General features: G+C 38.6%; 1 protein-coding gene across 1 annotated transcript; it reads right to left on the bottom strand.

Moving 5' to 3' along the window:
• Positions 1-15123: 15123 nt before the first annotated feature.
• LOC140139010 (chromodomain-helicase-DNA-binding protein 1-like) lies at positions 15124-57288 on the bottom strand. The gene is made up of 21 exons (XM_072160792.1): positions 57037-57288; positions 41979-42091; positions 40262-40368; positions 38949-39063; positions 37919-38032; positions 36950-37106; positions 29139-29227; positions 28581-28650; positions 28194-28304; positions 26666-26836; positions 25549-25777; positions 24814-24967; positions 23178-23376; positions 22349-22578; positions 21097-21176; positions 19727-19938; positions 19244-19342; positions 18164-18234; positions 17569-17683; positions 16652-16760; positions 15124-15370 (listed from the first exon to the last, which is right to left on the bottom strand). Exons 1-21 carry the CDS (start codon positions 57131-57133, stop codon positions 15124-15126), a joined length of 2889 nt encoding a protein of 962 aa, XP_072016893.1. The 5' UTR covers positions 57134-57288.
• Between the last annotated feature and the right edge of the window lie 14801 nt (positions 57289-72089).

Genomic DNA, 72089 nt, shown 5'->3' with positions numbered 1-72089 from the left:
ACAGTGCTGGGTGCCTAAGAGTGGGCTGTGAATGTTTTCCAGGAAACTGTTCCATGTCAGTGCATTTTTTTTTGTTGTGTCAGTTGGACAACTGCATGGTTACTGACATGTGTTTAGTGTAGAGTATTGAAGTAATCTGGTATGTAATTTTGGTTCATTTTGATGGACTGGATTTTGAGATATGGCCTTGTGAAAAATGATAAGTTTCTTTTTGAGCTCAGTTTAGTAAAATCGTACATTGAACATTATGTAATAGATTGCCCAATTTGTCTGTCACTTATGTTGCGCAATTGCCGTAACCACCCGGGTATAAGCCCACTCTCGGTTATAAGCCCACCCCCTATTTTTTTTAATATTTGAGAAACTAGGGTGCACTCGGGTATAAGCCCAGTACTAATTTTGACCAAATACTACCATCAAATCAATGGTGAATGAATAAATCTGACATCTCTTGAACAAAGCTTGTTGAATAATTTCATTTTGAGTTTGTTTTTCCTCTTTATTTTGAGGATTTATTAAGCCAATTTATGCTCAAATTTATAAACAACAGTGAGCTACAGTGAACGCAGTTACGATAATGATATGTGAGCAGCTAGGGTATCTCCCCAAATCACCCAAACTCAGTGGTTAGCTTGCTAGACCACACGCTCGATGCTCCAGGTATGCCCTTAAGGCCCGCCCAGTAGACACGTCTTTGGACAGTTTATAACATCCTTTAAGCCTCGCCAACTTGGCACATGTTATGCTTCATTAACATACATTTTGGCACATCAACCACTCTCTTAAATCTATTGGGGTATCATTACAAAAGTTGCTTTTTGTTCAATTTGATACAGTTCAAGTGGATTTTTATTGTTGATTATGCCTAAACAGAGAAAAACATGGACAGTAAAAGAAAAAGTAGACATCATACAGTGGCATCGCATGAATGGTTCTAACCAGACTGCAACAGCAGATGAATTTGGTTGTGGACGCAAGTCTGTTCGAGAATGGAAGCAGAAATACGAGGAGCTATTGCAACTTTCCGGCGTTTACAGTTGCCCTTGCTGCTTCTGCCAGTAGGCCAATAGTATTAGCTCATATATCATCAAAAGGTTAACATTTCTCATAACAAGCTGATTTTTTTCAGGATAGGTCCAGGAATATGTATAGAATCAAATTCCAAAAGTCCCGAGAATCCCCTTGTGCTTCCTTCAAAATCCAAGATGGCGTCCAAAATGGCCGCCATTTTCAGATTTTATCATAATTTTGCCCCCAGACATGTTAAAATCACAAACAAAGCATCTAAATATATATTTTGAGGTACAAGGAATGTTTTAAAAACATTTGCAAGAGGTTTCAATGATCCTAAGTAGCCAAAATCCAAGATGGCATCCAAAATGGCCACCATTTTCAGTTTTTATCATAACTTTGCACCCAGACATGTTAAAATCACAAACAAAGCATCTAAATATATATTTAGGAACGTTTTAAAAACATTTGCAAGAGGTTTCAGTGATCCTAAGTAGCCAAATTCCACTATGGCGGCCAAAATGGCTGCCATTTTAGTAAGTAAAATTAGTTTTCAACCAGACTTGTTAAATACATATACAAAATATCTCACATAGGTTTGAGGTACAATGGATATATTCAAAATGTACTTGAAGGATTTCAATACCTAGATATAAAGCCAAAATACAAGATGGCGTCCAAAATGACCGCCTAAGAAGTGTTTAAGATATCATTGGCATTGGAGAAAGTTCAAAACTCATGATTTGTAAGTAGACTTATAATGCACATCATCCAAATTCACTACCATTATTACCATCATTATTTTACAATATTGATTCAGTGCTTTTACCATGTGTACAATACAATAGTTACCATTATTTTCTATTTACCTCCAACAGAACTGAGCTCATGCCAAGATGACATAAGCCTATGTTCACATCGGTATCCACATGATGTAATGCAATCAAATGGTATACCTTAAACTTAATCAACTTGCACTGTGTCTTCTGCATTAATGTTCTGCAATGTTGGTTCGGTCTCCTCCTCATTGTCCCCAACTAGTACAGGTGCTGTGTTGCTGCAAGACTGACCACAGCATTTGCTGCACATCAATGTACAGAAGAGTCTCAAGTTTCTTGAAGCTGCATATCATGTTGTTGCATCTTGTTTGCATCCACATGATACCATGTTGAGCAATGTGTCTGGTGCAACAGCGAGTTATGTTTCTACTTGAACAAGAATTCCATCTTGTGACCTCCATCCCCAGACAGTTGGACTTAGGTTGTGCCCCATCCATTCTTGAACCGTGAGGAAAGTGCGGAATGAGTGATGTTTTGCAGCAGCACAAGTTGGGGGTAAACTCGCGAGCTCAAATGAAGAGCTAATGGAACTGCGACCAATTGCCCGTTTGTATACAGTGTGGCGGTATTCATTCAATGAACCATTGCTAGCCCCATACATCTTCAGGATGAAGCTCTCCCCTGCTCTCTGTACCTCATCATGCGTGCTGCTGGCATTTGTAAAGGTATCTAACAAGTCATATTCATGTTTCTTGTTCAGGGTTTGCGCTTTCCTCGACGATAAATGGCTTCTTCTTCTTGCGTATGTCAGGAAGAAACAAGATATAAAAGCCAAAACAGTGCTACAGCTACGGAGGCTGCTTTCCTTCTGATGTCCGGTGGAGGGCTAAAATCGGAAGCTGTTCAGTTGGAGTTGGTGCATGACATCCTGACACAGTGCGCATAGCTTCATTTAGACAAATTTAGATAAATGGCTGAGACTGTGTCACAGCCTGTAATAGCGTGAAGAGACATCAAAGCAGATGAAAGCAGAATTGGGAAGCTGTGGGTGCAATACATCAGACAGGTGGCCCTTATTCGGCATTTCATTGGAGCTGAAAGAGCAGGGAATTGGAAGCTCCACCTCTACTGCATAAGAGAGATGATGCCTCACTTCCACGCTGCAGGGCATCTCCACTATGTCAAATCTGCAAGGTTGTATTTACAACAGATGGAGTCTTTGGGGAAAAACATGCCCGCAGATGAGTACCAACTGTTCACAGACAAGGGATATTTCACCATCCGATGTCTAGATTTTTTTCTGGGGTGGAAACTTCTCTGACCAAACCATTGAGCAGTTTTTGTTGTGGACTTTGAAGACATCAGGGGGAATGACACATGGTCGCGGTATCACAGACAGTACATTAACCAAGTGGGTCCACACACTTTCTCGATGTGCCCCAGATTATGATGCTTTAGAGCAGTTCACGGGTGTTCATACGGGAACATAGGGGATCGTAAAGTTTTTGTTGGTTGATTGAAGGCACATCCCCCTTGGTATGGACTGGATCGTCTGGTACGTGTCAACTGGGACTGTAGCAGATTCATCTGCTAACTGTGATAGAGCGGTGGAAGTTGGCACGAAGTCAGCAATAGAAATAACGGGTACAAAGTTTACAAACATTGCCTTACGCCGAAATGACAAGGTTACTATGATTGGAGCAAAGGACAAGATGGTGCGAGTTAGGGGACAACAAGTAGAAGTGAATCCGACTCTATTATTTAATAGAATCACATGTGTACTGAACAACAGCTCTAAGATAGCGTCGTTCTTTACGTACGAACTAGGTCCTCAGCCACCTTCTCTCTTTGAAGATTACCTTATGCGTAAACCGCCGACTGTTGAAATCGTTCACTGAGCATTCCAAGCTGCCAGAGAATTGTCTCTTTGTAGTAGATGGTGGTTACCTACTTCGACATGCCATTTGGCCACATCCCTCCACCTATGCAGGCATATGTCAGAATTACACACCACACATGCTAAAGCATTATGGAGCACACCCGATTGTTGTATTTGATGGATATGGCACTTTTCTCACTTCAAGAATGGATGGGGAACAACCTAAGTCCAACTGACTGGGGATGGTGATCACAAGATGGAATTCTTGTTCAAGTAGAAACAGAAATCGCTGTTGCACCAGACACATTGCTCAACATGATATCATGTGGATGCAAACAAGATGGCTGCAACAACATGACATGCAGCTGCAAGAAACTTGAGACTCTTCTGTACATTGATGTGCAGCAAATGCTGTGGTCAGTCTTGCAGCAACACAGCACCTGTACTAGTTGGGGACAATGAGGAGGAGACCGAACCAGCATTGAAGAACATTAATGCCGAAGACACAGTGCAAGTTGATTAAGTTTAAGGTGTACCATTTGATTGCATTACATCACGGGGATACCGATGTTAACATAGGCTTAAGCCATCTAGGCATGAGCTCAGCTCTTTTGGAGGCAAATAGAAAATAATGGTAACTATTGTATTGTACACATGGTAAAAGCACTGAATCAATATTGTAAAATAATGATGGTAATAATGGTAGTGAATTTGGATGTTGTGCATTATAAGTCTGCTTACAAATCATGAGTTTTGAACTTTCTCCAATGCCAATTAACACATCTTAAACACATGTCTGGTTGAAAACTAATTTTACTTACTAAAAAAGGCGGCCATTTTGTCCACCATATTGGAATTTGGCTACTTAGGATCATTGAAACCCCTTCCAAATGTTTTTAAAACATTATTATTATTCCTTTTACCTCAAAATATATACTTAGATGCTTTGCTTGTGATTTTAACATGTCTGGGGGCAAAGTTATGATAAAAACTGAAAATGGCGGCCATTTTGGACGCCATCTTGGATTTTGGCTACTTAGGATTATTGAAACCTCTTGCAAATGTTTTTAAAACATTCCTTGTACCTCAAAACATATATTTAGATGCTTTGTTTGTGATTTTAACATGTCTGGGGGCAGAGTTATGATAAAACTGAAAATGGCGGCCATTTTGGACGCCATCTTGGATTTTGAAGGAAGCACAAGGGGGATTCTCTGGGACTTTTGGAATTTGATTCTACACATGTTCCTGGACCTATCCTGAAAAAATCAGCTTGTTATGAGAAATGTTAGGGTTATAGCTAATACTATTGGCCTAAACTGCCGGCGTGTATTTACTTTAAAGAGCGTAATGGACAGACCCCCCACGTGTTCATGCAGCACTTCACATTCCTGACAATGTGAAAGTGGCAGCATCACCAAATGGTTGGATGCGTTCACCTGAAGTTGAACGATGGATTCGCAATAGACTTGATGCGGTGCGAGAACATGATGATACTGTCCCTCTGTTGGTTGTCCTTGATAGGTATACAGCCCACAACTCTGCCGCTACCAGAGATCTTCTAGAAGAGCTAGGCATTGATATTGTTTATATACCTGCTGGTTGTACCAGTCTTGTCCAACCCATGGATGTTAGCGTCAAGAAACCATTCAAGGATAAGATCGTCAGTTGTGGACGAGTGGTTCTCAACACATGATGAGCGAACACCAGCCGGCAACCTTAGAATGGCCACTCGCCAGCAAGTCATCACAGCGAGTCTTACTGTCAATGTTGCTGTCACTTTTGATGGCCCATGGAACAACAGGGGCCACACATCACAACACTGGGTTGTGGCTGTGGTAAGTCATGCAAAAGGGAGGTACTGGACATGAAATAACCTCAGCAATTTCTTAAATAAGGTATGATTTCTTTAAATAATCATGTAAATTATGTCAGTGATTATTTATTTTCATCTAAATTCTTATGTACATAGTATTTATCTAAATTTGTATGTTATAAGGGTAAGGCCACACCATCATATAAGTAATTTGGCTGTTTACAATTTAATGATAACCATTTTAAGCAAATTTTTCATTTAGGATCTATTTCAACATTAATATCTGCTGTACTATATTTAAATCATTGATTGGATTTTTTGTTTCAATTTAAAGTATGATTTCAAATATTATTAAGTTTTTTATATCATTTTCAACTACCCTTTCTATTTTCTAAAGTTCCCTGATGTAATATACATACTTGACGACAGCAACAGGGCGATTTTACCAAGTGAAGACAAGTTCCATGAAGATGTACACATTAATGCTTAGTATATAGTAATAGCAGCACCATACCGGGCTGATGTAGACTGAACCTACAGCGGCAGGTGCACTACCACCACCATCACAATCCTGATTATCCAATGAACAATCAGGGAATTCTCAGGTTAAATATTTGCTGGAAAACACTTCTTTTTGATACGATTAAAAAAGTCCCTGTTTCAGTATATAGATTTATATTCAGTATACATATGTAGATGTATAAACCAAACCTTTGAGCAATGAAAAAGATGCAACAGGATTAATTTGACAACATAAATTAATACTACCATAGGAACTATGTGTCACCCCATAAAAGATTGATTTATCATTGTTTACTGACAAGATTATCGACTTGTATCTCCAAGTGTTGGGGAAGAATAAAAATGCAGACGATAAACCTGAATGTCCACACTCTTCTCTAACTTGGCACTATTCAAGGTAGTTAAAATCAAACAGATAGTGTATCAAACACAGCAAAACAAATTGCCATCAGGAAGAAAACAAGAAGTTGTTTGATTTTAAACAGCAAGTCTCAGCTAATGTTTTCCAAACAAATACTAGCATGTTTGTGTAGGCTTATCATTGGGCATGTGACATGTTCTTGTTAAAAGTTTCCACACCTTTAACCTCATGGCACATGTATGCAGTCAGTGAAGACTGGTTGCTCCGTATTTACTGGCAATACAAAAACCAGAATCTCATTCTACTCACTTAAATCTGAATCACATAATGAATATGTAATGAATCTTAAATATGTAGGGGACTAGATCAGGATGGAGGTTATTGCACTGACCATACCACACATTCATCATGTGATATTGCTTGATTTTAAATAAATTGTACTTGATGGAAGATTATGTCAATACATGTATATAACAAAATAGCAGTGCATATAAAACAATACATAACATTGCATGTATAGGAGGCTACTGAATAGTACATACAAATTTTAGAAGAAACAAAAAATATGACATTACAGATTGATATGATATATGACACAATATGATAACCAATATGATTGTGCAATAAAAAAGAAGAACCTTGGTACCACATTACTGAGATTTTGTAAATTTTAACCATTCATTATCTGAAGGAAAAATATGTTATGATATGACATGTACAGTATATGATATGAAACTGGGCTATAAATATTCCAGTTGAAATCCATACACCCCCTATGGAAGACATGACATTAATCTCCCACACAGGAGGGTGAATTTCAAATGGGGTTACCTGATTGGTGGCTCCATTTGAAAACTACACCCCCTGTGTGTGACAGATGAAGGACATGCCTTCAATATTTGTGTTTAGATTTCAACTGGAATAGCCCATTACTATATTAACGAACATTGGTACAAGTAATGGATTTTGCAACAAATCATACCTGAAGGAAAAAATCTGTTATGATATGATATGATATATTAAATATAATATTGCTATAGAAGAAAAATTGGTCCTACATTTATTGCAATTATATTACCCTTCATATGAAATGGATGCTTATGTTGGCAGAACAAGTATCCCAAACTTTTCTGTAATTATATCTCCTCGAGCACAAATATCTGGTGAGTGGTGATGTGCAGATAAGTACTGAGCACACATCTGTATTAGAAGTAAAACAAATGTGACATGTCGTGTCAAAAGGAGACACTTTTGGGCAGGATCGTACATGGAGAAATAGCAAAAATTCTGCCGGTGGGTGATTTTTTCACAATTTGGGTTTGTTGCGAATTTGTGATGTTATTAATGTTAAAAATATTGTCTGATAATTTCAACCGGAATATAACTGGCATCTTGTATTTTTTGAGACATTTTTCAAGTTAATTCCTTCCTACTCTCAACATTGTCAATAATATTTTTAACCATGTCCATAACCATATAACTCAATATCTTCGCTTAGGAATGTCCGATTTCATTGGGGAAAAACAGCGTTGTGGAGCAAAATATCTCTATATTTAAGATACGTAAAAACCTCAAAATTGATAACCTGCCCAAAAATGTCTCCTTTTGACATGACACATCACAAATTTATAATCCTGAGCACACATTTGTAGAGAAGTAAGACCAACTTATAATCTTCTTCCATCACTACAGGATTTATATCACGATTAAATATTTTGGTTAGCACTAACCAAAAGGAGGTGTATGTTGGTGACGACATCCAAGCATCCGTTCCATAGGAAAGGTCACATTAAAGGCCCTTTCAGTGATTTCACAGGAACATTAAAAAAATGGAAATTTGTCAGAGTTGCTTAGAAATAAAGAATAAGTCTACAGAATTTCATTAAACCACTTTTCCCCTGAATACATCGACAAATTAGTCAAAAAACAGAAGTTTTAGAAAGGTTTTCTACTTCAACTCAGATCGACTCGAGAAAATCGAGATTCTCGTACAGTGCGCCACCAATCGACTGGAAAAACTTCCTAGTCCAGTGTTTCTAACACGGGGAAGTAGAGTCTAAATTGATTTAAAACAGACGCTTAATTTTTGTAGTAGAAAACAAAATAAGCAATAAAGGTCACCGAGGCAAACTAACGGTCAATTCAAATATGAAAAACAGTTAAAATTGTGTATTTTGTTTAAAATAGTAGCTACTGATGTAATAAGTAGTAGAAACAATACATAACGCGTGTTAGTGCGTGGAGAGTGAGCTTCTTTTCGATCTCGAGTCGGACTTTTGTACTGTCAGTATCAAAAGTCCAGAATCATGCAAATGCTTTATTTTGTCTAAAATACACAGCTTTCGACCGAACCACTAGCAGGCTATGTTAGCACATCTATGCCAATTACAAAGGTACCAAAATCTGAATTTTGATGATTTTTACGATCGTCCGGATGAGCAAATCACTGAATGGGCCTTTAATATACAGCACATGCATAGACTATCACTCTTCATTCTGTGTGAATGTTATCCTCAGCAATGATTTTGACATGATCAACATTTTCGTAACTATGTAAGGTAATTTAGTCATCAGTAGATATGCCAGAGGGGGCACATGTCCTGGGCGCCACCTTGAGGGGGCACCGAATTGTCATATTTGGCCAATTCAGCATCGATTCTGCGCCCCTTACAGCGATAAAAGTCACAATTTCATCACAAATACTGATTTAAAAGATCAATTTAAGACCGAAATTCATCACTGAAGTTCATTATAACCAAAGTTATTTAGTGGTATTTGTACACATGTTTGTGTGCTCCTCACATTGGCCCCAGGCCACAACCCCTATCTGCGCCACTGGAAATACATGTATATAGTAATTTGCTACATACATATAGAATTCATAACATTTTGACAAAACTGTTGTCAGTCGGCCACCATATTAAGGCACTCGCAGCAGAATAACAAGCAATAACAAGTGCTATTTATCCTCCTATCAAAAGACAGTACCTGGGGTTCATTTCACATTTCATTTCTACGCATCTTAATAAGGTTGTATACATGTATCTAAGGCCAAAAAAAAGGTTTGTTTGTCCATAGAGGCTTATGAAACAGTTGGGTCGGTAGGTCAGATTTTTTTTTATTTTACAGATATTGCACTTGAAACTGACAATTTGAAGTCTGGTAAAAAGGTCACAACACACAGCACTTTACTGGTTTAACTCTTGAGATGGTTCTGCATGTTATACTGTTCATTTTCTTTACATTTTCTTTCTTTAAATTTAAACTAACCACTGTTTTACTAGCACAATCAACGTAAATTAAAAAAAAAAAAAAAAAAGACACGGTCGGGACCAGGGTACACGGTCGGTCGGACGGACGTGGACAAACAAACAATTTTTTTTTTTGGCCTAAAGATGCATAATTTTACAAAAGGTTACACAAAAATATATAAATGATAATAATATAATAGGAATTTCAGTTACGACAAGTATAAAGTATAATATTTGTAAGTTTAAAATAGATATATCCTCTTCTATCATTTACTTCCAATTTGTGACATAATGTACATACCTAGTTTAAAAATACTTAGAATTTGCTTACTGCAGACTGAGACCAAATAAACTTGTTTTAAGTATTTTATTTTCAGCTACAAACCTTCCCAATTCAAGGAAAAAATACTTGTTGTTTCTCAATTTAAAATATATATTATATGAAAATAACCCTCTGTTACAAGGCATACAATATAATTTGCCTTTTTTGGTCCAAGTTATTTTTTCTTTTTAGAATTGGGAAGTGATTGAGAAGAGTATTGCATATATCTTACAAGTTTAAAAACACAAAACCTAAACATGCTCAGGAGAGCTACCGAGTAACTCTTACATGTTTTACTGTGATGTTTAACAAGATTTACTCCCATAGGGGGGTAGCTCTCCTAAACAGACATGTATAGAGCTAACCTGCAATTTTTAAAAGACAAAAGCAGAAATTATAATTGTGTTTCAGTAATCAAACCTGGGTGATCAAGTTATCTGGTAGAGGTCTTCTGAGACATGACACTGCTCTTTGATACATGCCCATAGCCAGTCACTGCCAACAATTGTTACATCTTCTCTCCGATCCCCCTGAAACTGCAATAAAACATGAGATGGAAATAAATTAAACAAATTTCACATAGTCATGAGAAAAGGTGAAAAGAAGTAAAAAACAGGCATTTATAATCACATCCATCCAAGTACATTTTACCCTCAAAAGGTAGCGAAACATTACATTTCGCCTGTGTTATCACAAAGGCATATGTGAGAAACATGATTTGACATTTTAATATCTACTTTTAGTAGATGCATGAATTGCCAAACATTAATGAATGGTAGGTTCATCATAAATGCCCTATTCATCAGTTCAACAATTTCCCCAATGTTCAATAAATCTACGATCAAGAAATGATCATCACTATCCATCACTATGTGGTAACACCGATTTTCACATACACAATTATGTGACAACAGAAATTAAGATAGTGACTTACTAAAACCTGGGTACCCATTTCCGACCCGTTGATGTCCTACCTGGGCCTGGGTTCATTATTTAATATTTTTACAAGCCTTGCTGCATGAAAACTTAAACGTTTGTCTGAAATATTCATTGGCACTGGTGAGTTGAAAAACTTGCACTCTACAATTGTCCCTGCCAAAAAAATCCAATTACAAGAAGCCAGAGTTCATGTCAAACAAAGCTGTTGTAGTAACTTGTTTACATTAAATATTTTGTAGGGTATATATTTTCACTAAATATTATTGCTACTAACTCAGAACCATTTGGAAATAATTTATTCATGGGGTATAGCCTAATCGCTAATAGCCTCATCCCCAGAACCCAAGATTTTACCGGAAGCGGTATAAATTTTGGTATCAGGAGAAAGATACTATTTTTTCTCATTCACCCTGTGAAATTTCAGGGCTCCAAGATATAGTTTGAATGTTATGAATGAAAAGGGCCACCTTTTTCATAGACCAATTAATTAATACACAGTGTTTCTATGGGGCTAAAAAATTGCATTTTTAGTTCTCATATCAAAATGAATTGAAACACCGGTCATTCAATCAAGAAGAAAACTTTATACAGTTAAATTGGGCCCCCCCCCCCCCACCTTTAAACAAGTCAAATTTGAGTGCAAATGTCTCCCTCCACTTTGACCTGGTCCATTACCATGGGTACCCATATGTTACATAGGGTACTCAGGCACATAATTACATGTGTAGTCACACCCCTAACACCAATCATTTACAATCTACTCTGGGGTAATATATCAACACATGCAGATACACCATGATAAAAAATCAACAAACAATACAAGGACAAGATTGAGAAAAAAATAAACCAAACCAAAATTATAAATAAACAAGAGCACCACTGGTGCTGTAGCTCATTTGTTATGGGTTATGGTCAGGAATACCATGCGTAGCTATGTATAGCCATGCATAGATATGTATAGCCATGCATAGCTATGTATAGCCATGCATAGTTATGTATAGCCATGCATAGCTATGTATAGCCATGCATAGTTATGCATAGCCATCATGCATAGCTATGTATAGCCATGCATAGCTATGTATAGCCATGGATAGCTATGTATGGCCATGTATAGCCATATGTAACCATGTCATAGCCATGTATAGCCATGTATACAGGGCTGCCAACTTTGAAAAACACATTTCAGTATTCTCAAAATCACCATAGTGCTGTGATCAAGCACAAATCAGCATTTTGAAAATATACTTACGGTTCTCAAGATATTTATTTATTCAAGGCATTTATTTATTTGTACCTTTTGCTTGTCGAGTATCCTTTGATTTTATTTTGTTTAATACAGTTTTGTTTACTTTTTTTTAATGTCTTGGATGCACCATCGGATAGATGAGTGCCACTGATGTAAAAGCAATTTCCAAATAAAAACTTGAAACTTAAAAACTACAACACTTTCATGGTAAATGGCATGCATAGCTATGTATAGCCATGCATAGTTATGTATAGCCATGCATAGCTATGTATAGCCATGCATAGTTATGTATGCATAGCTATGTATAGCCATGGATAGCTATGTATAGCCATGGATAGCTATGTATGACCATGTATAGCCATGCATAGCTATGTATAGCCATATGTAACCATGTCATAGCCATGTATAGCCATGTATAGCTATGTATAGCCATGTATAGCCATGTATAGCTACAGGGCTGCCAACTTTGAAAAACACATTTCAGTATTCTCAAACCTCAAAATCACCATAGTGCTGTGATCAAGCACAAATCAGCATTTTGAAAATATACTTGCGGTTCTCAAGATATTTATTTATTCAAGGCATTTATTTATTTGTACCTTTTGCTTGTCGAGTATCCTTTGATTTTATTTTGTTTAATACAGTTTTGTTTGTATATTTAATGTCTTGGATGCACCATCGGATAGATGAGTGCCACTGATGTAAAAAGCACTTTCCAACTAACAACTTGAAACTTAAAAACTACAACACTTTCATGGTAAATGAAATGATTTAAAACAAATAAAATTTTGCACACACATCTAATTTTCCTGACTTCATATTTCAAACAAGTGCTCCTTCAATCTTCAGAACAGGGAAAGGCCACTAGCCTAGTGTTTACCCCCCAGCACTTCCCTGTTCAGACTTTCTGTTTGTCTGTTTTGTAATGTCAGAGAGGGGTTGTCATGGTCCCATATACTGATATACTAGGCACTGTAAAAGTGCCAGTCAAAAGGACATTTCACCTTGAGTAAATGTTTACATAACTAATTGGGTCAAGATGTGTGATAAGTGTAAATGAGTGAGATGTTTGTTCATAGTCAGGGTTGCCAACCAACAATTTGGTAGCCCAATTAGTTCTGATTTGGGAGAATTTGAGACACTATTTGCTCATGGCTCGTGCACAGAAGTAAGGGCCTATAGACAGCACAAGCCCAATTGGTGCTTTAAGCAACACTGAAAAGCAAACATTGTAGCCGCACTGAAACAGTAAAGTTCAACATCTCTTTTACAAAATCGCCAGATCAAGGAGTTTGTAGTGTTTGTAATATGAAAAGCACCACAAACAGTCTGCATAGGAGACTATTCCATGAAATTTGTAAATATTTTCGTAACAAAATGCTCCAAAAATGACACTTTCCGTCCGAATTTTCCTAGCTAAATAAGTAACAATCATGAACAATCATGCAAAGATCGCCCCCTCAAATTACCAGATCCATTGCTCAAACGATGTAGCAAGAGAAAGAAAAAAACATACAGAAATATGGACTATGCCTATAGTGCATTGCGTTTACGCAATGAGCTAAAAACAATAAACATTGTAACAAATTTGACATACCAGTGTATCTTTTCCCAATATGACATGCGTTGTGTCTTCAGATACAGATTCCTCTACATCGCCATTATATGTGTGAAGTAGTCAAGGTCTTCAACATTCACAATTGTTCCATTAATTAGTTTTGAAAAACAAAAGTAGCTCTGGGAGCTACAGTCAACATAGAAATTGGGCTAGTCCAGTTGACATCCATGCATAACAATCTATGGAAAACATGACATTAATCTCCCACACATAAAGATTTCAAATGGGAGGTAATATCCCATTTGAAATTCACACTCCATGCGAGGTAGATTGAAGGTCATGTCTTCCCGGGTGTATGTATTTTGACTTGAATAGCCCATTACAACATTACAAGAGGAAGAGGTCTAATGTAAAATTATTTAATAATCCTGTGATACCACTTTGTACCATGAACCTGCAAACTTGGATTATTAGGATTATACAATTAACCGCTTTCTTAGATCGGTTGCTGATTTTAGCCTGGGCAATGTCAGGTATGTACAGTGTAAACTCAGAAGTGGGGTTTTTGATTGGCTAATTGAATCGTATCTTAAAATACGGGGACCTCATTCCCTGAACAAGCTGCGTAGCATCGTGTGACTATGGCATATATGTAAACTGGTAATTTTTATGCAATAATGATGACGAGCATGTCGACCAGTGTGAAAGGATCTTACCACTTACCGAGAACTATAGCTAGGGCTGTCAGTTCCTTAGGTTTGGGTTAGGGACAGGGTTAGTTAGGGTACCATCATGGTGTATTCACATAAGCAAGCATAAAAAATAGGACTTAATATCTCGAGTGAATACCCTGAAAAATTATCAGTCTAAATCAGATCCAATATAATATTGCTGACATATACTAATTCTGTCCAACATAATACACTCACCAAGCTACTTCCTGAGGAAAAAGGTTGCCACACTTGCTCAAAATCATTTAAAATGCATGCCATATCAAAAGTACAAGCTCTTTTTCATTTTGATTTTTTCATAAACTCCATTTTAAAAGCAACACATCTTATTTTGCATGCTCATAATGTGCACTTAGACATCCTATACAAAAAAGATGAAAGTGTTTTGATAAAATTATATTTTTGGAGGGTACGTATTATTTCTATTGTGTGAGACAAGTTCAGATGTTGGACTGGGGATGGGCAATACATGGTCAGTGGTGGCACTATAGGAACATACCCCCAGTCAAAATAACAAATACATTGTAAGCGATATTTCAACCTTATAGTGCAAAAAATGCAATATTTGAGGCAAATTTAGGAAAAAAAAAAAAAATAATCATCCAACTAACAAATAATTTCAGGTATTTTTGACAAAGGTTTTTGATATTCTAACTTTTGCAGTTTAAAACTGATAAGATCTACAGACACCTTAATCTTCAAATTTGATTAACAAAAAGGATATGCAATAACAAAACGTTGCAATTGCTCCAGTTCCTCTCCCGTCACTCCCTGGAACACAACCGTCACACCCTGCAGAAATCCTGGCAATCCTCTCCTCCGCCTTTCTCTAGATACATTGGTTGATGGCGAGATGTCTGATGCATTGTTGGAATTTGTATTAGTTGGTTCTGGTGCAGGGCTTGTGCTACTTGCTGCTGCTTGTTGCCTACTGTGTTTTCTGGGATAATAATATCTAATTTTTATCAAAGAATTAAGGAAAATAAGGTGTATCCTTGATGTAAGGCAGCTTATGACATAAAGCTCTATCATCCTTCAAAAGACGATTTCTGTGCCAAAAATAAAATCAATATTGTCATATTTTTTCAAATTTCATTTCAAACTCCCATAACCAATTGATTAATTCAGTATGCACAGTATTCAAGCATCATAAAATAACTGCCTTTCCATGCATTTTTTTCTGCTTCTTCTGCAATTTTACCAAGGTGTTCCTACACTGTACCCACAAAGCATCCACAAACTGATATCTTTTGTAAGTCTACAATGATATTTCAATTTTTTTTCACTCACATCAATCAATCACCAACTTTAAAACCAAACATAAACCTATAAATGTGACCCCTCGGCACAACTGAGCCCGGATGTCGCCAGTGCCACTATTGAGATATGCTCCATCGAACTTAGCAATAAACAATAGGAAACAAAGGATTTATTGACTGTTTTATTGATTTTTCACTCCTTGAATGTCAAGTACTATAGACATGATATACATCATTTTAAAGCTAATCTTAAGCAGAATATTTTGGTTGAATATCTCAAAAATGATGATTGGCGACTTCAGGGCTCAGTTGTGCCGAGGGGTCACAAATGCTCATAGTGTTGGTTTACATGACTATGCCGGCTTTGGATGACTGTGTGTATCTATAGCATAGGAGTTCTTCAGTGGTCTGCTGATTTGGAGCTCTTTACAGCGTCAACAGAAGTGGGGTTCTGATTGCCCAATTGATCACATCAGCACCTCATTTGCTGATCAGGCTGCATAGCATCATGTGACCTACAATCCCGGAAAAAATGTGTTCGAACACCCACTGTAATTCCCATGTTCTTCTTAGCATAGTACGCACGCTATCTATATGAGTCACTTGAAAATAAGAATTATAATAGTGTTGTCTCAATGTTCATTTTAAGCATGCCCCCTCCCCTTTCCCCACCAAACAATGTTGGGAGGAGATATGGTGAAGATGAACATATTAGGCATGCCAACATTGTACGCGGGTAGAAGGGGGACCATTTCCAATAAGGCCTTAAAAGTGTTCGAACAAATATTTCTAAGATTGAAGTTATTTTTATTCAATAATCAGGAAAAGCAGACGGATACTGTTGAAGGACCTTGCCGAATACTATAGTGAGTGAAGTATTATTATATTATAACCATATCATTATGGCTGACACACTGTGTGATATACTTGTACCTGTTTTGGTTGACCAAGTATTCATTTTGTAAACAAAAGGATACACATATGTTGGAATGCCTTTAGCTGCTAGATGTTTCCTGATAAGTCTCTCAGTGCCATACCAATTGAACCCTGGTGTTGCATAGCCTATACGAGGTAGATGAACACTGGCTACAATCAAAAACATATAATAGAAGGAAGATGACTATACTGTAATAAAGACATTAAATAATGAGAAGATTAGATCGGCCTTCAATGGCAACTGGCAACTCTGGTATAAAATCTTCTAGAAACACTGATCTCAGCATCTCACACACCATTTTTCTGAAATCATCTGGGAAAAATAGCCGGGTGAGTGCAGATGTATGTTTTTATATTTACACTGATCTAGTAAAATTGCAAGCTTCAAATGCTGCCATCAACCAATTTTGAGTGTATGAAGATATGAAGAAATTTTCCTATTAGGCTGACGAAAAAAGAAAACCCTGTTCTACGGGCCCGACCGACCCAGATTTTGAAACAATTTGGGGAAAAATTTTCCTGTTCAAATGAATGCCGACCCAAATTTCAGGAATTTCAGGAACAATCTTTTTTTTTGTATTTTCTCAAATTGCAAATTATTTACAGATTTTGGTGATTTTTTGGGTCATTTCAAAAAAAAAAAAAAAAAAAAAAGGCCGACCGACCGACCCTACTTGAAAGGTCCGTCCACCCGTAGAACAGGGTTTCTTTTTTTCATTGCCTTATTCCCTAAATAACTTTAATTATCATTATTTCACAACCTGTACTGCCAACATCCCTTAGGAAGTAAAGAGATGAGATTAAATATTTTATGATTTTAAGATTTTTGGAAATTTTGCCAGTTATTTATTTAGCAGAAAAATTCCAGTTTTCTGTGTTTTTATTTTTCTCACCTAGCATGCACGCTCGCAAAATGAACATTCACAAAAATCTAACCATCGCAAAAAGACCAACTTACCAGTATCTGCTTTAGCTGCCTTGTATACACGTTGCAATCCCTGATTTAAAGCAGTAAGTTTGATGCCCGACAAATTGTTGTGTCTGTCTCTGTGCTGAGCAACTATTAAGGCTACCTGTCATAAAAAATGTATGGAAAAAACTTGCATCATACATGTATACATTGCTAAAAATAGTTGAATTTGCAATAACACCATATTTCTATTTTATGTTGCACAATATTCAGAACACAAAGTCAAAAACCAAAAATACAGCGGTTCCAGTTCCACAAAGGGACATTGCACTATACAAAGAAGAAGAATATTCAAGAATATTTTATGACTGTCAACCACAACTGGGCTGTAATATCAACATTTTCTCCTCAACGTAAGCATTACAATGATTTATTACATGTAGCAAATGTAAATTTACAAACAGCATTACCATGTAGCAAAGACCAACAAGGTTGCGATTTGAAGCTCTGCATGCTAGCAACTTCTGATTGATACATTGGCATTTGCTTTTCCGATAAGCGATGGATGCCATGTCACAAAAAACACTATGCTCCTTGTGATTGCTTATATTAGTAAGATATGGGCATATAATTCTTATCTTACCTTGTCACTTCCTTTGTCTCTACTTTCTTTGTCATCAATTGGCACCACATGAGCATCTCCTAAAGCCAAATCTATCAATGTAATCAAACATGGATACACATTTAATATAAGACCATAACAAATTGTTGTTGGGCAGGAAAAACATCCTGTGTCATTGGCCCCTGAACATGTTTAAAGCAAAACCTGCTATACGTAACCTCTTGGCAGTTTTGTTTTAAACATGTTCAAGGGCCACAAGTATATAGGAGGTTTTTCCTCCCTAAGGACGAAATTTATCTTTTAAATACCCATTTGTTAAAATGTCCCGCATTAAATATTCTGAATTATTACACCTCATACATATTCATGAGAGAATGAAACCAACAATCCATTGGTCAATCGCAACTTGACACAACCCAAGTAGATTGACCTAGTTATCCCCATATGACCTATCTTACCGGACCATAGTTTTGCCCCCTATTCACGATATCATCATCCTCAGAGACAGGATCCATTCAAATTAAATATGTTTCTGTTTTCAGGGGCGGATTTAGAAGAGGGGGGCACCCGGTGAGCGCCCCCTCTAATTTTTGCAGAGCGGCGCCTATCTCAGACCTGCCAACCTACTGAAGTCAGAAAGAGGGACATTGAGGCCAAAACCTTGTACATGTACATAAACCAGATACCGACAAATTCAAAGACTTGAGGTGTGCAATACTTTCAGAATTCAGAGAAGGTTTTTGCAGGTCTGAATTTATCACAATAGACTAAAGAGAATGCTATAATAAAATTTTTAAGTGAAATTTTCATCATTTTTTGTTGTTCTTACATTTAAATTTGCCATCACCGAAATATTCAGAAAACAGGACTGTCCCTCTTTTTCACTGTGGTAAACCCCAAATGAGGGACAGTCCCTCAAAATGAGGGACAGTTGGCAGGTCTGCTGTCTATGTGTATTTTTGCAGAGCGGTGCCTGACTTTGTGTGGGCGCCCCCTGGAACCGCCAATGGTTTTGTACCACTCAAAATATTTTGGTGATGGGTTTGAGAATTCATGTTGGAATATTGGTACCGATTGATTATGTAATTATTGTTGTATTACCTTTCATTTTGCCTGCAATTTCATACTGAATCTCTGGGGCATCACTCCTCCTGGCTAAAGCACTGAAAATACCTCCTTGGCCCCATGCACCACTGTCATCTAGAAACAATGCAAGAAGAAAAGACACCAATTAAGGACAATTATCTTCCTCATCATTATCATGATAATCATCTCAGCTTCTTCCTCCATCACCATCATCATTATCGCCACAGCACCATCATCACCAGCATCATCTTCATCACCACCCCAACCTAACTTCATGCATGGTTTTGCATTCATAAATTTTATTTTACATGCATCAAGCATAATATGCATATGTGGTTGACCTCTTTCATGCACATCAGGTTTATAATGCACCATGCAGTTGTGTTGTGCACATACATCACGCTTGGGCATAAAGGCATGATTAGCAGCGGGTACCACAACTCCGAACAATTATAATATAAGTTACAGTACATTTTCTCTCCCAAGTTTTATACGTACCTACACAGTGCACCACAATTGCATCTTTCTCCCCAGCATTCTGTGGATGAGTCACGTCTCCTCTCACATATTTCATTGCACGACTAGTACTTCCTTCATCATCATCATCACTACCAAACCCCAGCACATCTCGCTCCTCATCTTCATCCTCGTCGTCTGTATCCATAGCGATATTGGCCGATTCGTAGCTGTTCCTCTCCCATAATTTTTCCCTGAAATGAAACAGTACATGGACTTTAGGTTTATTGACGCTCGCTGCATTGTAGGAAGTAATATCAGTGCAACACAACTCAGATTTCTCGGGGTATTGAGGCTATAATTTATTAAATGCCAGGCAAACTAACTTCATTTCAATACATATGATTTCTTAAAACTGTCAATACATGCAATGCATTATAATCCAACTAAAATATTTCACTGTGGCATGTATTTTTTTTCATTTGTGTTGTTGATTTCCGATTCAACAACTCTTCCTATACCTTTGTACAGGAGCCAAGCGTTGTTAATCGGGGATGAATCCACACTATTCTTGAGCGTATACGCGAACACAAGTTAACGTGTACGCGTTACGCAAAAGCGCGTAAAATTTGTCATGTCTGGAACGTATGCGTAAACATGAACTCTTATGTTGGCGGTAGCAGCTAAATATTACCGCTTTATTCTTTAGTTTTATTGCTGATATCAACAGAAATACTGCGATCTTCTTGTAATGTTGAGTGGCAATGACAAACAGAAATTCCGAATGAAAGAATCATGTGAATTAGACATCTTTAGCTTGTTTCGTTGTTGAAAGGGATTCAATCATGTTTCACCGTTGTTCATTTCTATGTATGTTTACTTCCAAGTAAACCACTCAGACGACGCGGACGCATTGTTGTTAATCGGTGATGAACAACGGTGAAACATGATTGAATCCGTAATTTCATCATACCAATTGGTAGTATTTAGTATTATGTACTGTGATGAATACTACTAAACATTTGGACAGAATGCCACACTTTTCAGACATTAACTCCACAGAACTATGATGACGTCGCAAGCCAGGGACCGTCTTTTGAAATTTGCAGGAGCATTAAATAGCTCTTCTGGAGCCTTCAAGAAGAGCTGTTTAGAGCATTTATAACTGAATGTAAGGAGAGAATGGTCAACTAAGGAGAGCTAAAAATCACTCTCCTATATCAGATTTCAGGAGAGCAGTAGAGAGTGATTGCTCTCGCTCTCGTCAAAAGGCAGTCCCTGCTCTATATACACTGTGAAAAAGTAACTTTATAGCTTTTGTCCATATGGGAGTGTCCAATATCAATGTACATGCTGTGTAATAAGTTTGAAATAAATAAATGAAATGATTATGAATTCTACATGACACATACAATCTTTGTCTCCTTTCTTGAGCTCTCTTGACTTCAGCTTCTTCTTGCAGCTTTGCTCTCTTAGCTGCAGCTTCTTGTCTCTGTTTGATAAAAAATAAAAACATCTTCAATTACTTGAACTTGATATCTTTTAAATAAAGTTACTGAGACAAATTAACGAAGATCCAATATAACACAGTGTCAATTATTGTCTTACTCAGCTCAGTATGGATGAGGCTATACGAGTTTGTTGCAGGAGCAGGGCTGTAAAAAATGTGAAGTTTCCCGGGAATGTAAATCCGACGAAGTCGTATTTTCCGCCGCGCATGCGGCGCAGGGGGAGTCTGAGAGGGGATGTGCCCCTCTCAGATGTTGAAATTTTTTGAAAAATGACACCTAAATGACGCAATTTGGTGCAACATTTTTGTGATTTTTCGTTTTATATGACAAGTCATAAATGAGCCTAAATAAGCTTAAAAAAATGAACACAATTAGCACTTTGTTACATGAATTACTCACAAAGTATAACCATCAAAGTGTCACAACTTAGCCAGTATAATACTACAACAGTTTCGGAAATTCAACTCGCAACAGAACTTGCTTTGTCTACCACTCTAGCTCCGCCCATGTTGAGCTTTTTTCCCAGTCCTGTGTACAGCCCTACAAAAATGCATTGGCCTCGTGTATGAAATTAAATGTACGCATGCGCCCTTTTGTGCCGATCGCCGTGATGAAACCCTACACAACAGAAATTCCCTCTGAGCCCTGAAGCAACACAAACAAAGTTAGACTCTACCATCAAATTATTGGCTAAATTACGTAATAATAATGAAGGGCCTGTATCCCTGTAGTGGAGGCTAACGGTAACGCTTTTGCTGGCTTCCGTTATATCATTCATCCCATTACGCACTATGTAATACTTGATCAAAACTGTCGGTGGGAACCACAAACATGACAAACCAGGAAGTAGGCTTGAGAATTCTGCCTGGGCAATTTGCGTACGTATTTTCTATGGGTTAAGCTTATAAATCCATTTACATCAACTTCAGGCCAAATTGCCCTAGATTTCCGCTGGCAGTAAAAGCTTCCCGTAATGAGATTACCGAATTACCCACTTTTTCCCGCTGTGTGTAGGAGGGACCCAGTAATGGCCGAATGAATTCTGACCATTACTTGGCTCGTTGGATTCGTCTATAAAGTCACACTATACTAAAATGTGCAATTCCTGAAAAAGCATCACAAAAATGTTCATTTTTCTCCTCCCCAAACCTACCTTCTTCTTCCTCTCCTCTTTCTCCTCATCAGTCAACTCTTTCCTCTTCCTAGTTGGCATTTGTAGCTCAGGAAAAACCACTGGATCTCTGTGCTTCCGTAATGATCTAGGCCCAACAACAGTGGCTTCTTTAGCAGCCATCTCAGCAGCGACAAGTTCATCAAAGGCTTTGGTGTCCTCAGCACTGGGCTCTTTGGAATAATCTTTGCCTTCAAACATGTACATGTGAGCTATACAGGGGGAAAAAGATAACAAGGTACCATTTTACATTTCCACAACCAAACTAATTACATATTAAAGCTATATTGTGTGATTTGCTCTAAAGCGACGCCCTCATTTTTTCTTGAATTTCTACTATTTGCATGATTGTAATGCCCAATGGTGTACTAAAATACCATGTGAATGACTAAGCCTACTATGCTTTAATCACAGTAACATTCTATAATAAAACCCAGGATAACAGTTTTAATCACAGTATTCACAGATCCAAATATTAGTGATGGCTGAAATGTCTTGTGCTTGTATGAATCATTGATTATCAACTGTGCATACAGTATTGTTATTCATCATACCTTACTGCGTCACTAAAGCACCACTCATTAAAGATCACCAAAGGAAGCACATTTGGTCATGGACTCAACAAGATTGTTATCAGGAGTTGGAATACCTTCTTAGTCTTCTCTTTTCAACAGCAGTCTAGAGCTACACTTAATCTTATATTACACAGGAAAACCCTCCTATGTGTCTTTGGCCCCTCAACATGTTGGCAGTTTTGCTTTAAACATATTCAGGGCCAAAGACACATAGGTTTTTCCTACCCAACGGTGACTTACTTTCTTTTCAGCATCATCTTCATCTTCCTCTTCCATTTCCTCCTCCTCTTCCTCATCTTTTTCCGTAGGATTCTCCTCCAGTACCCATTCTCCTTTTAGGCTTCCTCCCAAGATGGGTTTGAGATCTACGTCTACCACCGAGCTCTCTGCTGATTGCAGTAGTTTGTCTAATCCAAACTTGATCATATCTGATAGCTGATAAAAGAGAGAAATGTGGAATTATTACTAAAAATCAAAGATACATGATATCATATTGAGGCTCATGGTGAACTTTTTGATTTAATTTGATCAACTTGCCCGTCATCACTGATTGGACCAGTTGCTGTGTTTTACAACTTGCCTGCCAGCATTTCAACTAGACCGGATTTTTTTTAAATATTGCTGGTGCTTCAATATCATTTTGTGTTGCTGCTTACAATGTTCAAAGCCATTATTTTACTATTGGTATATTTATTTTTGTTAATCATTGAATTCGTGTGAAATTTACTGACAAAAGTTTAAATATACAACTTGTCACTCACACAAGTAATGGCTCTGTTAATTCTACAACTTGTAATTTGCACCAGGCAAATGCTAAATACGAACCCTAGTTTCATCATGGAAAGGGAGGAAGTTGTCAGTCACCCAAATGAATTAGCGAGAGAAGACTTGCTCAGTCATATTGCAGGCAACTCATTGTTGACCTGTTCAGTAAATGTGACCGTACAGCACGAATAAGCCGTAAATATCCTAAATTGTATTCTGAGTTACAGTGTAAAATGTGCATGAAGGTCGTATTCATCGGTACCTCAAGTTGGCGTGACATCTATCTCATTTGATAGTCAAACACCAATCAATAATCCTTTTGTTGAAGAGGATAATAAGGTTCTACCTTAGATGGCTATAGAATTTTAAATAGGTCTGGTCTTTGTTTGCTTTGGCTAAATCCTGTTCAAGTGATGGGTTACTAGGCATTGTATTTTGTATAGGTATGTATAACCAACAATTAACAATGAGAGAACTTTATTGAACCTCGTTGACTTGGGGATGATTTGAAATGACCGCCAATTATGACTGTTTGATATTTATTGCCAGCAGTATGGAAACAAAGAAAGGTACCATTTTGTTGAAAAAGCAAAGTTCAACAAACCATAACCCCGCTTCTGGATATCGTTTAAAGCTTATGATGTATATTTTCTAAACACGTAAATAAAACAAAATTGACCGGGGAGGAATGTACGGCTCATTCGTCATGTACAGTCACATATGTGGTGTGATCAAGCAAAATCGCTCAATCTGAAGCCGGGTATATTCAATTTGCAGTTTTCTACATGATTGTATAAAGCGTTTGTAAAAGTACATTTTGCAGAAAACCCCATTGAAATCAAACATTTAGTTCCAAAGAACAATTAAAGCATTTCCAAACCAGTAGACAACAAAAGAATTTCTTTCCTTTGTTTGTCTATGTCTGGTAATCAATATTTCAGACTTCCGACTGATTTTGATTTGATCACATCACATATGTGAATTCTGCAGTCTATGGGGTGTTGTGCGTACCTTTGTGGTTAGGGGTGTAGCCTAACAAGAGAGAAATGTGTGCCATCTTCCAATACAAAAATTAATCATTTCTGATAAAATTCTGGCGAGACTCACCTGTGTGGCACTTTCTGCCAATGCTGCAGCACCACCAAGTGAAAACTGACCACCTTCTATGACAGAATTGGTTAACTTCAGCTTAGCATCAGCCTTTCTCAATATCAGCTCTTCTACGCTGTCTCTGCCAACGAGGCGAATTATCTTCACTGGTCTGTAAAAAGGACATGAAAGATAATGACCAATCCGATCAAAAAGCATACTGTTGCAAAGACAGCTTGATGTGTCTCAGCCTTAATTTGCAACTTTTACAATTTATACGATAAAACAATAGTTGTACATGGTGCACTAAGCATATTTGTTTGCCAAATGAATGCATCTCAGAAACAAGATTTACCTTTGAAGCACAATAACATTTTTGTAGAATAACAACGGCAAAACAACTTTATAAAATCGGTTGCATTACTGCAAAAAATATGCGGTAGTTTTCATATGTCGCACTTCATGGAACAATTAACCCTCATTAACAGATAATGGTGGGACTTTGCCACCTGGTCACGCTGCACTAGTACCTTCACACGGTGATCTGCATTGAAACACATCATGCTGATCACTCGCACCTGTAAGATTTGTATCTTTGAAAAGAGCAGTATTATATTCAATCTATGATTGCAGACATACACAGCGCGATATATTCAAAAATTGTTTTCGCCTATTGCTATGGTAGTTAATCCGATTATTATGTCACTTCACTGGCAAATTATCTTTGCCCTACCCCACATCATCAATACTGACCTTGACTGACCTATCCTATGTGCCCTAGCTGCAGCCTGTATATCATTCTGAGGATTAAAATCGCTATCAACAAATATCACCGTATCAGCAGCTGTCAAATTTAACCCTTGACCTCCAGCTTTGGTACTCAGAAGAAAGACAAAGGTTTCATCTTGGTCATTGAAATTCTTGATTGCGAGGAAACGTTCCTCTCCCCTGACGGAGCCATCTAATCGCTCATAGCTGTACCCTGAAAGTATAACAAGAGATGGATGTAAATTATAGGTCAATTCATCAAATCGAGGGTTGAGAGCCAGAAAGCCTAAACTCACAATCACCTGCTCCCACGAAATGATCATAAAGTCGGCCAGGGCACTATAGAAGATACAGTCCATTAGTTGTGACAAAATTCAATAGAAAACAGAAGACATTGTGAAGGAAATATTGATTTTTGAAGACCAAAGCAAGCTGGAAAGGAACCTACTTTATGCACATTTCGTGGGAGCTGGTCATAGGGAGTTATGGTTTTCTGTTTCTGAACCGTCAAAGTGTATCACAAAATGTCAATGTACACCATCTGTCAATCAATCTCTTTGCTAGTATCAAGTATCTATCATGCTAGCTACAAAATCAATACAAAATCAAAATTTCACTGAAAAGTAAGATACAAGGTTTTTCACTTCAAGCGACGATATTGATCTTCCCTATCAGCTGTAGTGGAAAAAAATGTAAAAACACATCCGTACAATGGTGCAGCATGGGTCATCCAATTGGACAGTGGTGCCGATTCATGGAAACCAGTTGTTGCCTGTTTGTATTTTTTCTATGGGATTTGTCAAATTTTAATGTTCCGCCTGCCCCTATCATGCTATGCTAATAGCATCCCTACTTCACACCACTGCAAGACATATTTCTTTGATCCCAAATTAAACCTAACCCTAAATCACAGGGTGCAGATTGTATTCTTTACTGTGGTTTACCTCAAGTTCAGAAGTGATGTCACTGTTTTTTTACCGTAGCGCCACAAGCGTATGCGTACCAGTACACTATGCAGGATTAATTCTATGTGAGTGATTCACTACCAAACTTGAAGTGAGCCAAACTTTACAGTTATGCCAAAAGAGTGTGCCTTTCTTACCTCTAAAGCCCAAATAGTCCTGCAGGATATCAAGCATGTGAGTCATCTGTGAGAAAAGTAGCACTTTGTGACCATTCTGATATAAGAATGTCAGAAGCTGATCCAGTAGATGAAGTTTACCACTGGCCTCAACTAAGTGTTCTCCCAACTCAAAGGGCTCTGGTTCAACTCCTGTAGAGGAAAATAACAATACAGTATACAATGAGACTATTTAAAATACTACAGCCTTCCTGGTACAGGAATGTCAGAAACCGACCCAGTAGATGAAGTTCACCACTGGCCTTGACTACTAAGTGCTCTTGCAATTCAAAGGGCTCTGGTTCAATTCCTGCAAGAGAATGCAATTACCCTATGGGCACTCAAATATTTAATGATCTTGCTGATTAAAGAATGATTGAAGCATGGTTTGGTCGATCATTCATGCAATTATTTTGTGTAAGCTAATCCTAACCCTAATCCGAACCCTAAACTACCACTAATCCTAACCCTAATTTTGTATAAAATTACATGAAGGAATAACCTATAGTTTACCACTGACTGGATACTGAAAAGGAAGCAAAGCACATATCAACTAGACGTAATGTACCACAGAGCAATTATCATATAGACGTAATTTACTAAAGAGCAAATATCAAATAGACGTAATGTACAACAGATAGTGGTCACCACTGCCAAACATAATGCCAACCCTAGCCCAAATCTCATAATCCAACCCCTTACCTTAACCCCCAATCCTAACCCTGAACCTATCACTCACCATAAAACATAATTCTACTTGTGTGCGGAAACCACAGGGATTCTAGTCTTAATGTTTTGTCATTTCAACATGTGCCGTGCACTACTGCACATCCACTGATAGTCTTGGCAGCTACTGTGGCATGTGGTATTACACAGCGGTACGGGCTCTGCCTTGCTTATCAGTTGATTGCGAGTTTGAGCCCCGGTTGTACCATCATGTTGTGCTCTTGGGCAAGGCACTTTACCTTACTTGCCTCTCTCTACCCGGGGAGAAATGGGGAGCTGTTATGAATATTGTCCATTGAGCGCCACCCAAAGGTATGAGCATGTATTTGGGCATTGTATGGCAGCTACCATATTCCAACGACAGCAAGCCTTGAAATAAGCGGTCGCGGGGAGCAAATTTGCTCTCGTAAAGCCACCAATTGCTCCTGGTCCTTGGACAATTCACATGAACCAGGCGCAATTTTTTAGAACAAATTGCTCCTGGTTCCAGTTTTGCACTTGATGCAATAGTGCTGGTATTATATGCAGAAAAGTCTGCTTATTTTAAGGCTTGAACGACAGCGGAATAAATGTTAAGCGTTTTTATAGATGTGCACATCCACCAAGGCGCTGTTTTAATACCAATATTTTTTTTAATTATTTTACTGTAAAGTGTCTGGTCCAGTCCGATGTCATAGGGAAGTGACGGGTCAGGATAAGTTTTACGTGGCGATGTTGGGCCTCCGATGAAAGTAAAACTTGCCTCGCAAGAGATTTAGTTTTTAGTTGCAAAGAATCGACTTACCATCAAAGAGATATGGATGGTTCACCACTTTCCTCAGCTGCATTAACACATTCATTAACCTTGTTTTAGATGGACCATAAGAAGTACTGGAACCAGCCTGTTCAAAAGCCTCTGTATAGGAAGGAACAGGAACAAAGCACACCATAAAAAATATCAGTAGTTTAAACATGCTGTAGTTGCGATATTGTATTTCAAGACAATTTCTTGTATTTATTTGAACCCTAATCATGCCCATGGGTTTTTTGCTATCTGAAGGGAAAGAAGTCGGAACTCAGAAATATTGAATGATTGGCTCATTGAAAGGGTATTTCTTATTACAACTACATTGAAATTCATCAAGATTTCTGGAAGTATTTGTTGTGTTCCTTTGGAATTCCTTCAACTTACCTATATCCTTGGTGAGTACAGCTTTATAAAGCTTCTTCTGCAATGCAGACAACCCATGGTATAACAAAACCTGTAAATAAACAAAACACCAAGATATAAATACCAAAGCTTCAAATATTGTGTAAAATCAGCCCTTTTTGGATGCTCGCTTTTCCCTCTGATAATCAGGACCAAGTTCTCATGCAGTGTCCAGTCCCCTTGCATCATCCACACTAGCTAGCCACCAGCTGATTACTTAATGGATTTTGTGATTCTTTATGCAAGTTTTAGCAAACATAATTAGTATTCACAAAAGGAATCAAGACTTGTATGATATGAAAAGAAATCCTACTATGTGGGATCACTATCTGTACCACTTTACATTAATGGTAATAGGCGAAACAGAATGTTATGCACACATATTTGCTTGCAGCACCAAATGCAGTGTGTTTTTTGTGACTGGGAGACTGCACACACTGATTGTGAATTTACATGAGCCTAAATAAGACACCAAACATAAATCAAATAACATGTGGCATAAAATCAAAGCCTACTACCACCGTTATTTATGTACCGTACCTCAGACTTCTTTGGTAAATCTAAAACCACTTCGGATTTGGTCCTTCTCAGTAGGAATGGTAGTAAAATGGAATGGAGATCATTTTTAACTGTGGATAAAGGGGAAAATAATGATAACAATATTTAGAAATGACACATTCAAAGTAGAGTTAGCATAACAGTTTCAGAGTCCTGTCATTTAAGGGCCAATATCAAAATATAATTTATATAGTATATAATAAAACAAAATAGTCCCAAACAAAAATGTTTGGTAGACTCATAACCGGTGCGATCTTACCTTTCCGATGTTGATTAAGATACTTCTTGCATCGATCCCGAGATGCGGAAAAACCAATAGTCATTTTGTCCCACATAAATGAATAAATAACAAAACCCCCGATCCCCGAGTGGACTCATCCATCTGGTGACGCCACACACGATAATCATCCCTTATCCGACTTGGGCAGCCCCTACCGCCAAACTTGTAGGGGCGGCCGGGTCGGGATAATCAACATCGAAAGGTAAGATCGCGACCGGTTATGAGTCTACCAAACATTTTGTTTGGGACTAGACTCAGTACACCGGTCGATCTTACCGCTTCGGCGATGTTGATTAAGATACTTCTTGCATCAACATCTGAAAGATCGATCTAGCAAGTAACCGACGGATGGAGGTACAAGATTGGCCAGCATCTGATAAGGATCGGGAGTGGGTAGCATGGTAATCGCGAGGTCAAACTATTTCCCCCTCACGGCCGGAAACAGAAAGACTACGTGAACAGACAAAACCCTGAACTGAAAGTGCAGTGGTTAAGAATAGAAACACTGGTTCTTACCATGTTGGAATTCTGATTGTCCGCAAAACACCTGATACCCAACCACCATGTTATCTCCCCAGAACAGCCCTGGTGAACTTATCGCCTGGTCGCTGGTTTACGCTTTTGTAGTAAACCGTGGAAAAGGACGACGGGTTCTTCCAGGACACAGCCTGACAAATCTCTTCAATGGGGACCCCCCTATGGTAGGCCCACGATGATGAGATAGATCTGGTTGAGTGGGCCTTGGGGCGAGAGTCTTTTGCCGCCCCCGAGTCCACCAACACCTGGACCAGCCACCGTGCCAGAGTCTGCTTAGCGGCTGGACCGTGCGGTTCTGCGTGGGTGATAAATAAGCGGTCATGAGCCCCTCTTAAGGTTTGTGTTCGCCAAGGTAGTGCTGTAGCGCCTCACCGGGCACCACAACCTGTCTTCGGCTATTGACGAACCCTGCCCAATACTGGGGGGGAAGAGGGGCGAGTGTCGGAATGTACTTCGCTCATTTTTTGCAAGGAAATCCGGGCGAAGAAACAGCGTCGCTCCGTTGTTAGTAATACGGAGGCTGACTTCGAGACTGCGTGCAACTCCGAGCAGCGCCGACCCGAAGCCAACGCCAGAAGAAAGGCCGTCTTAAGAGTGACGTATTTAAGGGTCGCTTTTGACAGGGGCTCAAAAGGGGACCCTTAATATACTCCAAGACTGTGTTGAGGTCCCATGGAGGGACCACCTTCCTTTCGGCGGGCGCCGCTGAACATACCGTCGAGAAGAAGACTTAGGGACCCATCTGAATTGATAGTCGACCCGCCTTCAAATCCCGATGAATCGAGAGAATGGCTGACTTGTAGTTGGCTATCGCTGCCTGCTGAAGTCCTGACCTGAACTTTTCTGTCAGAAAATCTGCCACTAGAGGCACAGGGGCTCTAGTGGGAGATGTATTTCTCATCGCACCATGCGTAGTAGGGAGCCAAACGCTGACTATACGTGACGGAGGGTAGACTCGTCTACCCCGGCGATGAGAGAAGCAGCTTCTGATGAAAAGCCTCCCTCCGCCGCAAGACGTTCCTGATAAGGGCCATGCAGCTAACTGCAGGTGCTCTAGTGGTAGACTTGGTACCTCTCCTCCGGCATCCGGAGTAGATTTGGTAACTCGGGAGTAGATCCACCATCGGTCGAAACCACAGGTGTTTCGGCCAGAACGGTGGTATCAGAATGACGTTGCAATCCTCCTCCCGATCTTGGTCACCACCCTTGCGAGCAGTGAGATCGGGGAAAGCGAAGCAGTCATTCCTCCCCAGTCTCACGGACAGAGCGCCCACGGCGAATGCCTGTGGGTCTGCGACCCTCGAGCAGTACACCGGCAGCTGATGATTTCGATGAGATGCGAACAAATCTATCGCGGGGTGGTACATCACCTCGAAGAGCGTCTGGGCGACCTGCGGAGCAAGGGACCATTCTGTAGGTCCCGACACCTTTCCTCGTGACAGATCGTCCGCGAGGATGTTGGTGACTCCCGCTATGTGCATCGCTCTCAACGTAATCTGCCTGGCCTTGCACCACCCTATCAGGCGAAAAGTGCGTGCAGGCACAACCGTGGTGACCTGGTGCCCCTTGTCTGTTGAGGTAGGCCACCACGGTTGTGTTGTCTGTTTGGACAACGATATGAGATCACGATCACCTTCTCGAAATGCTGGAGAGTTCTCTCCACTGCCCAAAGTTCGAGAAGGTTGATATGGAACTCCGGCTCCGTGGCCGTGCATAGGCCCGAGGCTGAGTCCCCGTGGATGTGGCCCCCCCGGCCCAGCTTTGACGCGTCGGTCGTCACTACGTGGACGCACCGCTGGTGCAGGAAACCTGACACCTTGAGTCAAATTGGGCTGATGGGTCCACCAGCAGAGTGCCTCTCGCGCGATCTCCGACATCGGAACCGCGAGGGATATTGGGTGACGACTGGGCCTGTAAAAGGCTAGAAGGTGTAGTTGTATAGGCCTCATGTGAAAGCGGCAGTACGATACGAGGTCTACCATACTGGCCATAAGGCCCAAAACCTTCATCCATGCCACAGCGGGTGCCCCCTCTGACTCGGCCAAGAGTCGGGCACACCTCGCCATGTTCTCACCCTCTCGGTGAGGGCGCCGCGATCCCTCCTTGAGGTTGATCTGGGCCCCTAAGAATAGTGGTGTCTCGTCGGGACCAAATTGGATTTCTTGACGTTGATCAGAAATCCCAGGTCCCGCACCGCACGGACTACTAACTCCACGAGACACTGTGTCTCCAGTGGGGTGCGTCCAGAATGAACCAATCGTCCAGGTAGCAACACATGTTGACTCCCCTGCGCTTCAGGTACGCTGCCACCGCCTGACCAGGAGTGTAAACACTCTGGGGAGGTGGACAAGCGAATGGCAGGCATCGAAACTGGTAAGTTTGACCCTGTACCTTGAAGCGAGAAACCTCTGATCTTGAGGTGTGATCGGAACATGCAGATATGCGTCCGAGAGATCTAGCGATGCCGCCCACATACCCTTGATGGGGCAGGCTAGCACCGAAGCGAGAGTCTCCATTCTGAACCTCTTGGGCCTGATGAACTCGTTCAACGGCTTGAGGTTCAGAATGGGCCTCAGTCGCCGGTCTTCTTTGGAGCCAGAAAAAGTGCTCCAAAACCCCTTGGTGAAAGGGGGTAGACCGGGACAATCGCTTGCTTCGTGAGAAGCTGAGTGACCTCTGACAGTAGTGCCCGACGCTGGGGGCCGTCTGGCGGCACTACCGTGGACCTCTGAATCGTGCAGGCGCACAAGGGGTGGCTGGTAAATTCCAGCCTGTAACCCCCACTGACCACTGACAATACCCAGGCGCCCGGTGAGATGGCATGCCATCTCTGGGCGTAATGCACAGCTGCCGCCCACAGGGGAATCCTGTGGAAGTCCAAGGCCTGCCGGCATGGACTGTCGACCGCGCCGTGCCCTCAGGACCGATCTGGTTTGCCACCCTTAGAAGAACGGCTCTTCTTAGGGGGCTTGCCATACGATCCAGCACTACTCTTGCGCTTCCCAGTTTTTTTGGGAGGTGCTGGAGTAGCCTCAGGCTCGGGTGTAGTCTGTGGTGCGCGTCCTGCTGAAGCCGGAGCTGGCGCTGAAGAACGCTTAGAAGACTTCTTCTTCTTGTGCTTCTTCTTCGCCTTACTGCCCTTCCCCTTGGTCAGGGCAGCCTCTGACTTCTTCAGAGTGCTCTCATTGGTGGCCTTCTTTGCCCGGTCCTCTACCGTAGCGCAAAAGGCCTGTCCAAAGAGTAGCCCCTGTCCCACCGAGTCTGACTTCTTCATTGCTTCAGCAAAGTCGGAGCCATAAGTTGACTGGAGGGACAGACAGGCATTCTCCGGGCGGCGTAGTGACATCCTATGGGCTAGGCCCATAGAACTCTCGTTGAGGTTAGCTGTTAGCACCGCTAACAGATTAACCTCATGGAAGAGTTCGACGTTGCCCGTGGTCGTTCGCTACCTTCCTACCGAGGTGCTCGGCAAGCGTGGTAGCGACGCTAGAGACTCTGATAAGCGGCGTGCTCGCTTATCGATGAGCTTTAGCTCCTCCTCCCACTGGGGGAGAGCGACCCGTGCGCCTTTGGCCGCCAGCGGCAGGCGCTGGCAACGCTCTGGATCCATGTCAGGGACCCTGAGGTAGGTTTCAGAGTCCTCCTGCGAAACACGCAGTGGAAGCGTGCAAGCACGCCGGGCGTCAAGCTCCAGCGAGCCTGACAGCCCCACGAAACCTACCCTTGAGGTCCGCCGGGGAATGCAAGTGCGGGCGACCCTTGTGTGGACGCGCTAGCTGGGCATCCTACTGAAAAAGATGCCCTGGTCCTCCTGAACGGACTCCTCCTGAGAGAAAGCCAGGCCCAAACCTTGGGCCACACGGCTCATCACCTCAGCGGTGTCCGCAGGCAGACCATTGCTAGCGAGTTCCTCACGGGGAAGCGGGGGCAGGCTACCTGAAGCTAGCTGCCCAGTCCTCATCAGACTGTGAGGCGCTACTGGTTTCATCTTCCGACTCCTTTCCTCGCCTTCAGACTCTGACTCACTCTCTGATGAGGAAGAGATCTGACGACGGGCATCTGAAGGTGGACAGGAGGTGTCGCCACCGTGTGGCTAGCCAACTGAACACCAGCAGAAGAGGGAGTACTCCCGCCAGACCCCGAGATGCTAGCCATAGCACCCGGGATCCGCGTGACGCTCTCGCTGCTGTCGCCCTAGCCATAGCAGCGTGCGGCCTACCCTGAGCTGTATCAGGGTTAGCCACTCGCCGCCCAGCCTGGGTAACAGCTGGTGGTACTGCTTGCCCATCGCTAGGCGGCACTTGCCACGGTGCTAGACCGTGGAAGAAACCACCCTGCGGCGGATACCGCGGGCTAGACCCTGTCGGTAGCTGACCCTGAAAGGATCCGCCGCCAGGGAAACCCCATGGAACGGCAGTACCAGTACCGCCTCCTCTGTTGCCACAGAGACTGTGGCAACCAGGACAGTACTGCGGTACCTGCGTGGTTGTAGCGTAGGTGCCCGGTAGGGCTCCCGGCTGCGTACCACTGTACCCATGCCTCACAGCGTGCCCCGCTAGAGGATCAAGCCGTGTGTATGGGTACCCCGCTATACTGGCTGTCCCTTGGCTAAAAGGAGCTTGCCTAGTATCACGGGTAGCTGAGCGTGTATACCCCCGATCAGTCACCTCGCTACCTGAATAGGCAGTATCAATCAATGGAGCCATGCTCCGCTGAATAGATAGTGATCGATCATAAGAGGGTAATCGACCCATTGACTGTAATGGATCACCCACGCTCTGCTGGCTCTCGAGGACATAAGTGGGTTGTTGATCAGCCAGGCTGTTCAAACTACCTACCCTAACCTCTTGAGCCTCGCCAAGGTCGCTGTGTGTGGCGGACCACTCACGGCAGCTATGGGCGTGCATAGTGGCTACCACTGAAGTCGAGCCGTAGCTCGCCTCGGTAGCTGCCACCGCTTGCACTTGGGTCGCTGTCCCGTGAGAGACTGCGAGCCCAACCCCGGTATAGCCGCTAGCCAGTCCCGGAGGACAGCCGGCAGCCATTCCAAGGCCCAGGGCATGACTCGGCGGTCCCGCCATGGAACGCTGCCGTGTGACAACCCCAGTTGGTTCTGCTAAGCCTACACCCGAAGCGTTAGCCCCGGTATCGTCTCTGCTAAACCCATGCACGTTTTCATTCGACCCTTGCGGGGAACGAAAGGCGTGCTGCGTGTCGTGGATCAACCCAGGCAAGCCCGGGTTCCACTGGCACGCTGCGTTACAGACCGCCGAGGCAAGCCCGGAGGTCCGTTCGCACGCTGTATGCTAGGATTCAACCCAGGCAAGCCCAGGGTGCCCTTGGCATACTGTCCGTCGCCGGCTACTTCGCGGGTGCTAGACCCGCCGTTCGCCAGCAATAGACGGGTGTCCACCTGCAAGAAACTCGCTAGAGATCTCACTGGTAGACTGGTACTCGCCTGTTAGGGCAAGTACCGCCCTGCTGCCTGCTACTAGCTTAGACGTTATGTCAGTGCTTTCGCTGGCTGCTAGGCCTTCGGGCTCGCTAGCAGTCCCCGGAGGGTCCGCCTGCTTGCCCGGGACCGGAGCCCCAGAGGTTACCTTAGCGTGGCCCTTGCCGCCGCGCTAGTACCTACCATATCAATCTTACCTGTAGGCTTCTGTTTCTTGGTCTTCGTTTTTCTGTCTGTGTCGAAGACCCAAACAGCGCTACTTTCTAAATCCTCAAGTGAATGTCCGATAAGCCTATGCAAAAAAGAAGCACACTTATTTGATTTAGAGCAATCCCTGTGAGTGTAGCAGAGTGGATGCGGGTCCCACTCTGCCACAAGGGAAGGGCATGATTGACAAGGCCTGGACATTGTAGTAATCGGGGAGCGTATAGCACTACCCCCCCGAACACAAGCTCAAGCCCAATAAACAGACCCACACGCACAGTGGCTGTCGCTGATGTAGTGGTATGATATAAAAATATATGTACAAAGGGATGAAACACTGAAACCCTTTTGGTATAGATTTGTCAGGCTGGTCCTTCGAAACCCACGAACTCTTAGCAGTAACTCGTCATCAGACGCGTACTGAAAGATATAACGATAGAGCACACCATAAACATAGCGATAATCACTCACCATACATGTATACACAGTACTGTACAAACATCTATTGTAACTTACTAGTCTGCTATAGTTGTTTTACGTGAGAACAAAAAATAAAATGGCGTCCTAAGGGCGGCCATTTTGAAAACGTGTGTCCCGTGATACTGAACGGAAACACTCATACAAGCTAAGTTTTTGGATCGCTTTTTGTCACTTTTCTAGCCAAAAATGTCGACAAAACTATCTCCCTAGCGCACTATACTGGTTGGTTTTTACCTCAGGTGTAACAAACAAACTGTATATCTAAATCCTTTGGTTCGTAATGATACTTAGCGTTGGTAACGAAAAATCCACACGTCTACCTCATCTAGAAACCAAGGAGGATAAGGGGTGATTATCGTGTGTGACGTCACCAGATGGATGAGTCCACTCGGGGGATCGGGGGGTTTTTGTTATTTATTCATTTATGTGGGACAAAATGACTATTGGTTTTTTCCGCATCTCGGGATCGATGCAAGAAGTATCTTAATCAACATCGGAAACGGTAAGATCGACCGGTGTACTGAGTCTTAGAGTTGTGCGATACAAATTATCAATAGTCAGAATATTTTGCAAATTTTATACCAAATACATGAAAACTCAAATAAAGAAAAAAAATTGCACCCATATTTTTTCTGATCAAAAGGGCATTAGAAATCTTTTTAGGCCTTTAAATAGTGCTGCGAGTAGAATATACAAATATAAAATGTACCTGGGTAAAATTACAAACAGCTGAAAGAAGTATGTAGACCCTAACCAGTTAGGGGTCTGCTCACTACACTACAATACACTAACTAATCACACTGAAGAGCAATGAGTTTTCCAAAGTAAAACCAATCCTACCTTTGTCACTACTAATATCATCATATTCCTCTACAAAGTCATCACTTATACTTGGTCTGAAGACCCGTGGGGCTATGAAGGATAGCAGTGCATACAACTCTTGAAGGTTGTTCTGTACAGGTGTGCCTGTTAACAGGACTCTGTGTTTGATGTCAAACTATACAAATGAAAACATACAAGAGGATCTCATCATTTGATGTGGTAAAGAAACTCAGTATAGAGATTTCATCTCAACACTACACTTTGTTTGAACTTGAGTTTGGTACTGGCGTAGGTGTATTCACTGATCGCAGTACCTAATCGTATATACTACCCTAATCCCACTGATCAAGTTTATACACACACACCCCCATGTAAATGCTGCCAAGTGTGGGGGTGTGTGTATTCCAACTGGGGATATTCACACACCCACATTCAAACTGGGGAGATTATTTTACACATATCTGACAGCAACCGCCATGTACTGTGGAGGTTGATCAAGTCAGAAAATGGCAGGTGGTATACCCCCTGTATAGCTCAAAACCCTCATTTTTTTAGGTTATCTCCAACTGAGGAGCTCCACGGTTGTTAGCAGACTCCACAGATGGTATGTGGCAAAACACACATACCTCCACAGTTTGAATGCAGTTACAAATGCACCCCTACAGTACACTGCAGTTTGCAGTATTTGATGTCACCCCAAACTTGAGGTGAAAGAAAGTATACAAATTAGGACCAACTTTGATCATTCTGACAAGGCGGTTTCCATCTTCAGCAGATGGTGGTGCTGTGATGACTTCCTGTCTACAATTGGGATAGTCTGAGACAGGAGGAACTCACTCATGTGAAAAATGCTGTGTGGTTGGTGTGGTTGGTTAGTCAAAAGTACGGGACAAGTGCAAACCAAAATATTGGCTGTTTTAAATGAATGTAATTAAGTAGATAAATGTGCAGTCTCAGAGTTACATAAAAAACAGTCTACTCTTTTACCTCTTTAAGCGTTTGGTGTAGAAGCGAGTTTTGATTTTTGAGCCTTTTTGCTTCATCTACGACCAGCACAGCCCAGCTGAATTGTTGCAAGAATGTCGCATCTTTTAGGCAAATCTGTATGGATCGAAAAAGAAACAAAATCAAGAATAGATGAACACTTTATAAATGTGTGTCACTAGCAAATGACATCTCTCCAACAAAATGCACACTTTACACACATTATGACACTTACCCACAAAAAACACCCCATCAAAATACACTCTACCCATCCCTACACACCCATTCTGTAATCCTAGCCATATGCAGACCATGTACAGAACTAAACATGCAATTGTTATACATTCAATTTTAAAGAAATCATTTGAATACCTGAGTGGAAGAAGGGCCCAACTCCAATTTTTTACCAAAATGAGTTAGACCCAGCATTTTATTGCCCGCAGACTGTTCTTCCTTGTGTGTGAAAGATGAGCCAAAATCCACTCTCCAAATAGTCTTCCGGTTACACTTAATCATGGTTTTCATGGAAGAAAGGCCCAACTCCATGGAATTAGGCCCTTCTTCCATAAATATTGAGTTAAAGAGGAATTTTGTTCATCCATGAAATCTGCTTTTCACTACAATAAACTTCCTTGCTAACATATTACATGCTTCTTCTTGTGCAATTAATGGATAATTACCAAATTTCAACATCTGCTTACGGAACTGGTACTTGTAATATATTAGATGAAGAAGGGCCCAACTCCAGCTCATATTACTATTAAGACCTGTACCGTTGCCATGGAAACATATATAATTTCGAATGTATGTAATATTGTATGTATTAAAGGTCCCCTGAAAATGAAAACATTCTGCCTGTAAAATTTTTTCCAAATATTAAGTTTTTTCTTAATATCTCAAAAACAGTTCTGATGGAGTTGGGCCCTTCTTCCACTCAGGTATTCATTTGTGTGACTGAACCTTGTGAACTGTGAACAGTTTTAAGGCATAAAACTGTTGCAGGTTCTCTGAAAAGTAGACACAAGATTCTTACCTCGTATGTAGTAAGCACCACATTCCATGTGTCAGAGTCTGTCACAGATTGTCTCAGCTCCTCCCTCCTCTCTTTATCTCCCATATATGACACAACCTCCAGACCTGGTGTAAATCTGCAAAATAAAAATTAATTCACTTTTTGATTTTTCCACCTTGGAAAAATGAGAGAGATGGGGTGTTCTTCTCTCTGTAGCATGGCAGCATCAATGCCAACTTGTCAAAAATCAATCAACTTCATAAAATTTGATTAATATTCTTGGTGTTCTTCCTTCCTTGAATGAGATATTTTCCCTCTACACAAGTTTCACACTCCACCATAAAACACACACAACTAATTGCAAATGTCATGACAGTCAAACAAGAAAATAATTATGATTTACCAAACCAAAATGCAAAGATCTTTAATTTTGACAGATCAGAGGACTTTTTACACAGGCACTCTGCGCCAAACCATAGACTTGCTTGAAGTTTCACAATCCAACCGAGACCTCTTAATCTTTCTAGGTATGAGCATCTGCCAAGTGGCCGTTATCACCGGTATACAATATAGTTCCAGACAACAGGAACACAGCCGCATATAGTTTATGGAGGCAGATGCAACTTAGGATATGTGACATGTCATGTCAAAAGGAGACATTTTTGGGCTGGATCATAAATGGAGATATAGCCAAATATCTAACAGGGGTGATTTTTTCACAATTTGGGTTTGTTGCGAATTTGTGATACTATTTAAAATGTTTAAAATATTGTCTGAAACTCGGAATATAACTGGCATCTTGTATTTTTTGAGATATTTTTCAAGATAATTCCTACTCTCAACATTGTCAATAATATTTTTAAACGCCAATCTCAATTTCCAATTTTATAATAAGGTAGCTTACAAACTCAATCTTCTCTTAGGAATGTCCTATTTCATTGGGGAAAAGAGCGTTGTGGAGCAAAATATTTATGTAAAAACCTCCAATTCGATAACCTGCCCAAAAGTGTCCCCTTTTGATGTGACATGTCACATATTGTTATGAGAACTTGGCTCAAAATTTTTTAAGTACAGGGTGTATCAAAATGATTGGTACCCATCAATTTTGATGTTTATTGAAAAGCCTACCTCTTCCAAATACACTTTTGGATACATTTGAAATATCCAGAATGTATAGTTTATGACTTGTTTTTTGCAATTAATTTACAAATTATTTGGATCTTATGTTGAATTTTGATCTGTCAGGCTCATCCATTATCGATGAAAACTGATGGGTACCAATCATTTTGATACAGCTTGTACTTAGCACATTTTTCTTTTCCCTGAAGCCTTACCTTTGGAGTTCATCTTTCCAGTTTCCCATCACAGACAATGGTGATAAAATCAGGAATGGCCCTGTGCTGTCTCCAGATCCATATAAATACATAAGTAATGAAATAGTCTAAAAGAAGAAAGATAAAAAAATTATCAATGAAAAAAAATATACACTGAAATAAGCATCTGCTGATATCTCCAGTTTCACACTTTTAAAGTGTGCAGGGTAAAAATCCAATCCAATATAATCATACTGGATAATGACCATCTGGTTTAAAACATCAATGATACAGAGCAAGAGTTGAATAATTATAAGCAAGTATCTCAGCTAAAAGTTTGATACATCCTAAGAAAATAAACTGAAGATTATATCAAGCCTTCTGATTAAAGCTTCACATGCACAACACAGTCTTGCTCCTATATAAACAATAAATATATTTTTATGCTGAAGTTTGCTAAATACCTGTACATGATGAGAAAGCATAGAGAGGAACCTGTTACTGGCAGTGATGGGCGAGTTGTGAGGGAAAGTCAGGGCCCGGGTCAGGGTTAAAACAGGTCATCCTTGGGTTTGGGCTGATCCATTTAAGCTTAGAGGGGGAGTCAAATTCAACCTGTTACATGTTGATGCTATAATGTGTAAGTCCTACAGGGGGAGATGTTATTTGATGTAGTCCTGCTTGGAAACATGTTTTACCGTATAGTCCTATAATGGTGCAGCAGGGCTTTTGTAGGCCTACAAGGGTGGGGTGGCTAAAAAGTAGTCCCACAGTCAGTGGTCCTATGGTGGGATTCTTTTGGCACTGTGTAGTCCTACCATACGGGCAGGTGAGCAAAAGTTGCCCTACAGTCAGTATAGTCCCACAGCAGAATTCTTTTAGATTTACTGTGTCTATACTGGGAGGAGATTTAACATCCCAGTCCTATATTGTTTGGTCACTGTGAAATTGCATGGGGGACATTTATTCCATATGAGGAGGGGTTTACTCCACAGATGCCTTCAGCAACTTAATCCTCCAATGGCTACCGCTACAAAGATTTCAAACCTTACCAACAACCAAATCTTAACTATAACATACCTACGAGCCGCGAAAAACAGATGATACATAAATTTTCCAAATATATCGAGTCACGCCCTTTTAAGTTTAAGGCACTAGAAAAGCGATTGATAGATGGAAAATTTTGTGCTTCATAATTTTGATACCTCATTCAGCACGATGTGACTTTGAATGACAAATGTTTATTAATATCCAATAAGCTCTTCAATGTTGGATACCAGAACTTGCCGTGCTTTTAAATAAGAAACTAACAAATAAACAATAAAGAGGGGTGTATGTCCGCAGTACCTAAAAGCACAGATGAATTGAGCTTGGAAATTTCGTAGTCAGTGAGGTTTGACGCTCAAAGAAATTTTACCCAAAGAGTGCCGACTCTGGTGAATGTTTATCGCTCAAGGAGAGCAAAGTAGTCAACAATGTACCGGTACCTCTGGGTTTCACCATGCACCCAGTAAACTTTGATTTAAAGTGTGCTTGTTCACGTCCTGAATTCAATGTGTTATGCCAACAACAAGTGCTACGTTCACAAACCAAATAACACTGACGCTTAAAGACGCACATGCCAGATTTACCAATTTTGAGTTGGGTCCAATCTCTTTGGTGATATGCGTGTAACATTGGACAACCCTGTGCTCCAATCATGCCTGAGCACTCCCTTTTAAAAGGGTTTTTTATTTACCTGACATGTCTTCCCCAGTCCCATCTCATCTCCAAGGATACAGCCATGGTTTCTATGGTAACGCTCCACCAACCAGTGGACACCAGTTAGCTGATATGGACGTAATGTGATACCTGCAATATGAAATAAATAGGTTAGTCTGCTCCTAAGGTAGTCCGGTACATATTACGAGTTGCATTTTTCAAAAAAACGAGGGGCATTTATTAGAAGTTCGCAGACGAACATCGGAAGAATCAGAATCACTTGCGTCCAGGTTCAAATTCAAGATGGCGTGGAACAACAGGAACATGATATTTTTGTGGTAAATAAAACAAAATTACATCTGTTAGTGCATCATCAAACAAACATCTGATCAATTCAAATTAGTGAAATTCTACCTTAATTAGGCAATGAACTGGATGGAAGTTTGAGTCATAATTTAGGTTTCGTCCATGCAATTAAGCGACCGTCACTTACATAAATGATGTAAAAGCTTACTCACATACAGCCCTCGAATTAAGGATCTGAAGGGGCACGGCAATTTTTTTAGGGCAAGTTGATAATTGCCTTGGATTTTCACTGAAAAGGCAAGGCAGCACAGCAGTTTGTAATATTTCAAGAGGGCATCATGGCAACTGTTGGAAATTTGAGAAGGGCACCACGAGGCAATTTCTCATAAGTGAAGAAAACACACACAAACATAGATCGATGATTTTATAATGAAGGGGCAGGGCTGGGGCATCGACGGCAACTTCATTAGAGGGCACGGCAAGTGACTGCCTTGAGTAAAGGACATATTTTGAGGGCATTACGGCAGTGGGGATGTGCACCCACGGCGAAATGCCATGGGTTAATTTGAGGGCTGCTCACATAATATGGCATGGCAATTTTTGCATTGAAAAATTGGAGGGGTAGGGCTAAAATTTCAGGGAGGTCACCAAGGCCGTTGCCTGCCCTTTTTCAGTTACTTTTGGCCTTGGTGCCCCCTATCTTTGTCAAACTTAGACATTCTTCATCACTTGTTGGCCTTGGTGGCTGGTGCCCTTCTGTCTTTGCCCAGTGCATGGCCTTGAAAATGGTTGCCCCCCCAAATTTAAGGCCTGGAGGGGGGCGTTTATTAGATGGCCCAGAGCGGACAAGCGGTTAATACAAACAATATTGTACTGGTGGCTAACTCCAGCGTGACAGACGGGACATTTAGATAGGGTCTTTAGGGTCTTTTTTTTTTCAAATGCCTCAACAAAAAAACATATCCCAAACTGTTATACTCCAAGTCAAAGAGAACATGTCATAATTTAATTTAAAACACACAAGATGAAACCAAGTGATTCCATGGCTGTATGGTTGCAAATTGAAATACAGCGTGACAGACGGACGGAAAAAGCACCCATTTTTTTGAAAAAGTACATTCTTGCAAAACTCTATCTGTTCTCAAGTGAGATTTATTGAAAAATGCTGCCAAAATTAAACATTGGCACATAAACTCTCAGTAAACATCATACTCAAAAAATACAAAGCTGAGATTTTTATACCTGGGCTTGCCAAAGTCGTGACAGACGGGACGTGACAGACGGGACCATTTTTGAACATTTTTTACAATGTTTTTTAGAGCAATGGCGAGTTGCTCAAATATACTTTGTGGGATTTATTTTCACACAGAAATTACAAACAACATCTAATCATGATAAAATATTACCTTAAACATCATTTGAGGCCTCTTATGCGAGGGAGTCAACCTCAAACATCCAGTACCCATAAAAATGATCGAATTTTAGAGTTTACAATGGTTTGACTGCCAGATGGAATTTTAATTGTCAACATGAGCATGAAATCATTTTCATTGGCCAAAATTTAGTGCAGAATATGAATATGAAGTAAAAAACCAAAAATTTCTGACTTGAAAATTTCCCCCCATTTGATTGTACATGTAAGAATGCTAAAAACGTGACAGACGGACACATTTTGAGATGGAATATTTTCTATACTAAAAGTCAGTGAACAATTTTACTTTTTTTTTATATGAGTATATGAGGCCTACTTGATAGGAGATAGGAATTAAGTTTTGAACAAAAAATATATTAAAATATAGAAAATAAACAACTTTTTGATATTTTTCTGTGACAGACGGGACATTTCAATACTCATATTTGAAGGCCGTAGTATACATTTATAATGTTACTGATGGATTTAAATTTTGTTCTGGAATTGCAGTAAAGATATCAAAGCTGAAATTAAACCACTAATACATATCTTTTGTGCATGTACATGTACCCTAGGATCAGCAATACTCATAAGATCAACAATTTCCTGCAAAATTAGTGATACACAAACCCGTTCCAATTCCCCAAACTTCAAATTGTCATAAAAATGTATAAAATTATGCGAGGCAAAAAACAAGGTTGGTTTCTGAAAGCCTTGTTAGTCTACTTTACAGGAAACAATAACTTGGAAGCAATGAATGAACTTTAAAAATTCATGCAAATGTCCCATTTCTGTGGAGTTAGCCTGGTATATCATTTCAGAAATTCAGACTCTGTTTTCTCTACCTTCAGTTCTGAACTTTTCATGCACCCATATTGTATGACAGTATCGGCGCTGCCACTGCAAGTCTTCTTGATAATGATAACAAAGAATAAAGATATTTTCATAATTTTTTCTGCAACAGATTTAACTACACCAATCACAGGCAATTATGCCACTGTTTACTTTGTATCTAGGTCTACTTTGAATTTGATTCAACAAAAACTAACTAGTAACAGACGTCCTATTAAAACAGAACAATTAATGTACTGCACCAGGTATTTGTTTCTGGGTCTTCCTTTCGTTGGCGAGCTGATGATTTAGTTGCCGAGATAGAAACGGGTTCTTTGTATATACTAGTACTGGTACCCTCTGACATGTGATTTGTCACCCTTATTCTAAGAAGGGTGTGGACGTAATGCATGATATAATGCTGTCATTGCTCACTTGAAATTGCTGGCGCCTTGTTCGAAAATTTCTAACTTTCGTATGAACAACCGATAGCTTGTGATACGAAGTTAGAATGTGCAAGGATTTGCGCTCATGTAACGTACCTTCACTGACCTTGTTTGGTACATGTACACGGTTGGCATACAGGTCCCAATATCATGCATATGAATAAAAACTTCTTCCTGAAGTTTCTTATTGTCTCAAAAATATGAGGATATTGTTCTTGACATATTACCGACACACTGTGCTATACTCCTGCATCAGTTCGTCATTATTGTTTTACTAAAATCATCATTTTGTGTAAATTTTTCTGGAGTGATCGCCGGACATCAACAACATGTGGCGGCCGCCATATTGTAATTAAATACATACTTGCAACACTGCCAATTGATGACGCGCAGCCAAATTGTGTTATCTATAATTTTTCACTATCTTTTGCAAGTTTTCTGAGGTGATTGATTACAAATATTAAAAATATTGTGATTAAAATAAAATAGCATTGGTATTTTCCCTTTCTTTGAATAAATTTACAAAAAATTATTTTATTATAAGTTTTTTTTCGTTAAAAAAACCCAGGTGAACTATGGTACCTTGCAAGCTTGAGGCTCCATGAAGCGGGTGGAGAAAGATCGCAGAACTACAGGACCTAATTACCGTTTTTTAAATGGTCAGAATTTGTACTTCGGCACCTGTATTTCCGGTTAAAAGTAAGCAAATTATCTTGCGATGATACATAAATGTTAGCCAAACTAAATTGTAGCCAAATTTGATAATTTAAAAAATTGTTTTAGAGTGTTTTAAAACAGTCGACGAATCTCTGACTCAGGCAGGTATCATTGCACATTCTAACTTTCGTATCACAAGCTATCGGTTGTTCATACGAAAGTTAGAAATTTTCGAACAACTGGCGCCATTCTGCATCATCGTATACCTTATTCCTATACATGTACGTTCATGACTTTGACGGTCTTTATACGCCATGACCACCATGTATCAATGTACGGTACCGCACCGTATAGGTTTGGTTCCTGTACTAATCGAGATCCACATGATCAGAATGGCAAATTTTGAAGCTAGCACATGTTTCCCAAATTTCTCATTTCAAACTAAGTTAAATTTATAGCAGATTTTCCAGAGCAAAATGCAAAAACATCAACCATTTTGCATAATTCTGACTAACTAAACTGATCTCATTTGACATTGAGGGTTGATACTGTTGAGTATCAGGCCTATGTTCCATCCAGGTTTGCTGGATCTGTAAGCCAGATCCAACAATGTGGCTCTACATGGACTACATGGTCTGTCGTCACATACCAACGAAGAAGAAGAAGAAGAATAAAGAGACAAGAACAATGTCAGGTCTCATGGTGCGAGCAGGGAGTTTTCACTGCAGCACAAGAGATTTAGGCTGATGAAAACTAACGTCGGGGATAACTACGCTCACACGATCTTTTAAAGCAGGACTAGAACGTGTAGTGATGACACTCACAGTCAACCAAAATTTGGCGCAAGCGTGGCGTACCTGACAAACTTTACCCTCACCCTCGGCTTCAAGCACAAAATATTTTAAAGATAACAAATACACAATCAGGCTTCCCGTTAGTGTGCGTCATTGCGTCCAGACGCGTATTTGACAAATTTGGACGCAAGTTCACATGGCTAATCAAGTATTTTGCGTCCATGTCACATGCATGTCGGCGCAGACAAAACTTCGAAATTTTATCATTACTTGATGATAAAAATAAGAAATTTGTATTCTTTATATTTTAAGATAATAAAAGCCCCAAAATTTTGACCCACCTGCTAAGAATTGAAGTAAATTCTGCAATATTTGTAAATGCAACGTCAGGAAATCGTGCACTTTTTGCATGCTTTCCTAACGATCGTTGTTCGATGGCCTGGGGAAGTCCCGATTGATTTGTTTACAAGCTGAACACGTGCCGCTAACGTGCGGTTAATGTTTATTTAATTATTTATCACAACCTGACAATATTCAATTTTTAATATTTTAAGTTTATTTTCTCATAAATAATCTAGGTTTCCTTTATTAGTATTATTGTTACGATGAATAAAAGCAATTTTAAAGACAAAATTCAAATGATAACCCTTTTTCGTATTATTTGTGGCACCGCACTAGTTTTAGCTTTGTAGCATCAACAGCACGTTAATTTAAAAAAAGAAATGCGGAAGTAAAATTACGAATGAAAATTTGTTCCAGATTGACAGACTTTGCTCATGTTTTTGCACCTGTTTTTGACCACCTTTCATGCAAATAGCTTGATTCGTTTTGGCGTGACATTGCTATTACTGAAAATGGACGAGAACTGCATGTGTGTAATTTACAGTGCAAAGGCATCATAACACATGGATCCTTTATCACCATCGTCCAGCCGCACTGTGCAATATATTGGAGAAATCCTACATTCTTTGATAGGAAATACACCAAATTTGGCACAGATGTAGAGCTTATGCTGAATAATTCTTGATATGGGATTAAGTGAAACATTTCAATATGACATCAGATATTTAGGTTGAAAAACATCCCGGAAAAACATACTTTTTATGTGATTTTTACCACAATTTTAACCCAAAAATGTCATTATTACAGAGGATATAACTTCCTCAAGGATCCTCCGCAGTAAATTTGAATCTTATTCGTTACATAGTTGTGGGTTTGCCAATATAGGCCCCTACTGTGGACATAAATGCATGCTGTGACACTAAGGACGAACCTTCTCAACACTTTTATGAAAAATCCATCTCTGCCGGCATTTCAAATGATGAGAAACTCACACACCTCAATAATTGTCTTCAAAACTGCCGCCAAAGAAATAAAAGTTTAAGGTCACTCAAGCATAGCAAATCCTTTATTTCATACAATGATTGCTTCGTAACATCATAAATAAACGCTAAATATCGACTATTTAGTAGATTTTCAAAATAGGTTGCTTTGTCAAAACTTGGAATTCACCATTTTTACGCAATCCTCTCTAACTTCTACTAGAAACGTCCAATTTTTAAATCTAAAAAATCTGAGAAAGCTAAATATATGTAGAACTTAAAATGCAAAACAATATGACCAATAGAAATGCCGTTCATCAGGCTGCGACAAATCGCCTGTCCGATAGCCCGGGGCAATCACATTTTTTGTCGGGCAATTAAAACTCTGAAGAGCTGTGCCCGATCGGGCAAGTCTAAATTTAAACCAATTAAAGCTTGATGATTTAAAATGGAGTATTTCTGTCCAACTTGGCGTGTTCACAGAAGTAAAAAAACGTCAAAACAAAGTAGAAAACTTCTTGAAATGAAACTCAAATTTCGCTAGGCACTCGTATCCCACACCAGACTTGTAGACATATACATGTATATATGCTAATGAACATCATGCCGTTACGTGACGTATTGGAAGTTTGGCCAATTATAGAACCTGTTTTGTGCAAATATCATGACGTCAATGACTTCAGCTGGCCATGTATTTGCATATGATTGAGATTGAGATGTACTAGTGGTTGGCGAAATACGTAAATCGCCGTGACTTTACTGACAAAATTTCACATAAAATACACATTATTTTCCACATAAACAAACAGTGAAATAATTGAATGAAATGTTCATTTTTTATGCATTTCATGAATACTCATTTATTTATCAACTTAACTGAGAAAAGTATTGGATTTCCGTAAGAATGAAACTGCCAAATTCGGCACACTTACGGTACTATGCACTGCACTGCATGATGAATACGGTATGTGACTTTGTCGACAATTGTTGCCAGGAATATGGGTTAATTTCGGGCAACCAATTTTTGGATATTGCCTGCCCGATCGGGCAAGCTAAAAAATAAAATTTGTCGCGGCCTGCCGTTCATATCTAAAAAATTCCATCTTTCTCAGTATAAATCATTCTGGGACACCCTGTACAATGCATCATGAAGAAATAACTCTAGACAAAATAATCGGCATAAGGCCAAAAAAAAAAATTGTTGTGTTGCCCTCAACCGTCCGGTCCTAAATCCTGAAAAATCAGGGTCGCAATTTTTTTTTTTTTTTTTTTTTGGAATGATGATGTTTACAGATTTGTTCAAAAAATCAATGTTTTTCACTTAAAATTAATATTATATTGAAAGACTAGTCTTTAATTGATGTCTAACAGGTATCCAGAAGTCAAAATTGACAAATGTCCCCTAATTGAAGAAGCATTATTTAATATTTGAGGGGATTTTTTTAAAATCTGAAGGTTAAAAAAAAAAAAAAAAAAAAATCCGACCGCCCGACCCAACTTTCCCATTTTTCCACTTGAGGGCAACACAACAATTTTTTTTTTTTTGGCCTAATTCCAGTACAAGATGTTTTTATGCAAAGCGGCACAGTTCGCCAGATTGGAAACGCGCTGCAGCCTCCTCGTGTTTATCTCTTGTTGAAGAACTGTGTGACGATGTCTGAGCATGCGCAGTTGCAATTTTCCGAAATTGCGAAAGGGCTTATAAGTAGGGAGGTCAACAATGCACTCCAAAATGTGTGGAATGATCTGTCAGGTGTATAACTTGACCATCTTCATTGGCATTATAAATTCAGTATATATTGTTGAGGCAAGAGAAAAATTTATTATTAGTAAATTTGAACCTTTATCTATCATTCTGTGTAAAAACATTATACATGTTCATGGAAATAAAGTCTGAAATTACGGTTTGAAAATTCCCTTTTTTCCTCTCATTCACAAAAATTGCTCCTCATGGACATCCCATGTAAATTTGCACTGTTGAAACCAAATATATACCAATCTTTGAATCAAGTTTACGGTGTGATCTTCGTAACTTACATGAATAAGCAATACCATTTTGGAAAGAAGATGAACCCAAGATTCCTGTGAGAGAGGTCACTTTTGTGTTCAAGTCTCCATTTTGGAAAACTAGCGCACTCTATTGGTAAAATTCAATATTTAGTCTTTTGAGAGAAATCATAGCAAATCCTTGATATAATCAGAAAAGTGACTTGCATTTCTCAAATCTTTAAATAATTATCTACAACTTTGCTGTGAAAAACTTTTTCACAGCATGTTAGGATCACACCGTGAATTGCAATTTAGTGTTTTACGCATATCTAATTAGCTATTTCCCCAATCTCTACACTATATATCTCATTTGCATATTTTGAATCTTATTCTTTTGGTTACCACTTGAATGGGTAGAGATTATAGTTATTGTATGAAAAAGCCCAGAATTTATTTAGCCTTAGAAGTTAGATGTTAAAAACAGTACTTATTTTAGCCTGTGGATCATTTATGAATATTAAATTAGGCATTTTCCCCATAGACACTGTACTTATGCATCTCATTTGCATATATTTAAAATCAAATTCAGTTGGTAACCACCTGAATGGATGCAGCTTACATGTTTACTGTCTGTAGGCCTATATACTTCAATGCAAATTAAAGTCATTCATCTGTGGATCATTTTCGCATATTTAATGAGCTGGACTTTAACATTTTTCAGAAACAATTTGCTGGTCCATTGGGTAAAATTGAACGAAAGCCCACTTTGTCGCACTTATGAAATAAAATTGACCAACCACAAGGAACTTGTTTTAGTTTTTATTTGTAGTCAGGCACATGTAGAAGAGAAAAAAATACATTCATTTCTGGCCTTTTAAAACAGTTTTATGTATACTTAATTATGCTAATTAATCAATTTTCCCTAATTTAGCCTTACTTCGTTACAAATTTGGCAAAATTTCAAGCACAAAAAAAATAATTTCTCTGGACTCTGGAACCGCTTCACCTAATGTACAGAGATGATCTTGGTGTCATTCTACTCCGGAGTCCGGAAGCAGAGAGGCATTCATTTCTGCATAGAAACTTGAAAATTCTCATTGACATCCCTATTATAAGGCAAGCTACAGTTGTAGTAACTACAAATTTCGAACGTTTGAGGACTTGTTCTCAAGTTGTAGAAGGTGCCATAGGGTGGCTAGAGTGTTAATTGTTTTCATTATAAATGTCGCAAAATCTTAATATTGGGTCAGTCCATATCAAAACAGATTGAGTGTACACCCACCCTCTTGGATTTTGCTCTCCTTTGGCTCAGGGGTACCTTTCATGGATCCCTAGGTGAGGAAAAAAGAAAAAAATTCAAATTCCATTTCGCTTATGAATGGCGGGCAATCAAAAGTTTGGCGACCTCGACCAAAATTGGGAATTTAAGGGGTCCAAATGACAAAGTGCTCTCTTTGAGGGGCACTTTCTTCTTTAATTGAATCAGTTGTGATCCTCTTTTTGAATGTGGTCACTCACTGGCTGTGTCTGAAATACCTAATGCCAAAAAGATAGATTTCGAATTTCGTTTGGGATTTCAGAGGGGTCAAAATCAGCACTTCGTACTGTTCAATCAAATTATCTTGATTTTGAAGGACCCATGATAATGTCACAGTGTACTTATAGGTCCTAATTATGAGCAATTCAAAAAAAGAGAAATTTCTAGACCCCTACAGAATTTTAGGCCACCCCTAAAGTGGTTCAGCCACAAATGGCACTTAAGGGCATACTACACCCATATATTGGTTTGATTGGTCTAAAAAAATATTTTTTCATTTATAGCTAGGCGATATATGCACGGATCATGTGAAATATAAAAAAAAAGGAAAAAAAAGAAGAAAAACAATGCTTTTACACATTGTAGTAAGTCATTTTAGCCCTATATATTTTTTGTTTACTGTGTATCCTAGTAACTCAGATCTGTGTTTCATAACAAACTATAATTTATTCTTTTCAACATGTTCAAGTAGGGTACATGAATAGAATACATTAAATCCTTTGTTATACTCTCTATAGAAAATCTATAGTGGTGCATGCAAAATATATAACACTGAATAAATTAAATAAACACTTACACAATGGATGAATAGTCATTAGTCAATTTAATTATCTAATGTGTTGTTAGGAGAAGAAAAGGCTATTAGGTCACCGTATGTCAGGTTATAGGTCAATTGGTTCAGGACTTCAGGTCAAATTTAAGCATCAATTTTGAATACACATGTAAGAGTCTGTGATATCATAATGAGGAATAATTTTGATATTCTGTCTTTAACTGGATATATATCGAGAAGTGCAAGGTGGATATACTAATATACCTTGGGATGTAAATGGTGAGTACAATTTAGAATGCCTAGTTAAGATGGATTTCACAAATAAATATAAAATAGTTACCAAAATCACAAAAGCTAAGCTTACGGAAAACTACCCAATATGGTGGTATAGGTGACAAGAAATACAATTTTTTCAACATTGCTGCAGTATGGTTGTGGTAACCTGTTACCTGGGGCTTAATTATGTTTCAGTGAAATAATGTCGCAAGTTAAAAATACAAAATATAGCTCATTAACATTGAAAATAGAAGCATTTTAACCAGTTCCTTTTTGATAGTTGTGGAGCACCAAGTTCATGAAGTCATAAAAGAAATCAGGAACCACTTATTCCCATTTTACATATCAACTTTATTTCCCTAACGTATTAGCAACACATATCCAAAATTTTAACGAAATCCGTTGATAGTAAGCTTTCCAAAATGAAGTGAATTTAAATCATCAGTGATGTACCACCTTTTGGCTTCTACTTTTAAAAGCATGTAAGCTACGTTGATACCGATGCCACCAATAAAACGAGAAGATTTGCCCTTCATTTTGCATACCACTTTGTCCAATTTTTTTTGTAATTTCTTCACAAAATGCAAAAAATGCAAAAAAATCAATGGGTGTAGTACCCCCTTAAAATCGGCAAATTTTGACCCCTAATAACTTTAGGTGTACACCAGATATGAATTTCTAGTCTTTTGCATCTGAAAGAATGTAGTTTAATGTTACTAGGAACATAAGATTTGTTTTGTATTTTTTGTCTTTTAGTATTAAGTTGACGCTTTCAAAAATAGTCATTTTTGCCTAACATACCATGCATACAGGATGCCAATTTTAGTATGATATTTTTTTAATATTTTTGATCACTTTATAGCCATTTGTATTATTTATCCTGATATTTCAAGTTGCTCTTGAGTCAAGTAATAAGAAAAAACTACTTTTTAATCCTCTGTATGGATTTTTAAGGTGGTCAAAAATGCACTTCCTGGCAACGATGCACATGCAAAGTACAGGTTGGGGGGTCAAATTTTCAGAATGCTCCCAATTATGTCAAGTAATATATCAAATTACTTGTATGGTCATGAGGAAAAAAAAATGTATAGTTTGTTATGTGTCAGACCTTTCAGGGAGGCGCTATGATGAAAAAATGTTCATAGGTCAACGACCTTTTTGAATTCTGACCATAGTTAACAACGTCTGATTTTGGTAATTTTGGTGTCTAATTATATATGTTTTCTTGCATGAGAAATACAACTAAGCAAATTAAAAAACTATACAAGGAACTGATGACCCTCTTTTGCAATATGTCTGCCAAAAGCGTCCATATTGTAATAAGGAGGTCATTGGTTCCTTGTACAGTTTTTAAGTTATGTAGTTGTATTTCTCATGCAAGAAAACATAATTAGACACCAAAATCGGACGTTGTTAACTATGTTATAACAGGATAAATAAGACAATGATCAAAAATAGAAAAAAGGGTATGTTGAAATTGACATTTTGTACCCATAACCTGTACATTATTAGTCAAAAATTGGGATTTTTGGGACCATCAACTTAGTAACAAAACACAAAAAATACAAAACAAATCTTATGTTCCTAGTAACATTAGACTACATTCTTTCAGATGCAAAAGACTAGAAATTCATATCTGGTGTACACCTAAAGTTATTAGGTGTCAAAATTTGCCGATTTTAAGTGCCATTTGTGGCTGAACCACTTTAGGGGGGCCTATAATTCTGTAGGGGGTCTAGAAATTTCTCTTTTTTTGAATTGCTCATAGACATTGGCACATGGTTAATCCATTCTGAACATAATTAGGACCTAGTAAGTGCACTGTGACATTATCATGGGTCCTTCAAAATCAAAGATAATTTGATTGAACCGTACGAAGTGCTGATTTTGACCCCCCCTGAAATCCCAACAAAATTCGAAATCAATCTTTTTGGCATTAGGCATTTCAGACACAGCCAGTGAGTGACCACATTCAAACAGAGGGTCACAACTGATTTAATTAAGAAGAAAGTGCCCCTCAAAGAGAGCACTTTGTCATTTGGACCCTTAAATTCCCAATTTTGGTCGAGGTCGCCAAACTTTGATTGCCCGCCATTCGCAAACGAAATGGAATTTGAATTTTTTTCTTGTGACCTCACCTAGGGATCCATGAAAGGTACTCCTGAGCCAAAGGAGAGCAAAATCCAAGAGGGTGGGTGTACACTCAATCTCTTTTGATATGGACTGACCCTATTGACAACAGTTAATAACCTGTTTCACCTCTCAATATATTCATACATTGCTCACCTGTGTTTTCATATCATATTTTATGGTGAAAAATGATTACAAATGTGTAATTTGCAATCTGTTTTTTGAACTTGATTTAATTGTGTATATTATTATATTGGTTGTATATTGCTTACCAATTTTTTAAATCAAAAAATTTCTGTTTTTAAAATTATTGTTGCTGTTTTTTAAATCTTGCCATGCTGTTAATGCTTTTAATCCACTGTTTCATTCCTCTTGTGTCATTTGCTCGTTTCCTGAGGCAGTTGGTTTTAAAATCATTATCGTTTATTTTGTTTGCTGTTATATATTTTGCTCTTTCATGCATTTTGTAGTGTAAGTTAAGTGTAATTAAGTTGTTCAGCGCATAGTGACCTTTTAGTTTTATGCGCTTTATAAATGCATTTTATTATTATTATTATTATTATTATTTTGGAGCAACGATTTCTTGGAACCGACGGCTAAGTGTGTCTACATGTGAATGCACATTAAACACATACAAACACATACACAGCACCTGTTGGAACTCCCGGTCGGAGCCGGGAGTTTCAATTATTGGAACTGGGCAAGCTAAGGCAAATCGCGCATGCAATCATACAATCAAAGATACTTGCGATGAACAGTTTTTTGCAGACACTTAAGTTAAAGGAGGATTTCGTGATCCTAGCATCCTCTATTTATGACATTTTTCAGTAGATATCCACGAAAAAAGCTTATTTCCAAAATTTCAGTTGGTTCCGATTTTGCGTTTGCGAGTTATGCATGATTATGTGTATTACACTGCTCCATAGACAATGTGTTGATTTTTCGTTCTGGTAAATTTGGCGATATTTTTGCTAAACGAATTAATCTGCAAGAAATATTTGGTACATAAACATTATGTAGCCAGAGGTATCCAGTGCAGTGTTCGATTTACCACCTGCATACCTGCACCAGTGCATGTAACATTCCCTCTGTGCATGCAGCTTTTCACTACCTGCCTGCACGCGTGCATGTACGATTTTAGCGCTAGCGATATGACAAGGCAATACACAAAAGTAAACAAGCAGTCAGTCCGATTTGGAAAAACCCAATCTATTTTTTATAGCGCAACATCCTGACTTCATTAGAAGGGCTGGCGCAAATCGCGCAATTGACAATTCCCGATACCCCTATCACGTGAGAACTGTCACTTTTTTCATTGACTTCCCTAGTCTTCTACACAGCCAGTTTGCATCGGTCTGATACTTGTCGATCCTAACGAACATTCGAGATAGCCACATACAGTCTGGTCCGAGACTATGACTTCCCTTAGAGGGGCTAGCGTAATGTGACGTCATCCACCAATTCCCGATACCCTCGCACATGTAGAAGCTGTCATTTTCGTTTCATTGAAAAAAAAAGAACCGGAATTTAAAACGTGGGAAATATTTGTTTACGTACGGAAAATAATCATAATAATGTCCAGCAAAAAAGGAAATAGCTCAAAAAAACACTTGCATCATTCTGAAAATCGTGCACCTCATCGGCGACTAGTTCTAGAACAGATGAAGCCACAGCATCCAGTGTATTGGCTAAGAAATTGGCGAGTGATCGGCATAAAAATGACAATGACAGTGGAGCCGGGAATATTATTACAAGCTTAACTGACAATGATCGTGATTCAATGTGATTTTATGTTTGCTTTAATTTTGGTGCATGCACACTTTTTGCTGTGCATGTAGAAATTTTGGGCTACATGCACCAGTGCAGGTAGGAAAAAATTTGTAAATCGGACACTGGGTGTAAAAATCTCAACTTTTTTTGGGAAAAGTGGGGGGATGAGGCTGCCTGTGGATCACGAAATGCCCCTTTAAGGTTGGTCTGAACCCTGGAATTATGGAAACTTTCAGGCCTCATAACTTCTAAATTGTTGGTATAAAGTATATAAAAGTATACATATTTAGAATGGCAAAGACTTGATAAGTTCATCTGTGAGGTCAAATTTGGGCCAAAATGGCACTTTTGGCCCAAAATCCCAAAAATAACAGTTTTTGGCCCACTTCTTTTTTGTGCACCATAACAAAAAAATTCTTGGGCCAATTTTTTTTTTTTTTTACCTAATTTTTAAAAACTAGATCAAAATATCTAGGACCCGTTTTTCATTTTTTTTGAATTTCGACTAACTGTGAGAAATTTACGCCAAAAGTGGTCAAAAAATGATGAGTGTGCAGAAAAATCATAAAAAAGCCCGATTTTGGCACAAATTTCAAATATTTTTGGTGAAATTGGTCAAAATTCAAAAAATGAAAAAGCGGGTCCTAGATATTTTGATCTAGTTTTTAAAATTAATAAAAATTAAATTTTGGCCCAAGAATTTTATTGTTATGGTGCACAAAAGAAGTGGGCCAAAACCGTTATTTTTGGGATTTTGGGCAAAAGTGCCATTTTGGCCCAAATTTGACCTCACAGATGAACTTATCAAGTCTTTGCCATTATAAATATGTATACTTTTATATACTTTAGACCAACAATTTAGAAGTTATGAGGCCCGAAAGTTTCCATAATTCCTGCCAGGGACGGTTCAGACCAACCTTAAATCTAGGTCATCATACTAGGGTAGAAACGATAGTTGTACAATTGTACGAAAATATACATTTTGTTATAGGCCTAAAATGTTTACAAAAATATATTGGTCCACACGTTGTGCATGTATTCAGTTGTTCGACGTATAAATAGGGCCTACGTACCTGTTAAGCCGTGGCTGGCTAGTGCTTGTGCGGTCATATTCAAACGCGGGACATCGGCTTCTTCCAAAGCTTCAAGTTTGCGTCGGATTCTCTCCATTACACGATAAAAAGACGCATACAATTAACTTTCGTCAGCAAACGTTATCTTAATCCTTTCAACCTGGCTTATTTGACAGCAATGACAAACTTAAATTAGAAAGAAAATGTCAATTTTGTGCAGGCAAAAATAATTCAACATGCTCTGTGTGTATGGCGTCATTGTTCCCTATAGCTTGAAAATTCCTTTTGGAGCAGGAGCACCAACTACGGGCCCGGTCTCTCTCTTTCTCTGTGTGTCAGCTGGCGCTGTGTAGCGCTGCTGTGGTCTTCACAAGAGTACGCCATCTCACTCGATCTGATGCCTAGTGCGTTGCACCTTGCATTCCCTGGTTAGAAACCAGCTTCACGTCATTAGTCCAAGATGTTGGTGGACGTCCTCTTCCTCGTTTGCCTTCCATAGCCCCTTGCCAAATCTTTTTTTCTACACCTCCATGTTTCCTGACAATATGGCCAAAGTACGGTGGTACCGTACTTCAGCTTTCTCTCCATTATGCCGCTTCTGATGGTTAGACTTGTACCAATCTTGTCGAGGATCCAGGAATTTGTTCTCCTGTCTTTCCATGTCACTCGTAGAAGCCTCCTGTAACACCACATCTCAAAAGCATCTACTCTTTTCCTATCATTCTTGGTCATAGCCCAAGACTCGCATCCATAAGTGGCAATGGAAAACACAGTTGCACGAAGTAGGCGTACCAAGTTGAGGTCAATGGATAGGCCTCTGCTTTTCCAGCTTTTTCCATATGCTTGACATGAAAAGCGGCAAGTCAAACTTATTTTTAATATTGGGGAGGGGGCCCGGGAAGGGGGCCCAACATTTTCGACCTGTTCCGAGGCGAGAAACGCTGAATGGGTGGGTGTGGGAGGAAGCCATGATGCAGTCATGTCTACAGTAGAATTCGTCTCGACCTTTGCAGGACTTAACCCCATTAAAAGCTATTAAACCAAGATAACACTCATTGAAACAGCTCAACTGATTAAATCGGATCTTCTCTGGTTGTGCACAAGTGACTGTTTTCATGTGCGATATCGCAATAAAGCTGGTATTCATAGCTTCAGTTGGGTAACCGATTATAAAGGAAACGAAAGGAAACAATGTTATGTGTGGCTTTGTTCACGAAATCAGACAATGGCGTGCTTTTTGTAAACCAGCATTCTTGAAAATGAGCAACATAATGATTTTTGACTTAACACGGTTTGGAAATAATTTCTTCATATTTTTGGTGTTATCTGTCGTTTACATGTCCTTCCTAAAACACAAAAGTACGACCCTCTCCAAACACCTAAATTAGCTAAAAATTTAGGACATGTTACAAAACTATATTGTCTAGAATTTTAGAAGAGTACTTTTAATATTGGCCGGTTATTTTTCACACAGCGACGTTAACTAGGCAATGTACTATTACCTATAACATTAACTAAAACACCAAAGTACGAATATTTCCAAACATCTAAATTAGCTAAAAATTTAGGACATGTTAAAAAACTATATTTTCTAGAACTTTAGAAGTAGGCCTACTTTTAATATTGGCCGGTTATTTTTCACACAGCGACGTTAACTAGTCATATCCCCATACTGTTAACGTAGGACTATTTGTAAAGGTCACGCGTCAATGGGAAAGAGCACTGTGTATTGTGTATAGGAAAACGGACAGTAACTGCAGTAGGCCTATGGTTGAAGCTCAGTTTGTGTGTGTTAAATACAATCAAGTTTCCCCAATTTTTTGGCCTCAACAACATATCATTTGGTAAGCGCTCTTTAGCAAAGTCATAGTTTATTGAATTTACACCGTAGGCCTATGACAAAACAGGCGAAAAGGTAACTTTTTGCACAAGATTTGCAATTTAAAGAGAATTGATGGCCATTGCTTATTCTAATGACGCTAGTAATAAATAGTATAAATAGTATATGGACAATATAAGTGTGCTCTTTCATTTAAGGGATCTGGAATGAGCGTTTTGACAGTATTTTTTGTGGGACATGAGAGCACCTCAGACGTATCGAATTGCATTCTAAATACGAAGCATGTCTTTCTGATATCAAATAATTTTGATTTTTGAAATTCAATACAAATTTTATGACAAATTATAAAAATTTGATATTTTTCAAATTTTTGATATATAATTGTCCTCGAAGTAGGCCTATATTTTATAAATCTAATTATTCTTAAAGTGTATGTAGCTGGTGATGGGAGGAAAAGCCGACGATCAATTGAAAATTTTGACCTTTCATATTGATGATATGGATTTTTCCCAAAAAGACCTAATTTTTTTGGGTGTTTTGGGAAAAAAATCCATATCTTCAATACGAAAGGTCAAAATTTTCAATTGATCGTCGGCTTTTCATCCCACCTACATACACTTTAACTTAAGTATAAATTATCAGATTTATAAAGTTTACTTCGAGTACTGTTAAATATCAAAAATATCAATTTTTAATGATTTGCCATAAAATGTGTATTACGTTGCGAATTTCAAAAAATCAAAATTACTTGATATCAGAAGGACATTCTTCGTATTCAGAATGCAATTCGATATGTCTGATGTGCTCTCATGTACGTCCCACAATAAATACTGTCCAAACGTTCATACCCCTTCCCTTAATGACATAAAATTTTACAAATTTTCTAAGGAACATTTGTGATTTTGACATTTAAAACCTAAAATTAATGTGGTCAAAAATCGTGCTGGGATAGGTCGTGTTCAACAGATTTACCACATTCGCCTTGCTATAAACATTAAATTGCATCATCTGTTGACCTAATGACAAAAAGTGCTTTTAGGAAGTGTTAGCTTTCGTTCGATAAAAAAAAAATTCTGATTCGATGAAGGGAACACTTGAAGTTTTGTGATCTCACACAGCTCTCTGTGATCCCGGTGCTGCGTGCAAAACCACATACCTCTGCAAAATATGATATTTTGCATATGCAAAATACATACTTTCCAAAGTATGTACTTTTGCATATGCAAATACATACTTTCCAAAAGTATGTAGTTTTGCATATGCAAAAGTACCTACTTTCCAAACGCATGTAGTCTTGCATATGCAAAATATCATACTTTACGGCCACTATGAAAAAATACAAGTTTTGCTGGGAAACCCCGTGCAGTTCGTGTTTGTGAAGAAGGGCGCATGTCACAATGATTGGTAACTTATATTTTAAAAGGCAAAATATAGCGACAAATATGTAACAAATGAATTTGCAATATCTGTATCTGTCTCCACAATCCTAAAGTATTATGCTACATATACACTTCTAGTGCCCGTTTCTATTCATCGTTATGTATTCTTCTCCCGTGCATTATTTTCGCGAACTACCCTTCACAGCCCAAATTATATAAACCCGCACGCTAAACAATGCATTATCTAAAACCTGCACGCTAAACAATAGATTCTAGATAATACGTGCACGCTCAAATACTAGAAATACTACTTTCACATAACCATATAGGCCTAGTAGAGTTAGGTGACGCTTTCGACACAGAGGTCACATAACTATATAATTGTCTGTTCGATATATATACCATCAAAAAAGTACGAATATACATTCTGTGGTGTTAAAATGGTATAGTTACAAACGGTGTTCTAGCTATAATTCGCCACTTGCACGGTTCCGCCATTATGCACTATATGCGGGAGAGCCTCGAACTGGCAGCATACATGAAAGGAAGAATTACGTAACCTTACACAGAATGTTATATGACTGGTCCAATTCCCATTCATGTATGCTGCCAGTTCGAGGCTCTCCCCGCACATAGTGCATAATGGCGGAACCGTGCAAGTGGCGAATAGGGTACAATTACCGAATAGGGTGCAACTCGCTAGACTTGAGTCCAGTCCTCGTTTACGAAGGATCATTGTCATAAATTATGATTAATGACCTCAAATAAATCAAACATCAAATGAGAATAATCGAGCTTCTATTAAAAGGGCCAAAAACAGGTGGATCATAATTATACAAGATGACACCATTGCAAAATATTCAGCATTTTACAAATGAAATACATGTAGGCCTATATCTAAAATAACATAGCCGGGCCTGGGAAACACACACTAGCGCATAATATCATGATCATGCTTTATAATACCATAGGCCTTCAAACACATGTGTTTGAAGGCCTATGATAATACTGAACAAATTGTTAAATCCCAATGTCGTGTGTTTTAATATAAGTAGATTTTAAAGTTCAAATTATAGAGCTATAAAGTCCAGTTGATATTCACCGTACTACTAGTCGGACATCTAAATCGATCGTTTCCAGGTGAACTGGCTCAGTACTCTAAATGATCACAACATAAAGTCAATTGGTTACAAACTATGCGTGAATAAGTTACTAAAGTATGACGTATGGCGCAATCGATACCATTGATAGCTAACTTATACAGGGATTGATTTTCTTTACCAGTTAAATGCTACGTTTGCTGGTCAATGTCCTGACGGTGTTTTTAAAATGTAAGATATTTTCCCTAATATTAAAACTAATATAATGAATGCAGCAATTAATATTGCCTATTGTTTTAATAGGCCTACACTCAAAGTGTATGACGGATAATGTACTCATGCAAATGCATTCGTCAAGATAATTGCACTTGCCATGGAGTTATTGCATTTAGCTCTTGAGCCTATCGGCTCTCGAGCTAAATGCAATAACTCCACGGCGCGTGCGATTATCTTGACGAATGCATTGCACTCAGTTCATTATCCTTATCATAATATCAATTATTCTTTGAAAGTAGAGAACATTAGAACAGTGACCGTATGTATCCATTCTGCCCCTAAAGCGGCCGATACCGAACAACACATAGGGCCTACACGGCCTTGACCTGCCTGTTGTCTAAATTCTGAGGGATTTGCATGCTGGTCAGGTAGAAGATAAATAACAGAGTGACCTTCAGCTTCTCCGTGTTTGGTCAGACCTACCGTATATAGGCGTAGGCTGCATGGGGTGTATCCTGCATAAATTAGTGTTCTTGGTCAAACCTGAGACTAGTATACCTCAGGTTCAAACACATGTTTCACACTTAAGTGTACGCTGCATGACTGTATGTTTCTGTTTTCAGGGATGATTATCCTAATGTCTAATAAATGATGAGGGACAGTAATTTGATGGTATGCACCCTTATAACACACATCGCGCGGTGTTTCTTTATGCAAAATAAAAGTTATGCAAAACATCATACTTTTTTAGTATGTAGATATGAATGCTATACCGGGTCTATGTAGTATGATGCTCAATTGCTCATACACGCAACCGGTAGTATAACACAGACTATAGAGTATACTTTGTTAAATGTTCGTATAATATACTATACTAATAAGGGGTAGTGGTGTTGAATTATAGGGGGCAAGCATTTTTGGGCAGGTCAAAAGGGTGGGGGGGGCAACGATAAACCCTAACACACATACGATGGACCTGCTGATGATGCAGTGAACTAGCTGCCTAAGAAAGAGGGCAGTGTGCTATTTTGAGTGGTTATTTACCTGGTTATTTTGTACAGAGTTTGCGTTCCCGTCCAGTTTGCGTGGAGACTAGACTCGCTCATTCTCGCTGTGCTGGAAATTTTTGTCAAATTGTTCCTCTGGCAAAAATAAATCAAAATGAGAAAAGTTGCGTTGTTTTGGATGTTTTATTACACAGGTAAGATCACAAAATAGGGCAGGATCAACAGGGCTCATTGGATTTTGATTGTCATGTTACCAAGGTACCCTGAGGTATGGTGATTTTTGCTGAACCATGAAATGGTATCAGCCTATATGTGTGAATGTTACTAGCTTACTTACTAGCTTACTTACTAGCTTACTGACTAACCATTTGGTCTGAAATGGACATATCTCTAAATGCCACGAAGGTATGACCCCATGAGTGGTGTCATATGAAAGAGGAAAACATAAAGAATATAATAAAATATTTCCAAACATCAAAGGTCATCCTGAGGTCACAGGGGTCAAAAAGGTCATTTTAACCGAAAATGCTCCGATTGAGCTCAAATTTAAATGCAATGATCCTTACAACATTCTAAACATGTTTAAAACATTTAAAAATTTATTTCAGGTCATTAAGGGGTCATAAAGGGGTCAAAGGTCAAGGTTTTCAAAATGCTCCAATTGAGCTGAAATTTAAATGCAATGATCCTTATGACATTCTAAACATTTCAAAAATATTTTAAAATTCATTTAAGGTCATTAAGGGGTCATAAAGGGGTCAAAGGTCAAGTTTTTCAAAATGCTCCAATTGAGCTGAAATTTATATGCAATGATCCTTATGACATTCTAAACATTTTAAAAACATTTTAAGATTAATTTAAGGTCATTAAGGGGTCATAAAGGGGTCAAAGGTCAAGTTTTCCAAAATGCTCAGATTGAGCTGAAATTTAAACGCAATGATCCTTATGACATTCTAAACATGTTTAAAATATTTAAGGTCATTAAGGGGCAATAAAGGGGTCAAATGTCAAGTTTTCAAAATGCTTCAATTGAGCTGAAATTTAAATGCAATGATGACAGTATAGGCCTACCACAATATACTGCCGAAGCCACATGGTTCAGCTATGGTGCGGTTATCGCTCTAGTTTAAAATGTTTTTGCAAGTGGAGCAATCTGAGACCCGGTTTTAAAAAAAATCTAAATCAGAGAATTTTTCAATTTTTGTCCCCTGTGGAATCCAAATTAATTGGAGTCTTTTCCCCCCATAAACTCTAGAACCAACAGATCATCTCCATGTATTTTAATTTTAAATAACTTCCATGATGTGTGATTTGAATTGATTGTATGAACAGTAGTTGAGCAGGGGGCTGGTGGTTATTGTCTTTATACCAGAGATGTAAGTTTACGGGAAACCTCCTGGGTCTGTTTTGGTTTGGTTCTTTTCGGGCATTAAAAAAAAACCACTCTAGAACCGTAGGCCTACATTAGGCCTATACTTTTTCTGAACTTCCTTATGACGAGAGGAATACATTGGAAATGTTTTAACAAGATTTGACCAACTATGAAAATTCACTCACTGTATTTAGCTGCCATTTTGAATTGATGCATATTAGGCCCTGATCCACAACTTGGATTTTCCAATGTTTTTAATATCATATGTTTTTGTGCGAGCTTTGGGAGACGCATATGAAATCGATTTTGTGAATTTCAAAAAAATCAAAATTATTTGATATCATATATAGGCCTACGGCATTTGATATTTTTCACATTTTGGAGATAGTAGTCCTCGAAGTAAATTTTATAAATTTAATGATATAGTCTTAAAGTGTATGTAGCTGGGAGGAAAAGCCGACGATCAATTGAAAATGTTGACCTTTCATATTGAAGATATGGATTTTTTTCCCCAAAAGACCTAAATTTTTTTTGTTTTGGAAAAAAAATCCATATCTTCAATACGAAAGGTCAAAATTTTCAATTGATCGTCGGCTTTTCATCCCACCTACATACACTTTAGGTAGAAATCATCAAATTTATCAAGTTTACTTCGAGTACTGTTAAATATCAAAAATATCAATTTTTAATGATTTGCCATAAAATGTGTATTACATTGCGAATTTCACAAAATCAAAATTATTTGATATCAGAAGGCCATTCTTCGTATTCAAAATGCAATTCAATATGTCTGATGTGCTCTAATGTCCCACAATAAATACTGTCCAAACGTTCATACCCCTTCCCTTTAAGAGCAAGTTGAAAAAAACAAGGAGCTATACGTAAATACGGTTTGTGTTATGAATGTTTGTACTTTTGAACTGGGGAGGGTCATTTGGAGAGTTCAAATATGGCGAGTTGTCACCTGCAAGAAGAGTTTGTTGGTTGAGTTCTTATGTTACACTTATTTTAATGCACAAACATATTTTCAAACACTTTCTTTGCAGAAACATATTTTAATAATGTACAAGCATATTTTCAAACACTCTTTAGGCCTAATGCACAAACATATTTCTAAACACTTTTTAATGCACATGCACAGTGCACGCACCCCAGGGCACGCACACAGGGAAAGTGCATGTAGTGCAGTAGAGGAGAGTGTAGGGGAGAGCAGTTTGTAAGGGGAGAGGTGAAGTGGAGTTAATTAAGAGACTGGGAAGAGGAGGAGTATATTGAAAGGGTTTACCCGGGTATTAATTCTATATTATTAAAACAAAGACTGCACAGACTGGAAACAAATAAAACTATAGGATCGCCTTATGTATTTTATTCATACATCATACATAACGTGTCATATAAATTACCTTTCCTTATCCTTTATCACATTTTTGATAACAAACAAGCAAACAAAATAAAATCATACCACTGTTTTCTCCTTTCATATTTCCCTTCACATAATACGGTACATAACTAGTGTTCTTCGATGCTTAGGCCTACACACTTTGTGACATTACCTAAAATAAACAATCAAGAGGTCTATACGCTGATCCTATAGATGAGTTGACCTCAATGTTTATCAACAAAGGCAGGGGACTGGTATATCGATATACTTGAGTGAACCCCATGCAACCACTACACTGGCCTTATTGTGATGCGGCGGGAGTTTTAAAAACAGGAGCCCAGAACAAAATATGCGCGCGCATACTGCCAGGCAAAAAACAATTGTGATGATGCGTACGTGCGCATACTGCCAGGCATTGACGTCAGAAGTCAACTCATCTATAGCCAGTTAAAATAAGGGTCGTTTAGTCAAAGGTCGATAGTCGGTAACCCTATCAATATAGGCCTAACGTTCGGACTGGCGAACCCTTTTTATTTTTTTGGACAAGCATTATTTTCGGACTATCAAACCTTATTTCAGACTAGCGAACATTATTTTCGGACCAGCAAACCTTATTTCCAAACTAGCGAACCTTATTTTTGGACCAGTGAACCTTATTTTTGGACTAGCGAACCTTATATCCAAACTAGCGAACCTTATTTCCGGACTAGGGATCCATATTTTTGGACTAGCTACCTTTTTTCGGACTAGCGATCCCTATTCCAGACTCTAGTCCGTTTGCCTTCATCGAGGCAGTAATTTGAAAAGACATTTTCGTCAAAACAATATTGTTTTTAATGCATTTCTATTCATACAGGGTGTCTTAATAAAAATAGGCCCTGTGGATCGGGGAATGTAACTTAAAATATCCGCCGTAAAAATAAAAGTTTCTTGCAGATTCAAAATTATTGAAGTGTCTTCTATAGATTGGTGCATAAAGCATCAAAATCCGTTCACGCGTCACTGAGATAATTGGCAAACTACAAATAGACTCATTTTTGGTCCTTTCCAATGGGACAATACACATTAACAAGAATGTGCTGCATTGTAGTTTAGAATTGAAGAAATTAATGCAGGTAAAGGTAGACTAAGTATTGTTGGTCGAAACAGTCAAAAAGATCGATTTTCATTATTTTAATCAATACATTATTGAAAAAAAAAAACGCCTTGATGTTTTGCAAAACTTCATACTTTGAAAACTTGCTTGATTATTATTATGTAGGAGATAACTTGCCTGATCAGCAACTATCAGCAACTATGCCTCTTTTCTGTTATTGGTGTTGCTTATCAATTTTTGTTTATTTCACCATCAATACTATCACTTGGTCATTTCATTTTGAGGGAACCAATTTCTTTTGAATCAAATATTTCAGCCACTTCAATATAAAGTTCAGCCCTACTGTATGGTTAACAGATGTATGAACAGCGTCATTTTCACGTATATTTTGTGGGACCTGAGAGCACATCAGACATATCGAATTGCATTTCAAAACGAAAAGAAGGGATATCCTTCTGATATCAATTTCTTTTTAAATTCGTGATTTAATGCCATTTTATGGCAAATTATTAAAAATTGATATTTTATAAATTTAACAGTCCTCAAAGTAAATTGTATAAATTTTATGACATGTACGTATACTTAAAGTGTATGTAACTGGGACAAAAAGCCGTCTACCATATGGAAATTTTGACTCTTCATATTGAAGATAAAGATTTTCCACAAAAACTCAAAACACAAAAAAAATAGGTCTTTTGGGGGAAAAACTCGATATCTTTAATATGAAATGTGTATATATCATTAGATTTATGAAGTTTACTTCGAGGATGGTTAAATATCAAAAATACAAAAAAATATCAAATTTGAATCATTTGAATAAAATGTGTGTTATATCGCGAATTTCAAAAACATACAAAAATATTTGATATCAGAAGGACATTCCTCGCATTCAGAATTCAATTCGATATTTCTGATGTGCTCTCAGGTCCCTAAAATTACTGCGCAAACGTTGCTATCTGAGCCCTTAACCCAAAGAGAAACGTGTGAAGAACATTCTTTGGGAGATTGATTGATATTGATTTTGAACTCATACTCAGCAACACTTGGCGTTTCCTTTTATTTCTTTTATAATAAACTACACATTTCTGTTTATGTGTATTACCCCATTGGAATGGTCCAAAAATGTGTCTGTTTGTACAAATTTAATTAGCTCAGTGACGCGTGAACGGATTTGGATCATTTTTGCACCATTGTAAGCAGACACTTAATGGTTTTTGAATCTTTAAGAATTTTTTGATTTTACTGCCGATATTTTAAGTTATGCCCCAATTTCCATAGGGCCTATTTTTATTGAGACACCCTGTATATGAAAATATACATTTTCAGAAAGGAAAATGACGCAAGGAATACAACTAACTTATCGGATTCCTGCCAAAATGAGCAGTTTTTGAGAAAATCACAAATTTGATTTTACTTTATGTCTCGAAGGTACAGACTACAGCGAATCTAATTTTTGGACTAGCGAGCCTTATTATAGGTGGTTAGTCCCCGAGCAAGAAGTTAAATTTTGGTATCTTCAATCAAGAGTTATCTAAAAACGGCAAAACTGGGGTATAGCTCACTCACTATCTATATAGGCTAAAGAGAAACTGTCCATATGAATCAAAAATAGAACCAAAAAAAGCGTGTAACTTGAGGCATGTTTAAGAGAGAGACGAACTTTAACTCCCCAAAATGACGAATTACATCATAACTTCGGCCATTCTTATAACCTCAATAATAACCTCAATAACTATAAAAGCGACAAGCTATCTAAATAATTACGGGTAAAACAAAATTAATTAGTGAAAGACATAACTCCTCAAGTTGAAATTTGCAAGTTTCGGTCTATCCTTCCTTCATGTAATAGATCGTGTCAGAAAGCATACTCCTAACTCTAATCCCGCTATCCTAACACACTGGTAACAAAATGTAAATTTATATTATATAGGGGCAAGAAATCCAGTTACTATACACTGGAATTTCAGTGACTCAAGACAAGCGGTAGGCCTACATTATTTATGATAAGAAAAGAGGTACCGCTGTACCTCATTTCTTAACCGATAATGAACCACTTGTATTGAATCACTGAAATTTCCAGGCCTGGAAATTTCAGTGAAGTAATTGGATTCCTTGCCCCTATAATATAGGCCTACATAACTTTTGTTACCAGTGTGTAGTTATAGAAAAATGCAAAATTAGTCACAAAATTGATCAGCGGGTGTAATACCAATTTTTTAAATATCACGAATTTCTCATGAAATACGAGCTTTCAAACACAACGGTTACACATTGTAATGTAGAGATGGATTATCAGTTCAGATATGATAAAGAGAGATTTTCGATGGTATAATCCCAGAAAAAATATACAACATCTCTGAATGCCCCTTTAAGCTACAATACTTCAAACAATAATTAACCGTTTAAACACTTATACACTGAACATATTTGGTAGCATTCTACTGATTTACACAGAATCCAACATCATACTTTGCTGTACATTATTTACAATATAGAAACATGACGCGTATTATTTCTGCCATTGACACCATGAAGGATCAAAACAAGAAGAACTTTCTATATACATCATAGTTATTTAGTCTGAAATCCTCGTGTGTAATTTGGCTGGAAGTAGACAAGAGATGGGGGGACGATTTTTGGCACACATTCACAGGGCGCCTTTTAAATAAAACGCTCTAAAAAGGCTTAGGAAAACAGTACAGAAACGCTTTAATATGCACATTTTCCGGCGGGCCGAGGGGGGGGGGGCAAGCAAATTTTGCGAGCCGAGGGGAGGAAATTCATTCGGAAATTCCCCCGGGGCTCATAATTATTGCACAGCCCATTATATAGCCTACGCGTTCCTCCTATAGTCCATAAATTCAGATCATAAAACTAATTTATTACAATTGTACAAACACAAAACAAAACAATAATCTAACCATAGGCCTACTACATACAATAACTTGCAATAGGCTATGTGAATATATCACATAATTATTCTATTTTCATACAAAATTAAACAGTACAGGTATTCATTGCTGGGTTATCATATTGGATAAAATACATACAACATCATACTTTGCTGTACATTATTTACAATATAGAAACATGACGCGTATTATTTCTGCCATTGACACCATGAAGGATCAAAACAAGAAGAACTTTCTATATACATCATAGTTATTTAGTCTGAAATCCTCGTGTGTAATTTGGCTGAAAGTAGACAAACCAGTACTACAAGCCGCACGAGTTTACACAATAATTATCATACACAATTAATATGAGGTGCTTTCCTCCTTCATGTGTATCTGTTCCAACAAATTATATAATTTATATAATAATAATGACCAAGCAATGAATATACCTATAAATTTGGTATGAAAATGGAGTAAAGTTGCTTGGTCATCATTATTAAATAAATTAGGCTATATATACAATTCATATGAGGCATAGACTTATTTCTCCTTCGTGTTATATAGTCTAAGCGTTCCTAGTTCATAAATTTTAACCATAAAACCAATTTATTATATACACTGTACAAAAACAAAAATAATCTAATCATACTGTATACAATAACTTGACATCTAGGCTACTTGAATATCACATATTCTATTTTCATACAAATGAAACAGTACATACATTCATTGGGTTATCATATTCGGTAAAATTTATATAAAACATCATACTTTGCTGTACATTATTTACAATATAGAAACATGACGCGTATTACATGATATTATTTCTGCCTTTGACACCATGGAGGGTCAAAACAAGAAAAACTTTCTTTACACATCATAGTTATTTAGTCTGAAATGCTCGTGTGTAATTTGGCTGAAAGTAGACAAACCTGTACTACAAGCCGCACGAGTTTACACAATAATTATACACAATTAATATGAGCTGCTTTTCTCCTTCATGTGTAGGCCTATCTGTTCCAACAAAATGTATATATAATTTATTTGTATGGGCGGAGCCATAGGCGGAGAGCCATACTTTAATTTTGTTTTGCAATATTTGTTCGCACGTTTAAGAGTTTATCTAGCCACTGTGTAGATTGAAAGTTGCAGGGTATATAGTATGTAATCGAATGAAGAAGTAGATAGATTTTCTATAATAATATGTGTTCAGGAGAGGAGATATTTAACCAAAACAAAAACACCCAAGTCCGTCAAATGCACGAATAAGAATACGTGTATAGTATAGGCCTATCCACCATTGGGGAATTGCCGCAGCTGATTAGAGTCGTTCATTTCGTGCGGTACATGATTAGAGTCGTTCATTTCGTGCGGTAAATAGCGGGCAATGGGTGTAATTTTTGTTTGCTTTTGTGTTGCTTTTTGGAAACACTCGCGCTCGCTATAAAGTCGTTAATTTGTTTGCACAGACCAAGTCTCCTACACAGCCAATTTGTGTCGGGCGATCCGAACAAACATCGTGATAGCCACATACAGTCTGGCCCGAGGCACAGACTATCAAGTGTTTGTTTACCAGTGACCTTCAATAAAATCGACACTGTAGTACAAACATGCTATATACAGGGTGTCCCTGAAAGAACTGTATCGTCAGAAACTTAATTGTTTGGGTATTTTAACGCCACAACTAAACAAAACTAAATACTTGGTGTGGTTGAGCAATAAATCAGCTATCACATACTTTTTGAATTTTGACAAAAAGACGAAATGTTAAGATTAGAAATTTAATAACGTGGCATAATCACTGCGCATCATAATTTTTACTTCATTTACTGTATAAAACATACATCTTTTGACTCATTATGACCCCAGATTTTTTTTTTTTTTTTTTTAATAAAAATCCTTCCAAACTTTACATATAGCCAAAAATTTACAAGATTAAATTTTTTATTTTGGCATAACAATTTAGGGAATTTTGTTTTTGTTTGTTAACGTTTGTTTTAATACGCAATCACTCGGGCACACCCTTTCCAACGAAAAATGAAAACTTTAATCTCAACATTTAATTTTGAGCATGGAGAAAGGAAATCATAATTTCAATCCCGTTTCTCCCCAGTTTCCCCTTCTGTTTTTCTTCTCTTTTTTTTTCATTTTGCTTTTCACCTTTCCACATTTTTTCTTCTCAGACAACCCTTGTTTACCAAAAGTAATAAATTTTATTTAATTTATGACGACACAGCATTCTGTCATCCCTGTCTAGCCCCGCTCCAAAGATCTGATCTGGTTGTTAAACCGGCGCAGGCCAGATGTCAGAACTGCAAATCAAATGCAGCAAGGTAGAGGTTGTAATATCGTGCACATAGCTACCTATACCTTGCTGTGTATAGTGAACAGAGCACGTGTATTATGCTCACTGGCAATTGATACAAACAGAAGGTATCAATAAATGGGACAGTATGAATGGATCATTTTCGAAGTTTATGTTGTGATGAAGTTTGGAAGTCAACATGTGCGATGATGCCGAGTATTAGGGAACAAACCAAAAGATCAATGACGTCCTATAAACGAAACTTGTTTCGTTTAGGGGTGAGGGGGTAAAAATACTCGATTACGTTTGTACAAAACCATCGGTCTGAAGAATGTGTCATTATTATTATTATGTCAAAATTTTCAACATTTCATTATTACGTTTCTGGCAGGGAGGGCTAGGAGGGGGTCGACTGAGAAATGGAACTAGTTACGTTTATAGGACGTCATCGATCTTTTGG

This window comes from Amphiura filiformis, chromosome 18 (genome assembly GCF_039555335.1).
Source record: "Amphiura filiformis chromosome 18, Afil_fr2py, whole genome shotgun sequence".
In the NCBI taxonomy this organism is placed as follows: domain Eukaryota; kingdom Metazoa; phylum Echinodermata; class Ophiuroidea; order Amphilepidida; family Amphiuridae; genus Amphiura; species Amphiura filiformis.
The sequence above is the reverse complement of the archived record's forward strand: the minus strand, read 5'-3'. Positions and strand labels throughout refer to the sequence as shown.

Excerpts from the sequence above, each read along its gene's own strand:
- LOC140139010 (XM_072160792.1), bottom strand. The coding sequence starts at position 57,133 with ATGGAGAGAATCCGACGCAAACTTGAAGCTTTGGAAGAAGCCGATGTC. Across the intron at positions 38,033-38,948 it reads TGGTGCTTACTACATACGAG|ATTTGCCTAAAAGATGCGAC; the intron begins GTAAGAATCTTG and ends CGATCCATACAG. Across the intron at positions 28,305-28,580 it reads TGTACTCACCAAGGATATAG|AGGCTTTTGAACAGGCTGGT; the intron begins GTAAGTTGAAGG and ends CTTCCTATACAG.